Here is a 64,219-nt window from a genome sequence, read left to right as displayed (position 1 = left end):
GGACTCATTAGCTGAGGAATGATGATCTGGAAACAGAGGAATTCAAGAGAGGTTTACAAGATGGATTCCTGGGATAGCAGAGCTAACATACAAAAGGAGAGAGACGGATCAATTAGGACCACAGTTTAGAAGAATGAGACAGGATCTCATCAAATCCGTACAGTGCAGATACAGGCCATTCAACCCATCGAGTCTGCACTGACCTTCCAAACAAGGTCCCACCCAGACCCACCTCATCCCTGTAACCACACATTTCCCATGGCTAATCCACCTGGTGTTCACATCCCTGGGCACAATGGGGCAATTTAGTATGGGGACACAGATAGTCACCCAAAGGCTGGATTCAAACCCAGGTCCCTGGTGCTGTGAAGCAGCAGCATTAACACTGAGCTGCCGTGCCACCCGTAAAAACATATCAAATTCTAGCGGAATTAGACAGTATAAACACAGGAAAAATATTAGCAATGTTGGGGGAGGTCCAAACCCAGGGATTACAGTTTAACGATACAGGGTGGGCCATTTAAGACTGAGAAATGTTTCACCTGGAGAGTGGTGAGCCTGTGGAATTCTCTGCCATAGCAAGTGGCTCGGATCAAAACATTGAAGGTTTTCAAGAAGTTTTCTATATATAGTTCTTAGGGCTAAAGGGATCAAAGGGTATCAGGGAGAAAGTGGGAACAGGGTACTGAGTTGGCTGATCAATTGTGATGATATTGAATGGTGGGGCAGGCTGGAAGGGTTAAATGGCATACTCCTGCTCTGAGTTTCCATGTTTATTTATCTGAGCTGTTGATGTCTAGGTTGACCATTCAAACTTTAGAAAAGCCCCTCTCGATATGGGGTTGACTTATTTGTTGAGGTCAAGGGTAAGGGAACAGCCAGTTTAGGTTCGATTTGTCACCATGTTGAAATGTGTAAATAAAAATGGCTGAATGAGACACTGGGACAAGATTCATTGAACGAACTAAGTGTTCAAAGAAAAACTTTTAACAACAATCAAAGCATTTTAAAAACCTGTCAAGTTTGTGTCATTGGCATTCAAATCAAACAGGGAGCATAACTTAGACTCCTGACCATCTTTATATTACGGCCTGGATTACCTGCTTCAGCCTTTGCAACAAATTACACGCTGCTGGTAAATCAACAGTGAAATCTTGAGGCTGACTAACTTGGTTAAAAAGTGGATGTTAACTCATAAACCCAGAATTTGAAAAAGCATGTGTTCTGGCACAGGAATATTGGATTTATCTTGTACGCCAAGTCACCATTTCCAAATGTTTTCATCAAATCTCAAAGGGCATGGGAACACCATCACCCACACATTCCAAGCTCCTCACCATCCTGACTTCGAAATATATCGCTGTTCCTTCAGTCAGAAGTCGTTGGGTCAGAATCCTGAAATTCCCTCCCTAAGGCCATTGTGCACATGGACTTGCAGCAGTTCAAGAAGGCAACTCACCCCCACCACTCACCCCCACTTTCTCAAGGGGCAACTAGGGATGGGCGATCCATAATGTACTGCGAATGGTGGAGCAGGCTCATTCAGTGATAGTTCCCTTCCTTGAGGAAGTTAAAAATCACACAACACCAGGTTATAGTCCAACAGGTTTAATTGGAAGCACACTAGCTTTCGGAGCGTTGCTCATTCATCACAACCACCTGATGAAGGAGCGGCGCTCCGAAAGCTAGTGCTTCCAATTAAACCTGTTGGACTATAACCTGGTGTTGTGTGATTTTTAACTTTGTACACCCCAGTCCAACACCGGCATCTCCAAATCATTCCTTGAGGAAGGATGTAATTACATTAGAAGCAGTTGTGGACGGCACAGTGGTTAGCACTGCTGCCTCACAGCACCAGAGACCTGAGTTCAATTCCCGTCTCGGGCGACTGACTGTGTGGAGTTTGCACGTTCTCCCCGTGTCTGTGTGGGTTTCCTCAGGGTGCTCCGGTTTCCTCCCACAGTCCAAAGATGTGCAGGTCAGGTGAATTGGCCATGCTAAATTGCCTGTAGTGTTAGGTGAAGGGGTAAAAGTAGGGGAATGGGTCTGGGTGGGATGCTTTTCGGAGGGTCGGTGTGGACTTGTTGGGCCGAAGGGTCTGTTTCCCCACTGTAAGTAACCTAATCAGTTCAGAGAAGGTTCACTAGATTAGTAGAAGGAGGCCATTCAACCTTGAGTCTGTTCTGTCATTTGATAAGATCATAACTGATCTCACCTTTGTTTTAACGCCACTATCCTACCCTCTCTCCAACCCATTTTGAATTCAAAATCTATCCATCTCCTCCTGAAATTTATTCAGTGTCACAGCATCCACCATACTCTGAGGGAGTGAATTCTACAGATTCTCACCATTTGAGTGGCATGGTGGTACGGTGGCTCAGTGGTTAGCACTGCTGCCTCACAGCACCAGGGATCTGGGTTTGATTCCAGTCTTGCGTAACTGTCTGTGTGGAGTTTGCACATTTTCCCCGTGTCTGCCTGGGTTTCCTCCGGGTGATCCAGTTTCCTCCCTCAGTCTAAAGATATGCAGGTTAGGTGGATTGGCCAAGCTAAACTGTCCATAATGTTCAGGGGTGTGTTGGTTAGTCATAATGAATGTGGGGTTACAGGAATTTGGTAGGGGGTGGATCTGGGTGGGATGCACTTTGGAGGGCTGGTGTGGACACGAAGGGCTGAATGGCCTCTTTTCTCACTGTTGGGATTCTATGATTCTTCAGAAAGTAATTTCTCCTCTTTGCTGTTTTAAATCTGCCACTTCCTTATCTAAAACCATGACCTCTCATTCTAGATTACTCCACAAGGGGAATCATTCTCCCTACATCTACTCAGTCAATCCCTTTGGGCATTTTATAGACCTCAATTAGATCTCCTCTCATTCTTCTAAACTTACGGGAGAATAGTGCTAAACACTTCCATCTCCCTTCATAAGACAATGTTAAAAATCACACAAAACCAGACTCCTTTTGGGATGAGGAATCTCCTCACTTACTTCCACACTGCTTTGTATGGGCTCTACATTCAGCAACCCTGCTGCGCTTTTCCAGCAACACATTTTTCAGCTCTGATCTCCAGCATCTGCAGACCTCACTTTCTACATTCAGCAGAGTTACGATTTTAAAAGTCTCATTTTCTCCATCACTGTCACCTCCTCCAGCCCCTACACCCCCTCCTTATTTTGTCATCTCCTCCAGCCCCTACACCCCCTCTTTATCTCTGTCATCTCCTCCAGCCCCTACACCCTGTTCCTATCTCTGTCACCTCCTCCAGCCCCTACACCCCCTCCCTGTCTCTGTAAACCTCTCCAGCTCTTGCACCCCCTCCAGCCCCAACATCCCCTCCCTATCTCTGTCACCTCTCCAGCACCTACACCCCCTCCCCATCTCTGGAACCGCCTACAGCCCCTACACCCCCTCCCTGTCTCTGTAACCCCTTCCAGCCCCTATACTCCCTCCCTATCTCTGTCACCTCCTCCAGCCCCACAATCCTCTACACTGCCTACCCGAAACTTCTTCATGTTAAGCACTTCACCATTGATGGATGTGCCTTCCAGCCTGGTCCCCAATCACAGGGCAGGACTTATACACGGAATGGAGAAAGTGAGGACTGCAGATGCTGGAGATCAGAGCTGAAAATGTGTTGCTGGAAAAGCGCAGCAGGTCAGGCAGCATCTAAGGAACAGGAGAATCGACGTTTCGGGCATAAGCCCTTCTTCAGGAATGAGGAAAGTGTGCCCAGCAGGCTAAGATAAAAGGGAGGGAGGAGGGACTTGGGGGAGGGCGTTGGAAAGGCGATAGGTGGAAGGAGGTCAAGGTGAGGGTGATAGGCCGGAGTGGGATGAGGGCGAAGGGGTCAGGAAGAAGATTGCAGGTTAGGAAGGCGGTGCTGAGTTCGAGGGATTTGACTGAGACAAGGTGGGGGGAGGGGAAATAAGGAAACTGGAGAAATCTGAGTTCATCTCTTGTGTTGGAGGGTTCCTAGGCGGAAGATGAGGCGCTCTTCCTCCAATTGTCGTGTTGCTATGGTCTGACGATGGAGAAGTCCAAAGACCTGCATGTCCTTGGTGGAGTGGGAGGGGGAGTTGAAGTGTTGAGCCACGGGGTGGTTGGGTTGGTTGGTCCGAGTGTCCCAGAGGTGTTCTCTGAAACGCTCCACAAGTAGGCGGCCTGTCTCCACAATATAGAGGAGGCCACATCGGGTGCTGCGGATGCAGTAAATGATGTGTGTGGAGGTGCAGGTGAATTTGTGGTGGATATAGAAGGATCCCTTGGGGTCTTGGAGGGAAGTAAGGGGGGAGGTGTGGGTGCAAGTTTTGCATTTCTTGGGGTTGCAGGGGAAGGTGCCGGGAGTGGAGGTTGGGTTGGTGGGGGGTGTGGACCTGACGAGGGAGTCACGGAGGGAGTGGTCTTTTCGGAACGCTGATAGGGGAGGGGAGGGAAATATATCCCTGGTGGTGGGGTCCGTTTAGAGGTGGCGGAAATGACGGCGGATGATCCGCTGTACATGGAGATTGGTGGGGTGGTAGGTGAGGACCACCAGGGATCACCCTCACCTTGACCTCCTTCCACGTATCGCATTTCCAACACCCCTCCCCCAAGTCCCTCCTCCCTACCTTTTATCTTAGCCTGCTGGGCACATTTTCCTCATTCCTGAAGAAGGGCTTATGCCTGAAATGTCGATTCTCCTGTTCCTTGGATGCTGCCTGACCTACTGGGCTTTTCCAGCAACACATTTTCAGCTCTTATACACGGAATGGCCAGGACCTGGGGAGTGTGCTGAACAAAGAGAGCAGTTCATAGCTCCTTCAAAGTAGAGTTGCAGGTAGATAGGATAGTCATAGAATCATAGAGACGTACAGCATGGAAACAGACCCTTCGGTCCAACCCGTCCATGTTGATCAGATATTCCAACCCAATCTAGTCCCACCTGCCAGCACCCGGCCCATATCCCTCCAAACCCTTCCTATTCATATACCCATCCAAATGCCTCTTAAATGTTGCAATTGTACCAGCCTCCACCACTTCCTCTGGCAGCTCATTGTGATAGAAGGTGTTTGCCTTTAGTGGTCAGAGTATTATGTACAGGAGTTGGGAGGTTGTGTTGTGGCTGTACAGGACATTGGTTAGGCCACTTTTAGAATATCGTGTGTGATTCTGGGCTCCCTGCTACAGCGAAGCTTGAAAGGGTTCAGGAAAGATTTACAAGGATGTTGCTAGGGTTGGAGGATCTGAGCTACAGGGAGAGGCTGAACAGGCTGGGGCTGTTTTCCCTGGAGCGTCGGAGGCTGAGGGGTGACCTTATAGAGGTTTACAAAATCATGAGGGGCATGGATAGGATAAATAGACAAAGTCTTTTCCCTGGGGTGGGGGAATCCAGAACTAGAGGGCATAGGTTTAGGGTGAGAGGGGAAAGATATAAAAGGGACCTAAGGGGCAACTTTTTCACACAGAGGGTGGTATGTGTATGGAATGAGCTGCCAGAGGAAGTGGTGGAGGCTGGTATAACTACAGCATTTAAAAGGCATCTGGATGGATATATGAATAGGAAGGGTTTGGAGGGATATGGGCCGGGTGCTGGCAGGTGGGACTAGATTGGCTTGGGATATCTGGTCGGCATGGATGGGTTGGACTGAAGAGTCTGTTTCCATGCTGTACATCTCTGTGACTCTATGACTCTGCAATTCCTTCCAGTGACCTCTCATCCTCTGTCTCACCTCAACATCCCTGAAAACCTACCCCACAGAACTAACGTTTCGGTAAAGCACCCCGAATTTGTGGCTGAATGGAAAACTAGATTTGGTAAAGGGTCTAGTGAAATGTTGTGATGCAGTAAAGGTGCTATATAAATGCAATTGTTGTCACCTGGCTCGTTTCTCTGTTGCATATTGGAAGTAAACCATTGAGAGTGGGTTGTGTTACTTTTGTTTTAAACATATTTTGAAGTGACCGACGTGATTGCGGAGAGTTTGCTGATTTGACGAACAGCTCCAGGGAACCAGATGACAATTCCGGGGGAGCTGTTGGCTGTGGGTTCGATTCCCACTGTGGAAATGCAGCAGTATTTCAACTTCATTGTTCCTGAGTAGTAGCCAAGCTGTTTGTTTTGGATCAGTATGTTGACACATGCAAAGGAAATCAGCAATTTCCATACTACAGGGGTGAATATTACAATCAGAATGGTTTACACTGTTACTGGTGTTGCAATTTCCGGCGTAATTGACCTGAATACAAATACCTGCTCTACTGGAAGTGGGCAGGGCCTGGGACAACGGCACTCAGCAAGAGGCACAGAAATCCTTCCCTCTGCGGGAGTGGTTCAGGAGTGCTGCAGTATCTGTCTCTCTCCTCTTAACCCATGGCCAACTGCACCTGCTCGATGTGGACTCTGCTCCTTCTCCCAGGTAAGGGCTGGGGCTGTTTTGTGAAGATGCACACAACAGGGTACAGGGGCTAAATTATAACCGAAAGAACTGTGGATGCTGTAAATCAGAAACAGCAGCAGTGCTTGCTGGAAAAGCTCAGCTGGTCTGGCCTGGGTACAGGGTCAGTCAGGGTCTGGGGGTTCCCGGGGGGGGGGGGGGAGGGCAGACCCCTGCCCCCTGCCCCCTGCCTGGCTCTGGCTGGGGGATTTGGGGCAGGGAGGGAGAGTCAGCACTTTTCGGGGATCCCCCACGTTGAAGGTCCGAGTTCTAAACTTTAATGTATTGTTTGAATATTGAAGGGGTTGGCACAAGACAGTGTTCCCTACCACTTGGGGAGTGGGTGGGGGGTTTACTGGACGGTTATGACCCATCTCTGTCTCATCTTCCATTCAGGGAGACCGGAGCCTATTTAACACAACTCTCCACAGACTTGGATTGGGTCTCCCTGAGTAAAACACCCAAGTCCCTGTGTGTCCCAGACTGAGTTTTACTGAGATCGCATGTTTCATGAAATCTGTAGTTTAAAGTTTAAAACCTACTGTGCTCTCCCAGAGAAACGGGGCTGGGAACTTTACATTTACCTAGCGCCTCTCTGGACTAACGAATGCTTTCCAGTGCGTGACTTTTAAAGCGTTGTTGCTAGTGGAGAGTTGGAAGCTCCCACAGAGTGAATAAGATCAGAGATTGGATTGGATTTGGCAAGGTGGGTAAGGGATAGACTTACTGACCATCTCCCTGTTCCGGGAACAGCCCCCAGGCTGATGAATGTTCACTCAGAGAGCAGGCACATCCATAGTGTACTAGCTTATTGACTCCAACAGAACAGCATTCCCTCAGGATTAAATCTGTGTGCATTCCTCTAATCCTGGCTCATAAAGTCATACAGCATGGAAACAGACTCTTCGGTCCAACCAGTCTGTGACAACCATAATCCCAAACTACACTAGTCGTACCTGCCTGCGCTTGGCCCATATCCCTCCAAACACTTCCTATTCATGAACTTATCCAAATGTTTTTTAAATGTTCTAACTGTACCCACATCCACCACTTCCTCTGACAGTTCATCAAACCACTCTGTGTTTAAAAATACCATTGCCTCTCATGTCTTTTTAAAATCTTTCTCCTCTCATCTTAAAAATATGCCCCTAATCTTGAAATTCCCTGCCCTCAGGAAATGGCACCTACCATTGACCTTATCTAGGACCCTCATGATTTTATGAACCTTTATTAGGTCACCCCTCAACCTTCTACGCTCCGGTGAAAAAGATCCCAGTCTATCCAGCCTTTCCTTAGAACTTGTGTCACCTCAGCTTCCTCCAGCCACCTGAGCTCTTTAAGATGTGCAATTCCCTCCCTGAACATCTCCTGCTCTCATCTTTGCTGTCTCTTTCTTTAAATTTCTAATGAAAATCTCTTTGTTTGCCTGGGCTTTTGGTCTTCTGCCCTAATGTATCTTTCTGTGGCTCATATCTATCTTTAGTCTGAAAACTCCCCCAATCAGTGACTATGGATATTTTGCTATACTAATTAGCTATTTAACTGCGAGTTGTTGTTGTTTCTTGCATCAATAGTTTATCTTATTTTGAATTTTGCTAGTCGTTCTTTTTCCCCAGTAAACATGTTCTAACAATGTTTCGGTTTTCAAACTTGCTGACGATAATAAAGTAAGGGACCTAACAGTGACAGAAACGATGAAAAGGCAAGCTTTAAATTTACCACAAAAATGATCAGCTTTGTTGTGTGCACATCCTGGTGTTGTGGAAGGTCCTAGTTAAGTGCAATTTTGTAGCGCCTTCACAACAAAAGCAGAATATGGCAGAGGCTGGAGATCTCAACCCCAGCAAAAAGCCCCCCCAAAAAGTGCTGGAAATGCCCAATAAATCAGGCAGTGTCTATGGAGAGAGGAGTGTTTCAGAAACAGGGAGAGAGTTAATGTTCCAAGTGGATGACCTTTGTCACATCATGATCTCAATTCATTTGAAATAATAATGTTTATCTTCTTTTATATTTTGTAAACACTGATAAGTCCACCCCTTAGCTACCTTCCTCTGAGAGAGTAGTTTTGAGATTTTGCAATTTTTATTCCTCCTAACGCAGTCATTTTATCATTAGGGTTAGTGTTTTCTCCATCCTCTCGACAATGTCTGTACATCACCTTGTGAAATAGTGTGATCGACTTTGCTCACAATATTCTATCTCTGCTTTCCGTCATGTGCTGCCAAACCTCTCAGTGACTCCTGATGAACAGAGCAAAACATTCCTGAACTCTATTCATACCTGCGGCACTTTACTCTTTTGTGTTAGTGCTGCCATTGTTATGTTCACTGTTACATCCAGATCGTTATTCAGATCTCTCTGGACTCAGATTATTTCCTTTAGATTTATGGCATACTTTATACAGCTATGTATGTCAATGTGTGTTACTTCACCTTAAATAGAAGCCTCCATCAGTTACGTTGCCATTCAATTGCATGACTCACTTGTTAGGTCAGTTGCAAAATCTATTTGTTCCATCCAATTGCAAAATCCTTGATCTATATTCTCAATTTAAACTGGAGGAACAGCTTCAAATTTAACAATTTCCAGCTTCAACATTCAGATCAACAATGTCAGATCATAATCACCACTCTCGTTCTTTTCAGGCCTGCTGTTGCTATCTACACTTCCTCCAAACCCACCTTGTTCCATTCCCCAGCTCTTCTGCCCTTCAGTATAACCTATCCTGCCATTCTCTATCGTAGCTGAAAATGTGTTGCTGGAAAAGCGCAGCAGGTCAGGCAGCATCCAAGGAGCAGGAGAATCGACGTTTCGGGCATAAACCCTTCTTCTTTTGGGCTCATGCCCGAAACGTCGATTCCCCTGCACTTGGATGCTGCCTGACCTGCTGCGCTTTTCCAGCAACACATTTTCAGCTCTGATCTCCAGCATCTGCAGTCCTCACATTCTCTATCGTAGACCTTCTCTTTTATTCACCCCACCCCCATCTCCTTGTTTTGCTTCAAATTCTGGTGAAAGACTGTTGACATTGGATTGTGGCTTCGGGACATTGATGCTTCCCAGCATGAAATCAGCTGCTAATCCTCCCAGAAACATTGGCTGGTACCCTCCCCAATCCGCCCATTGGCTGGCACCCTCCCCAATTCTCCCATTGGCTGGCACCCTCCCCAATTCTCCCATTGACTGGTACCCTCCCCAATCTGCCCATTGGCCGGTACCCTCCCCAATTCTCTGATTGTCTTTTGCCTCCCCTAATTCCTCATTGGATGGTTCCAGCATCAAACCCCATTGGCTGATGGCCTTTGCAATCTCACATTGGCCGCTACCCTCCTCCAGCTCCTGCCTTTCCTGCAGTGGTCTCAGAGACAAAGAGCCTTAGATTTATGAAATGACAGGGAGAAGCTGTGCTTTTCTCCTTTGAGCAGGGAAATTAAGAGGAAATTTAATAGAGTAGACAGAGAGCTGCTGCTTTCAGAGGGTTGGAAGCCAGTATTGATGGTTTTAAAGTGATTGGCAAAAAGAACCAAGGTAAATTCAAATCAGTGTAAGTTAGGGCAATCTGGAATGTTCCATCTGAAAGGCTGATAGAAGTAGATTCAATTGTAACTTTCAACAGGGAATGGTGAGATGGTGTGCCATTAGACTAGTAATCCAGAGACCCAAGGGTCACCACAGCATTAAACAAATCTGGACCATAACTTCAATAACTGTGACCCTGAATCTATCATCCATTGCTGTAAAACCCATCTGGTTCACTAATGTCCTCAAGGGGAGGAATCTGCCATTCTCACCTGTGTAAGTCATCGTAGTCTTACCAACCATAGGGCTGCTCTCTCATTAGAGAGAGAGAGACAATTGGTAGTAGTTTAACCTGAGGGTCACCGGACCTTAGACCAGGGGAAAGGTTGAGAAGGAAAGTCCTTCATGGTGACCTCAGTCAGTGTGGGAATTTAACCCACACTGTCAGCATCACATTGCTTTACAAACCATCCATCCAGCCAACTGACCTAACCCAATACCCCGATATGTGATTCCAGAGTCATTGCTCTTGGAAATGGCTGAGCAAGACTTTCAGTGCAGGGGGCAATTAGCGATGGGATATGGCAAAACTGGTATTTATTGTCCATGAAAGAATAAAGAGCAAAAAAACTAACCCAGAGCAGGACATTACAAACTAAGAATGAAACTCCCAAGGCTTTGTTGACCGCATTCTGTGCAATAGTCTTGTTGCTACATGTGAGAAGCAAAGGAAAAAATGCCGCATTTTTATTTCTGCGAGGTGTTTGTGGAATGCAGAACTGCACCCACACAGAAATATTTATAACCTTCAACAACATGACAGCGGACATTGTGCTGAACCGAAAGCAAGTGATTGAGAGTCGATGATTATAATATAGGTGGGCACACGTCTTGGGAATGAAGGGCTGTTGTGGCACAGTGGCAATGTCCCTTCCTCTAAGCCTAGGAGACTGAGGTTCAAGCCCCTCCTTCTCCAGGAATATGATTTAGCAATATCTGTAAGGTTGAACATGACAATGCTGATAAGGGTTTTTGTGGTGCAGTGGTACGTCCCTATGTCTAAGCTAGGAGACCAAGGTTCACGTCCCATGTGCTCCAGAGGTGTGTAATCACATTCTCTGAATAGTTTGAACAGAAAATATCGACATCTTGGCATTTTGTTCGATACCATGTCATGAATTAAACTATCAATTCCAGGCATTATAGAATGTAACCCTTTGTTTAACATAGATAGCTGGACATCTTTGAGGAGAAAGTGAGGTCTGCAGATGCTGGAGATCAGAGCTGGAAATGTGTTGCTGGAAAGGCGCAGCAGGTCAGGCAGCATCCAGGGAACAGGAGAATCGACGTTTCGGGCATAAGCCCTTCTTCAGGAATGAGGAAAGTTTGTCCAGCAGGCTAAGATAGATAGCTGGACAGCCACATGAGGCGGACAGTGTTAGACTAGTACAGTGAGAGGAGAAGAGGATTCCAAACTCTGATGGATTCCAAACTCTGGCAAGGCTCAGTGGGGCTGGACTGTTTCCAAACTGCAACATGAGAAAAGGTCCCATTGACAGTCATTCATTCCAGGTCTCGGGGTATCACTGACTGGTGAATGGCCTCATCTAGTGGAATGGTCACACCGAGACCTGGCCAGCTCAGTAATGACAGACGCACAAAAGCCAAAAGCTGAAGCCACCCACAGCTGAGGGGCTATTTCCCAGCTGCATTATCCAGTGAAGAGATGATGCTGCAGATAACCACACACTGAGCAGATACAAGCTCTGAATCATTTCAATGGTTTCACCGAACACCCATCTGAATTTTGACAGGAGATCACTGCAAAGAGCTCATGGGATGTTAAACCTAGAATTGGGTTGTGCAGAGTCACAGCAGACAGCATTTTACACAAAGGCTGATCAGTGTAATCCTGCAAATTACCCCAGTGAAGGGATCCCTGAGTCTCGGTCTCGCCTACGATGAGGGAGAATAGCGGCTCACATTATTGCTCGATTTTAAAGGTTTCCTCAAGGAGTGTACGAAATGGGCATGAGCACAAGTTTCAGCCTGACACTCCCATTACATTACTGAGAGAGTGCCGCACTGTCAGAGGGTCAGGGCTGAGGGAGTGCCGCACTGTCGGAGGGTCAGGGCTGAGGGAGTGCCGCACTGTCGGAGGGTCAGTGCTGAGGGAATGCCGCACTGTCGGAGGGTCAGTGCTGAGGGAGTGCCGCACTGTCGGAGGGTCAGTGCTGAGGGAGTGCCACACTGTCGGAGGGTCAGTGCTGAGGGAGTGCCGCACTGTCGGAGGATCAGTGCTGAGGGAGTGCCGCACTGTCGGAGGGTCAGTGCTGAGGGAGTGCCGCACTGTCGGAGGGTCAGGGCTGAGGGAGTGCTGCACTGTTGGAGGGTCAGTGCTGAGGGAGTGCCGCACTGTCGGAGGGTCAGGGCTGAGGGAGTGCTGCACTGTCGGAGGGTCAGTGCTGAGGGAGTGCCGTGCTGTAGGAGGGTCAGTGCTGAGGGAGTGCCGCACTGTCGGAGGGTCAGGGCTGAGGGAGTGCTGCACTGTCGGAGAGTCAGTGCTGAGGGAGTTACAGAGCTAGGGAGGGGTGTAGGGTCTGGAGGATGCTACAGAAATAGGGAGTGAGTGAAGCTGTGGGGATTTGTAAAGAAAGATGATGATTTTTGAATCCTGATTTGTTTCACAGGGAATCAGACTCTACACATTTGATTGTTTTGAATTCACACTGTAGTCAGTCAGATTTACTGAAGTGCAGCTTTTGAGTAAATGGTGAAAGGATGCAGTCTGGAAGGTGAACAAATGTAAGAGGGGAAGTGAAATTGGCCAACATTGAGACACCTGGCTTGCTCCTGCAACAGATATCTCTCAGAGACACGATCTTGTTTACATCAAGGCTTAATCATTTTCAGCCAAATGTATGCAGTATGTTCGTATGCAAATAGTTTCCAACATGTCCATACAAAACTGGGACTGTCCCCTCAGGCAAACCCCATTGTTTAATAACATGCAAATCTAATGTCTGTCATGGAAATGTGCCTTTGGACACTGCACCCTCAGACCTGAGAAAGGTCACAGTGGGTTGAAACCCCGTAGAGCTCTGTAGCATGAACCAGAGGGGAAAGGGGATTGTCTTAATTCAGTGAGTTACTGTAACCTGGAACTTGCTGCCTGTCAGAGCGGTGGGCGCAGATTCTGTGTGAACTTTCCAAGGGGAAATTGAATAAATAATAGAAGAGGAATAAATGGAGGTTTCAAATGTGTGAATATTGAAGAGCTGTTTGAAAGGGTTGGCTTAGATGGAATGGGTCTAGATTAGAGTGGTGCTGGAAAAGCACAGCAGGTCAGGCAGCATCGGAGGAGCAGGTAAATCAATGTTTCGGGCTGAATGGCTACTCTCTGGGCCAGATGATTATAAATGAGGTGTTTTGGATATCAGAAAGAAATGGTTTGCCACAATCTCAAAATAAGCTTATCTTCTCACCTTTGACCTTGACAAATTTTGTCTCTTTTTGTTTATAGTGTTTTGTGTGTATCGCCTCTGTGACACTGCAACCATCATCCCAAGCTGTGTGCCTGGACAGCAGGGTGGTGAATGCAACAACACAGGTAAATAACTTATATTGTTCCCCCTTTTACACTTTGTTCGGTATCTCATTCACTCCTGGAGTTTAGTTTGAGAGAAGGATCCATTGCAAACGTTTGCACTGTCTGATTGGCTGTCTCTCTCTTCAGTTCTGAAGAAAGGTCACTGGACTCGAAACGTTAGCTCTGTTTCTCTCTCCATAGATACCGTTGAGTTTCTCCAGCAATTTCTATCTTCAAATTTCAGATTTCCAGCATCTGCAGTTCTTTGTCGGACGTGCTGTGCTTGGGATGACAGACTGGATGTGGAGTCCAAAATGCGGTGCCGGAAAAGCACAGCAGGTCAGGTAGCATCCGAGGAGCAGGAGAATCGATGTTTCGGGCTAAACCCTTCATCAAGCAGTCCTCACTTTCGCCTAGACCGGATGTGGGCCCAAGGAGACTGCCTTAGAATCCATAGCACCCTCTTTTTGTTTAAAGAAAAACAGGTTTCTCCAGGTATCTCAGCCAATAATAATCCCTCAGCTGAGGTCACTAAATCCAGATCATTTGGCGTTGCCTCTTTCTAGGTGTGGGAACCTGCTCTGTGCATCTTCCTGCTACATTTCTATTATCATCTTGGACTAGCCGATCGAATTTGTAACACCTTCTGTCTAGGGACCTGTTACCTTTCCTTAAAACTGGACAAAGCGTGGAACCTCTGTACTTACAAAGAAGTTCCATGTTTTGGAATAAACAACAATAAACTTTACTGTACAATATTATAATATTTATAAACACATTTTATGCCATAACACCCAGAACTAACCAAAGGTGACACACTGTGATTGAGCACATAGAGTCATAGAGATGTACTCGACCATGCCGACCAGATATCCCAACCTAATCTAGTCCCGCTTGTCAGCAACTGGCCCTTATCCCTCCAAACTCTTCCTATTCATATCCCATCCAGATGCTTTTTAAATATTGGAATTGTACCAGCCTCCACCACATCCTCTGGCAGCTCATTCCATACACGCACCACTCTCTGCGTGAAACATTTGCCCCTTAAGCCTCTTTTAAGTCTTTCCCCTCTCACCCTAAACCTATGCCCTCTTGTTCTGGACTCCCCCACCCCAGGGAAAAGACCTTGTCTATTTATCCTGTCCATGCCCCTCATGATTTTAAAAACCTCTATAAAGTCATCCCTCAGCCTCCAACGCTCCAGGTAAACAGCCCCAGCCTATTCAGCCTCTTCCTACAGCTCAAAACCTCTAACCTCGGCAACATCCTTGTAAATCTTTTCTGAACCTTTCAAGTTTCACAATATCCTTCCTATAGGAAGGAGACCAGAATTACACACAATATTCCAAAAGTTGCCTAAGTAACGTCCTGTACAGCTGCAACATGACCTTCCAATTCCTATATTCCATGCTCTGACCAATAAAGGAAAACATACCAAACGCCTTCTTCACTATCCTATCTACCTGCGACTCTACTTTCAAGGAGCTATGAACCTGCACTCCAAGGTCTCTTTGTTTAGAAACACTCTGTAATACCTTGCCATTAAGTGTTTAAGTCCTACTAAGATTTGCTTTCCCAAAATACAGCACCTTGCATATATCTGAATTAAACTCCACGTGCCACACCTCAGCACATTGGCTCACCTGATCAAGATCCTGTTGTAATCTAAGGTAACCTTCTTCACTGTCCACTACACCTCCAATTTTGGTGTCATCCGCAAACTTACTAACTACACCTGTTATGCTCACATCCAAATCATTAATTTAAATGATGAAAAGTAGTGGACCCAGCACCGATCCTTGTGGCACTCCACTGGTCACAGGCCTCCAGTCTGAAAAGCACCCTCCCCCACCACCCTCTATCTTCTACCTTTGAGCCAGTTCTGTATCTAAATGGCTAGTTCTCCCTGTATTCCATGAGATCTAACCTTGCTAATCAGTCTCCCATGGGGAACCTTGTCAAGCAGTAAACCTTAAATGCCAAATAGTAAACTTTGTCAAAGGCAGATCCCATGGATTTCTCAGCAACTCCCAGGTGTCAATCACATTGTGACATCAAACCTAACTAAACCCTTCACAAGGAATCATGATTCTTCATTTTTGACCTCCTGGTCTTAACTCCCTCAGGATGCACTCCATCAAACTCTGCCTGAATGATTGCTCATAATCTGGAATTTCACCTTCTTTTCTCTGGTCAGTGCTCCCTTGGATTTGGAAATTGCTCTCCAGCCCTTGCTCCCACATCTAACTCCAGTCCTTCAAAGGCAGTTACTGTCATCACCAATGAATGATATAAAACCCCTGGGTATTTTTCCTGAATTTTAATCTTGCTTGGCTACACTAATTGACTCTGAGGATGTCTTTGGGACCTTTTCCAGAATCCCAACACACAGACCTGATGTAGTTCAGCCCATTCTCAATGGATCGGTGAAACGGTAACACTGCTCACCATGAAATCTGCTCCTGACTCTCTCTTTCAGACACTGCCTTACATTCTCTGACTTCTATTTTGACTGATTTATTGAAATCCTTGCAACAAGCTCCACCCTTGTTTCTTGGAAACATTGAATGTAATTAACATTTCAAACAGCCAAAAATAGCAATGCCTTCAAACTCTCTGTTCCTTGAATATTAGTGTTTTTAAAGATTGCTGTTTAAACAGGTGAAATTGCATTCAACAAAGAGGATTTGGTTACAATTTTAGACCAACCGCGTAGAAATGAGAAATGTCTCAGGATGCTTGTGTTTTTTTGTTGTCCATGTTTTAACCCTCTAACTTAATTTCAAATACTAAGGATGTTTTACTTTAAATTTGCTACTTGGCTAATGCTTACTGTTTTATAAAACAGAGACAGCAGTTCTGACTTCCCCAACCCCTGAGGTGAAAAGATCAAAGTGTCCACTTTCCATGGAAAATTATTGTCTTAATGGAGACTGTGTGTACATTCCACACGAAAACATTCACTACTGCAGGTGAGGACAAATTAAACATGGTGAACTAGTCTAATTCCTATCCAGAATTGCTCAGTTGTACTAAATGCTGTGTGCAGCTGTTGTGAACTTACAGGAGGGGAGAAACTCGAGTTAGCAAAGTTAACCCTTTAGGCTCAAGATGACAACTGAGAGGCAGGTTTTGAACCCAAATTATCTTTGAGCATGTGACTATATTGACAATCTTATTGCCCGGTGCACCTATTGATCTTCCAAGTGTTTCACAGCAACAGCACTGTTTTATTCAACAACATTTCTTCATACTCAGGAGAAAGTGAGCACTGCAGATGCTGAAGAGTGAAGAGTTGAGAGTGTGGCACTGGAAAAGCAGAGCAGGTCAGGCAGCATCTGAGGAGCAGGAGAGTTGATGCTTTGGGCAAGAGCCGTTCATCAGGAATTCCTGATGAAGGGTTTATGCCCGAAACGTCGACTCTGGGCTTTTCCAGTGCCACGCTTTTCAACTCTGACTCTATCCTACAGCATCTCACTTCCTCCTCCTTCCACAAGTCCAGCCTTTCATGAGCCAGCATTTCATATCTGGTTAGGAGGAGAAAGTGAGGTCTGCAGATGCTGGAGATCAAAGTTGAAACTTTATTGCTGGAACAGCACAGCAGGTCAGGCAGCATCCAGGGAACAGGAGATTCGACGTTTCGGGCACAGGCCCTCCTTCCTGAAGAAGGGCCTGTGCCCGAAACGTCGAATCTCCTGTTCCCTGGATGCTGCCTGACCTGCTGTGCTGTTCCAGCAATAAAGTTTCAACTTTCATATCTTGTTAAATAAGCAATGTTGGAGGCTGCGGGATCTGTAATTTGTACCAATTCTGTATAAATGTGTTTTAGTAAGGAAATGGCATAGAAGATAAGCAGCAATCAACCCCTGAGATAGTTCTCATTTCCATCCAGGTCGTCTGAAATTGGAACAAAATCCTCTTTTTTTTTACTGCCTTCAATTGGCACCATGTAAGCCAGCAATCTGTAAAAATTGTAACATTCAGGGAATAGAATTGCCACAGTTGACTTTTCCAAAATACTTGTTACTTTTAGTATTTACAAGGAACTGGGGTGAGGCTTGTTGCAAAGAATTTAATAGGTCATTCACAACAGTTCATGGGAATGGTCCAGTTGTTCACGATTTCCGATTTTGCGCATATTGTATTAAAATATCTATAGAGGCATGAAATGCTAATGCAGGTAGAAACAAGAGAGACTATTTAGCCCCTTAATTAAATCCTGGACAAACTAGGAATTAATTACACCCACCTGCATGAGCACGGAAGGATGGAGCCCAGGGATTTCTCTGGTGAGTTGGTGGTAGGTGTGAGGACGGCCTATGGTTAATTCTATAACTTTCCTCCTACAGGTGTGCTAAAGGTTACAGTGGTGCCAGGTGCATGCACCTTGAACTGGTCCGGCAACCAATGAGCAAGCAAGATGTGGCACTGACGGTGGCGATATTATTTCTTGTCGTTGTGGGCTTGCTAATTGTCTCTTTCTTGATCTACAGGAGGTATTTATTGACTGCCCAGTCTTCAGAATCTAAAGTATGACAATCCCTTGCTTTATTTAATTGCACAACCGAAAAATTGTAGAATTACATAAAATCGCCCAGGTTCGATTCCAGCCTGGGTCGATTGTCTGTGTGGAGTTTGCATGTTCTCCTTGTATCTGCGTGGGTTTTCTCCGGGTGCTACAGTTTCCTCCCACAATCTAAAGATGTGCAGGTTATGTGAATTGGCCATGCTAAATTGCCCATAGAGTCCAGGGATGTGTAGGCTAGGGGATATAGGGTAGGAGTATGGGTCTGGGTGGGTTACTCTTCAGAGGGTCGGTATGGATGCGTTGGGCCAAGAGACCTGTTTCCACATTGTAGGGATTCTAATTCTAACTCTAATTTGCAGCACCGGTATAAGTCCTTATCTGAACTAGTGTTTGCATTCCATATGACCTCCCTTTATCCCATATCTCACCCAATCAGTCTGTCCTTTTCCTACATTTTATCCTATGTGAATATCCAGTTTTCCCCTTGAATATATCTACATTCGTCAGAGAAACATAGAAAATAGGAGCAAGAATAGACCATTTGCCCCTTTGAATGTTTTCTGCTATTCAGTATGACCATGGCTCATTCTCTAACTCAATACCATGCTCTCTTTGTTTCCATATCCCTTGATGCCTTCAACAAATTCAAAATTTATTCACCTCAACTTCCCATAAGAGCATAAGACCTTTAGACATAGGAATTGAAACGAGGCCATTTGGCCCATCGAGTCTGCTCTGCCATTCATACATGGCTGATAGGTTTTTCAACCCCATTTTCCCACTTTCTCCCCATAACCTTTGATCTCCTTGGCAATCAAGAACCTATCTCTCTCTGTTTTAAATATACTCAATGCCCTGGCTTCCACAGCCTTCTGTGGCAGTGAATTCCATAGATTCCCCACTCTCTGGCTGAAGAGGTTTCTCCTTATCTCCATTCTAAAATGTCTTCCCTTTACTCTAAGGCTGTGCCCTTGGGTCCTCGTCTCTCCTACCAATGGAAACAACTTCCCAATGTCCACTCTGTCCAGGCCATTCCCCATGGGAGCAAGTCCCACATTCTGATTTACCTATTGTCACGTGTATTCTCAACACTCTTTGGCTGAAGAAATTTCCCTGAATTCCTGATTAGATTTCTCTGGTGATTATCTGACATTGCTATTCTCTGGTTTTATGGATGGGCATTCTAATTGCAGCTTCTGGGTTATATCTTGCCCTTAAAGCCTTGCTCACAAAGTTAGTGCACAGAGCTAATACCTTGGAAGCTTGCATTTTAGTCACACTGTTACTGTCTTTGAATTTCAAAGCATTTAGAAAGGACAGTTCTTTCTCCTTTCCTTATAGTTTCAAAGTCTATGAGATCCACCATCTAGAAATGAGGACAGCAGAAATATGGGAATACCATCCCCTGCAAGTTCCCCTCCAAGCCGCTCACCATCCTGACTTGGATATATATCGCCGTTGCTTCAGTGTCACTGGGTCAAAATCCAGGAATTCCCTCCCTGAGGTTATTGTGGGTCTACATACAGCACATGGACTACAGCGGCTCAAGAAGGAATGTTCCTTATCACCTCTGGAAGGCAGATAGAACGAGCAATAAGAGTTGACCCAGCCAATGATGAACCTACGCCAAGAAGTCAATTAAAATAATGATCAGAAAGCCTTTTACCCTCTTTGTATAGTACACAGGCCTCAGATAAACATTCACATCAATTAAGATTCACATTAATGGTAGGGCTGATTCCTGCGTGGCCCAAGTGACCATAGAGATGTTAGCAACAGGAATGGAGCATTTGGCTCTCAAACCTGCTGTACTATCCATGTGGTTCATTGTTGATTGATATTTCAAATCACTTTACCCACTGTTGACCCTTATCTCCTGATATCCTGCCTGAACAATATGCATCTCAGTTGAGAAACTCTAATGATGCTAACACTTTGAGGAGAGAGCTCCAGAATCTTGATTTCCTTCGTGTGGAAATTGTCTTTTTGCGATTTCAGTCCTGAATAGCCTGGTTCTAATTTTAAGATTATTTCCCTTTTTCCTTAATTCTGTTAACCAGATGGAATCCCAATACAATCCACCTGAGATGGTATGAAGGAAGACTAGATCAGTTAGGACTATATTCACTGGAGTTTAGACGAATCAGGGGGACCTCATAGAAACCTATAAAATTCTTACAGGCCGAGCAGGGTCAGCACAGGAAGGATGTTCCCAATGAGCAAGGAGGTTTGAACAAGGGGTCGCAGTCCAGTATATGAAGTGAGCCATTTAGGATTGAGATGAGGAAAAGTGTCCTCACTCAGAGAGTGGGAAGCCTGTGGAGTTCTTTGCCATAGAAAGTGTATGAGGCAAAGACACTTAATGTTTTCAAGAAGAAATTATATTTCATTCTTTAGGGCTAAAGGGATCAAGGGGAGAAAGTGGGAACAGGGAATTGAGTTGGATGACCAGCCCTGCTCATATTGAATAGCAGAGAAGGCTCAATGGGCTGAATGGCCTACTCCTGTTCCTATCGCTAATCTTCCTTCCATTTGTATCTCCCCTTTATTAAACCTCTCCTCCACATTCTCTGCTTCAGGAAGAATAATCCCAATTTCTTGAGGTCTATTCATTTAATCAAACTCCCTCATGCCTGGAACCATTTTCAGTAAATCTTTTCCAGTCTTGACCTTCTTCGTAAAAGATGGTATCTAGAATTGCACACAGGGTTGATGACAGGACCGCAATCAGTAATTTATAACGATGCTGCATAACCTCCTCATAAATTCTTTCTCTTTGACAATAAATGTGAAAGATTTCCACAAAGATATGGCCTCCACCTCACTCAATCCCCCTGCGCTGACAGCATGATTGTTGGCAGGCATAGGTTCTCTACTGAATATGTAGCATGTTACAAGATCTGTTTTTTTTAATTTACAGATTTAGTAAAAACAGATCTAAACATCAATCACAAGACACAAGAGAGAAAGATCCAACCAAAACTGAATCTAAGGAGTCGTTCTTGGGTCAGGATTCATTACCTCCAAGCGAAACATTTCACAACCTGCTCCACTGCTAAACACAACCAGTAACTTGGAGAATGTAACATAAATGCACTAAAGAAATGGTGTGGCATTATGGGCTACCTTCAGCTGAAGGCGTATTGGTTTCTGTACATCTAAGACAAACAGTTTGAATTACTGTGAAAACCATTCCTTTCCTTTTAATCCTCCTGTTTCTCACGAAGAAGTTGACTTCTTCAAGATTTCTGAGATGATTTTGTCTGTTGGCCTCCTCCCTTGAAGATGTGAATTGTTTCCTAAGGTCTATCCCTTGGAATGAAGGAGCTCATATCCTGTTTGAACCATTGTGTCATTTAGTGACAGTATGAGGGTGGAGGGACATATGTGTGTCAATACCATTCTGTTCCCTTTGCCATTATTTACACTTACAGCACGGTGGGTAAACCTTTAAAGAGGAGTCAGGGCACTGGGAGATTTCCCCCTTTTACTGGGCTGAAATTGATCCACTGTGCTTGAACAAACTAAAACTATCAAAAATACATCAATATTCCACTGCTCCAGTTAACTTTAACTTTTCCAAATGTCAACTTCATTTTCAGTGCATAAAGATCAGAGTGCTTTTGTGTTTGGAGCAGTTTCCTGAAGGACCTAGATTTTAACACAATATCACTCTCGTTTCCTTTTCATCTTTTGTGACATGTTCATTTACAGTATTTATTCACAGCTATATATTTATGATGTATTCTGTTTTGCAACTGACAGACAAATTGCCTTGAACTCCAGCAGAGGGCAATGTTTCTTTAACTGACCTGAACCAGGGACTGAGAATCTGAAGTTTGCAGTTTGACCTGGGTCTGTGTTTGTTTCTTTTGGATGAAAGTTTCAGAATTTTGACATGAGCCAAAAACAGACATCAAGTACAACTCCAAAATTTCTCCAGATTACAGAAATAACTGATATTAACATTTTATAAGTTAAATACATATTTATTTATTAAGTACTTTAATACAACGTTATAGGGAAGAACGACAAGAGCCAACCGAAACTCAACTGAAAAGTTTTAAAGAGGATGTACAAACAGAGGAAACTTTGCTTAAATCTTTGGCAGTGGCAGGACATGTTGGAGAAACTGTCAAGAGGTTGTAGGATCCTGAAAGAGCTCTTGTGGTGCAGTGGTAGAGTACTTTCCTCTGGATCCAACAGTCTGAGTTCAAGTCCCACCTGCTCCAGAGATGTGTCACAGCATTTCTGTACAAGTTGGCTAAAGAAACTGCAGGACCCTGGGCTCTATAAAGAGTGACATGGCAGACAAAAGCAAATAACTCCTGCCAAAATTTGGTAAATATTGTGCTGATCTCAACTGGAGTATTGTCTAATTCTGGACACCGTGCTCCAGGAGTTACTGAAGATCTTGTAGAGGGGATTTACTAGAGCAGAACCAAAGCTGAGGGACCTTGATGCATGTGGAGAAGGGGCTTTTGATGGATATATTAAACGGCATTAAGGATCTGCACAAATCTCACAGAGACAATTGACTCTGGTGTTGCTGTAGGGACATAGGTTTAAAGTGGTTGATCAAAGAGCCAGAGGGAAGGTGAGGAGTATGTTTGTTTTCCTTGTGATTAGACATGCTCTGCCTAAAGGATAATTAAGTGCACCTTCAATTAAAAGCTTTTGAAAGGGAAGTGGATAAAAATTAAAATGGCTATGGGGGAAAGAGCAGGAGAATGGGTCTAATTGGATAACTCTTCCAAAGAGTGAGCACATTGATGTTCGCTGGCTGGTCTCCCTCTGGTCTCCCATCTCTAATTATAAAGGTGCACTTTTCAAATCCATGTTTCTGATGGAGATCTACACTTGCTGGGATCACCGGTTAATCAGCGTTACAGAGTTTGTAAGTCAGTCTCTGATCCACACTCTGTAACAGCATAATTCATTCTGTGATTACTGAAGCACCCGAACAATATGTTTCACTTGTTTATACCACATTGAAATTGGAGCAACATTCAATAATTTCTTGCCAGATGGAGGGTCAAAGGGTAGAGGGGTCAGATAGGAACATGGAGATCAGGTCAGCCAAGTTCTTACCAAATGGCAGTGTAGACTAAAAGGGCATTCCCCTAAGTCATGTGTTTTGTTGGTATATGCTGTTTAGTAGATGTAATAGGAACTATTGACACAATTCCCAGTGCCCTTATGGCACTATGGTCTGAAATTGAGTCTGTCCCATACTGGGCTGAATGAGTGACTGAAAAATCACCTTAAAATACATTACTTTGTAAATAATAAAACTAAAGGCTGGAATGAAATTGCAATTCTGGCAAGATATATGCAATATTTTTATGCTTTGATCATTTTGATATCTCAGAACAGAGGATTGTGGAGGTCCAGTCTTTGAGTATGTTTAAGATATTAATAGATTTATGATTCCCAGTGATGTACAAAGTTATAAGGATTGATTGGATAAAAGGCCCCATAGTATTCTATCAGTCATAACCATTATTGATAGGGAAAACCTGATGGGCTGAATGGCCTACTCCTGTTCATACTCCTGTTTGTACTTTCACCTCCTTGAACTTCACACACTAGAGGATAATATCTGATCTCTTTAAGTACTGTCACTACAAAGAATTTTTAATCTATGGTGCTATAGATGTCAACTAGGAGAAAGTGAGGATTGCAGATGCTGGAGATCAGAATTGAGAGTATAGTGCTGGAAAAGCACAGCCGGTCAGGCAGCATCCGAGGAGCAGGAGAATTGACGTTTCGGGCATAAGCCCTTCATCAGGAATCAGTTGATGTATGTAGATAAATATTAGTGCTCTTTTTTTTAATTGGGTCTCTGAGGAGATGATTGACTATATGGGGTCTTGGATTATTTTGAAGGTGGAGTTAGATAGATCTGTGACCAACGAGGGAGTCAGTGCTCTCAGGGAGAGGTGAGCACATAGGCTGGAGGCCACAATCCATTCAGCCCTAATCTTATTGAACAGTAAGGCAGATTTGAGGGCTGAATGGCCTGCTCCTAGTTTATATGTGTATATTACATCAGTTGTGGGCATTGAGGGAACTGAAGGAAGAATTGTTCAGCGGTAATTCTCAGGTTAGTGTAACGTGTGGTTAGACTTGAGGGATGATCTCCACTTTAGGAATCTGGCTGCCACGTGCTGGTTACTTTCCAACACACGGCATGCATCTTGAAGATTGCAGAGAGGTAGAGACAGTGACTGTCATTCTCTGTAACTAGACTATTAATAGGCCAAATCAAAGACTTTTTCATCATTCTGTCACAGGACTGTTAACTTGCCAAATACAAATATCTCAAAAGCAATCAGTGTTGCATCAGCGGCTTGAATAATTCCCAGTGCCTTCCCAATTCTAGTCCCTTCCTTTGTCAACGTCTTACCTTCCAGTCCAGAGCTTCTTGGGGATCTGTTAGTTTTCTAACTCAAGAGAATTGGATCATATTATGTTGGTGCACGGTTTCCAGCGTGGGAGTTAAGTTGGCTTGAGACAAAGGAGTGAGAGAGAGAGAGAGCCAGGGTTGTTGGGCCCGGATCTGGGGTGGTGAGGGATAATTAAGGGGGATCATTCCTGCTCCACCTGACTGACAAGGAATGCTCCCCTCTGCCTGCCCTCCCCTTGCTGTAGCTGCCAGTTATCCGCAATGCAGGCTGACCACAGTTAAATACCTGCTGAGCAGGTTAAACTTGATCTTTGACAGCATACCTAAAATCAACGAGGTAAAAACAATGACTGCAGATACCTAAAATGCCAGTCGGGCTCCTATCCCACATGAGGAAGGGCCAGAATTCAGGAGTTGCAGCATTTTTGGGGAAAAATAAACCGCATTCAAACTCAATCTCACCCCCTCCCTAGTGCTAAATCAAGCTGCCCACCATCCCCCCCCCCCCCCTCCAATTTTATCAAAGTACGTGCCAAATTCTTAATTTGATATTGGAGAACCAGCATACTGTAGGAGTTGGCTAGAATACCTTTAGTGCTGAAAATGTGTTGCTGGAAAAGCGCAGCAGGTCAGGCAGCATCCAGGGAACAGAGGAATCGACGTTTCGGGCATAAGCCCTTCTTCAGGAATACCTTTATTCAATTGCATTTTTCATTAAATTTCTTGTTTTGATTTTTTTGTTTCTATACCTTAAATATTTAGTATTTATTTATCATCAAAATCCAATGAAGTATCTCAAAAGAAAAATACTGCCGATGCTGGGAAACATCTAGTAAAATTGCATGATGGGAACATTCAAGTTCTTTATATTGTGTTTTCAAAAGTTGAATCAATCTATGTGCGGTTATTTTTGTTGTAATATTTTTGTGCTGAATTTTTCAGTTAAAGTATGATTTGTTAAATAAATTTATTTTAAAATGTGAATGTGGTGGTGTCTGACTAATCTGTATAATCACTGATAGTCTTTGCAGAGTTACTGGTTGGAGACAGAACCGTTCTGGGTCAGTCTGAGCCTTAGGGCCAGGTTACGACGATCAGGAAAGAGTGAACAGGCTGGACTTGTTCCTTCTAGAAAATGGAAGCCAAGGGCTGACCTGATCATAAGACAATAAGAAACAGGAGTGAGCCATTCGGCCCCTCAAGCCTATTCTGCCATTCTATAGATTCGTGGCTGATCTGCCATTCCTCACATCCACTTCCCTGTCCTTTCCTAATAACCCTTGATTCCCCGACTGATCAAGATTGAACTTGTGAAGGTTGACAAGGAGTTTGCAGAGAAATGGTTTCCACTTGTGAGAAATCCAAATTTAGTAATGTAAGATTATCTGAAATCAGTGGGAAAATTCTCTTTACCCAGAGGCGGTGAGTGTGGGGAACTCGCTCTGACAGAGAGTGGTTGAGGTGAATTATGTAGATACATTTAAGGGGCAGGTGAATAAACATGAGCAGAATCAAAGACAAGGATATGGTGATTATGGTGATATGTGGAGCGTGGGAGAAGGCTCATGTGGAGCAGAAACACTTGCATAGAGTAGATGGGCCAAATGGTCTGTTCCTATGCTGTATGATTTTATGTAATATGTGAATGTATTGAAGTCTCTTGGTTCACTATCTTGAGTGAATGCTGAGGTATAGAGGGTACTGTCATATAGTGTTTAATAGAAATGTAATGGTGTACTGAATGGAAATGCATGAATTTCAATGTGGCAAAGCACACATATAAATATTTGTATAAATGTGTATGGTCTCAGGGAGAGAGCAAGGATAGTGGGAACAACAGAACAGTGTGTTCAAAGAGCCACCACAGTATTAATGGAGCAGACAGCCTCCTCTGTCCTGGAGATAGTTAATGATTCTATAACAACAGTCCTATTAATTAAACTAAGAAAGTATGTTTGGAGCATGAAGCTTTAAGAAGAGGAAAAATCCATGGGAAGTGTCAATTTTCCACTGCTGTAAATTGACATGTATATACACACACACACACACAGAGGCACACACACACACACACACAAGCATGGACATGCATGTACCACATGCACTTGTATACATGTACACAAAGCAACATAATAATTAACAAATAAAATATTTATCTTTCTAAAATAGTTTTGAATTCTACAGTATGTTAGATCCCTTTCTATCACAGTCCTCCCTTAATCCAGAGCAGAAATCAGGAGCCTCCTCTGACTCACCTCCAATCTATTCACATCCTTCTGGGAGTAAAAACTGCATACAATATTTGAGATGCAGTCTCGCCAGTGTCCTGAATAAATGAAATGTAGTATCCTTATGTTTATGTTCAATTCCTCTCATAAAAATGATAGCATTCCACCAGCCTTCCCAATTCCGTGCTGTACCTGCGTACTGACGCTTTGTGACTCACACACCAGATCTCTCTGCACCTCAGCGTTCTGCAGTCCTTCACTGTTTAAGTAAGTCTCTGCCTCTTCATTCTTCCTGACAAAGTCAACACATACACACTTTGAAGCAACTGCCAGATTTGTGCCCACTCCATCAGCCTATCCATATCCTCAGTGGCTCAGTGGTTAGCACTGCTGTAGCAGAGCACCAGGGACCCAGGTTCGATTCCAGCCTCGGGTGATTCTCTGTGTGAAGTTTGCACATTCTCCCCATGTCTGCGTGGGGTTTCCTCCCAAAGACTAGGTGAACTGACCATACTAAATTGCCCATAGTGTTCAGGGTGCTGGGTAGGCTAGGTCCATTAGTTAAGGGTAAATGTGTAGTAATAGGGTAGGTAAATGGGTCTGGGTGGGATACTCTTCAGAGAGTTGGTATGGACTCATTGGGCCAAATGGCCTGTTTCTACACTGTAGGGATTCTATGATTTGCAAACTCCTGATGCTTTTACACAACATTCTTTCCCACCCCATCTTTGTGTCATTTTAAATTGAGCCACCCCCCTGATCCAATCATTGATGTAAATTGTGAAAAGCTGAGGGCCCAGCACAGGTCCCTGTGAGACTCGTCATGTCCTGCCAAACAGATAAAGAAACTGCAGGTTAGAAACAAATCACTGGAGAAACTCTGTAGGTCTGGGAGTGTCTGTGGAGAGATAAACGGAGTTTGGATCCAGTGATACTTCCTCAGAACTGTTTAAAGCTAGGATGGTATGTACGCTGAAGATAGGGTAGGGGGAGAGGGGGAGGGAACGGAGAAAGGAGTAAATGATGGGTGGAGTTAGAGCCCAAAGAGAGATAGAAACAGTTGGGTAAACAAGAATGGATAAAGGTCAGCCAAGGAGAATAAATCAATTGGTTGAATGAATAGTGGATAAAGTGTGGAGCTGGAAAAAGCACAGCAGGTCGAGCAGCACCAGAGGAGCAGGAGAGTCAACGTTTCAGGTCGGAACCTTTCCAGCATCTGCAATCCTCACTATCTCTAGGTCGAATTAATAGGCTGACAGTGGGTTGCATGTGGTAGCAGCCCATGTGATGACAATGCCTGGGGGTAGGGCTGGGTAAAGGACATGGAAGAAGGTGCTCAGCTTCTACAATTATAGAACTCAAAACTGAGTTGCAAAGGCTGCAGGGTCCCCAAATCCGAAATGAGGTGCTGTTCTCCCAGCTTGCTCTGAGATTCACTGGAGCACTGCAGCAAGCCTGAGACAGAGATGTTGGCCAGGGAACAGGGTGCGGTCTTTATATGGCAGATAACTGGAAGCTCAGGGTCTTTTTTACAGATAGAACGTAGATGTTCCGGAATGTAGTCACCCAATCTGTGTTTTGTCTCCCAGTATAGAGAACCAGATTGTGTGAAGTGCAGGTAAATCACTGCTTTACCTGGAAAGTAGGTTTGGGCCCTTGAATATGAGAAGGTGGAAGGTGTAAATGGGCAGGTGTTACACCTCCTGCGGTTGCAGGGCAAGGTGCTATGGGGCTGCGGGAAAAGCGGGGCTGGGTGTGTTGGGAGTGAAGCAGCTATGCACCCAGGGTGTCTCAGGGGGAATGGTCCCTTGCAGAAGGCTGACAGGGGAGGGAGGGGAATATGTGGGCGGCATGGTGGCACAGTGGTTAGCACTGCTGCCTCACAGCGCCAGAGACCCGGGTTCAATTCCCGCCTCAGGCGACTGACTGTGTGGAGTTTGCACGTTCTCCCTGTGTCTGCGTGGGTTTCCTCCGGGTGCTCCGGTTTCCTCCCACAGTCCAAAGATGTGCAGGTCAGGTGAATTGGCCATACTAAATTGCCTGTAGTGTTCGGTAAGGGGTAAATGTAAATGTAGGGGTAGGGATATGGGTGGGTTGCGCTTCGGCGGGTCGGTGTGGACTTGTTGGGCCGAAGGGCCTGTTTCCACACTGTAATGTAATCTAAAATCTAGATGTGTCTGATGGCTCCAAACTGCTGGAGGTGGCAGAAATGGAGGCTAATGATCCTCTGGATGTGGATGCTGGTGGGATGGTGGGGGAAGACAAGGGGGACCTTATTGCTCCTATGGGAGGGAAGAGAAGGGGTAAAGGGGGAAGTGCGGGAGATGGGTCAGATCTGGCTGAGGGCCCTGTCAATTATGGTGCTGGGGAATCCTTGGTTGAGAAAGAAGATGGACACTTCAGAGGCCTCTTTTATAAATTGGCATCATTAGAGCAGATGTAACGGATATGGTGGAACTGGGCGAATGGAATAGAATCCTTACAGGAAGCTGGGTATGAGGATTATAGTCCAGGTAACTGTGATAGTCGATGGGTTTGCAGTGAATATTGGTGGCCAGCCTATCCCCAAAAATGGAAGCAGAGATGTTGAGGAAGGGAAGGGAGGAGTCAGAGATAGACCAGGTGAAAGTGAGGGCAGGGTGGAAATTGGAAGGAAATTGATGCTTTTCCAATTCCATCGACGTCATTTATATACCGGAGAAAGATTTGTGGGTGTGGGCCGTATTAGGACTGGAACAAGGAATGTTCCACATACCCCACGGAGGGGACAGTCATAACTGGGACCCAGCTGGGCACGCATGGCCACTCCTTTGACCTGAAGAAAGTGAGAGGAGGTAAAAGAGAAATTGTTCAGGGTGAGCACAGCCTTTGCCAGGTGGAGGATGGGGTCAGTTCAGCCCGTTGTTCCAGGAGGAAACAGAGACCTCTGAGACCATCCTGATGGTAAGTGGACGTCTAAGGGGATTGCATGTCTCTGGTGAAGAGGAGGGCGCTGGAACTTGCAAGCTGGAAATTCTGAAACTGATGTAAAGCATCAGAAGAATTACGGATGTAAGTGGGAAGGAACCGGGCAAGGAGAGGAGAACTTGAACCGAAGCAGGAAGTGATGAATTCTGTGGGGCAGGAGCAGGTTCAGACAATGGGTCTGCCCAAGCAGTGCTGTTTGTGGGTTTTGGGAAGGAGGTAGAAGGGGCTGGAGGATCTATCAGCTTGGAGGCAGTGGCAGGGAGATCACCAGATGAAATGAGTGACCATGGTGGATATAATAACTTTGTGTTGGTGTCATGGTCCAGGGGGAGATAGGAGGAAGTACCTGAGAGCAGGCATTCAGCCTTTGCAATACAGAGGTCAGTTGTCCAGACAGCAACAGCACCACCAACACTCCTTCATTAGAAATAATCGTCAATCGTTAATCGTTGATTTGACTAGAGTGGGTTATATTGGGTCACGTTGAGAAATAAAACTGCAATAATCTCATAAGCGGAAGCATGCAGCAAATAGAACATGCTGTTTAACCAGGCACTGATGTCCTCCCCTGAGTAGTTTAGTCTGAAGTTTTAATTGCCTCATTTTGCTACTTCATTACTGACCTACTTGACGGCTTCTAATGATGCTGCAGTGACCATTTTTGAGCCTCATAAAATTTACCCAATTACTTTCACCCAGCTCTTATATTTCCCTTTAAATTGCTTCCAATGTGTTGGGCTAAATTTTGTTCTGTACGTAAGAGAGGATGTAAATCTCTCACTAATGATTTCTGACAACCATTCAGTGAAAGAATTTCCCCTCTGGCATTATATGTAAAGTGAAATGAACAGGAGGGGGCTGGGGTCAAACAAGCCCAGACCTTCAGCGTGTGGCAGTAGACCAATAACTTGGCTTCCTGAACATAATTTTTCTCTCGCTCCATGAACATCTGTGATGATTTTGAACAGAATAACAGATATTCCCTCACATTATTTTCTCTAATTCCTCTCTCTCTCTCTGACTATTATTTTCATCAAAAGGAAAATGGAAGACAATTGAAGAGCGGAAGGTCATTGAGCTATAGAGTTTGTTCTATCCAATAGACCAGAAAGAAAGAGCGATCATAATGACCTTTTAATTTATTTGAATTTCCTGAGGAAGGTGATTAAATGCAGGTGAAACTTCCAAGACCCTAAAAGTTAGACCTTGCTCCAGGTGATAATGGTCACTTTTTCAATCATAACTCGTGCACAATTTCGAGCTGAATTTAACCTTCAGTCTCACTTCTAGTTAAATTACTTGCCAATCCTCCTTAAAATAGATCCATTATAACAGCATTAAAACATTCGAAAGGAAGTTTTCATCCTCCTCCAGAAAAGCAGTTGAGTTGGTAATTTTATAGACATGTCCTCTGGCGTCACACCCACAGCTGAAAGTTAAACTTTCTATTTCTTTCTTATTATCCAACTCTTTTATCATTTTGTATCTTTATCGGTTTTTCTTCATTGACACAATTTGAGTTGTGAAAATATACCATTAACATTTATTGAAATTTTGGAATTCTTGTAATCATTCATTTATTTATAATTGATATTCTAAATGTGGCATCATCAATGAATTATAACGTGTTTATATTTATGTTTAAAACTGAGATTTATCAGAAACTCTTGAACAATATTTTAAAAAAACACCAATTGTTTTGCTTTTCCACTATGTACTTCTATTGCGGTGCATTTTTCCATTTTAAATCCCACTTATGCCCTCCCTTAGTCTATCTGCTTACTTCATGAATGTTTTTGACTAATATTGGAAAAGTAATGCAGAGTATGGTTAGATCATCTGCTTTTTGCAAAATAGATTTGACAATGGGTAAAGTAGCAGAGGAATTTAGGGGTTCAAATCCAACAATTATCAAAAGTAGCAACACATTTAATTAAAAACATAAAATAGCAAATAGATCACTGGACTTTATTTCTAGGAAGAGAGAGTTAGAAAGCAGAGAAGGTACTTTATGTTCAACCTATATCTAGATTTTATTTGACCACACTTGGAGAACAGTAAACAGTGAACATATTAGAGAAAGGATACTGAAGGAGGTGCAAAAATAAAGATTTACTGGAATTGAGAAGTTTTAACTATCAAGAAAGACTGCACAAGTTGGGGTTCATTTCTGTTGAAAAGGGAAGATTAAAATTCGGAAGGAATTTGATGGCTTGGATGTGGGAACTTGTTCCTACGTGTCGGGATGTTCCAGAATCATGAGCCATAAATATAAGGCATTGACTGATACATCCAGCAGGAATTCAGGAGTAACTGTTTGCAGTATGTGCAACAGAGTGCTGCTGAGGTAAAGAGCAGACAGGCATTTAACAACAAGTTAATTGGCATATGAAGGAGAAAGGGGCAGAAGGATATATCAGTTGGGTGAGATGAATGTGAGGTGGGAGATTCTCATGGAGTACAGACACTGGTATAGACCTGTTGGATTGATTGGCTGACTTCTGTGTTTTAATTGCTATTGCAATACAATTGACCATATCACTTGATCACTTCTGTAACTGTTATAATGATGTATGAGATACACTCAATTTCCTATTATTAATCAACTGTATACATCACTAACCCTCTGCCAGCACCATATCATTTTCAATGCTGTCTGCTGTCTACCATTCAGACAAATGTCTCACTATCTATCAGCTTTACTAGAATTTACATTTTGAATAAACTCTACAAAAAGACCCTGATGCATTTTGTAATTTATAGAAGTTCCTCAGAAGTGGGGTATCATTGACAAAAGAATGTTCATGGTAAACCCCTGCACTTCACTGGGAGTCAGTGTTAATTCTTTTCAATGAATTCCTACTGCCAAGCCTGGGGATACACTGCATTTTATTAGCACCGCATTTGTGATCATTAGAGAAATAGCAGGCAGAATATTAAAGATATTCTCAGAACTAAATGCGATAACAGTATTAATAGTGTCCCAAAGAAAAATTACAATTTTCCAACAGTAGGGAATGAGTGAAGTATATGTTTCTGGGCAGTTCTTGTCATATGATGCATGTTCTATGATTAAAAACTGTTTGATATAATAGAGATGCATTTTAAAAAGTTCCAAGTAAATTTCACATTTTTAAGGATAGATTTATTTTGACCATGGATGTTGTATCCTGAAGTTAAGTTCAGGTAGTTGATATAAAGTTCTGCCTGATTCTGTTTTGATGCATTGTTTGAGAGACAGAGGACAATCTGGTACTCTGCTCCATTTCCAATAGTTTTGTGGAATCCTGTATGGACACCTGAACAGCGGGATGGGCTGGCATCCAGTTGAGACACAGCCTTAATTGGTGACTCCCTAAGTATGGTATTTCAGGATGTAGATAAATCCCTTCAAGTTTCTTTCCCACTTTGATCTGGAAGAGGTTTTTTGGTAACCATGGTGAATCAATATAATCGTTAGTCATATTTATGGTCTGGTCTAATGATTAATCCAAAGTATTTTTTTATAAATGGTCTGTGCTGACACATGCCCTGAGGGTATAAGGACGAGAAGACAGAATGAATCCTTTTATCTTCCGAGGAAATCCCATTGAACTATTGTACTTTTGAAATGTCGATATTATTGCAATACAAGAACACTGGCAGCCAATTTATAGTCAGCAAGCTCCCCAGTGTTAGAATAGTCAGATTATCTGTTGTTGGTTGAGTGACAAATATTGGCCAGAAGAGATTTCCCTCACTGTGCATCAAGATATGGCCGTATTTAGGACCTTCCACATTTGTGTGAGAGGGCCGACAGGATTTAGCATCTTATCTAAAGTACATAACCACTGAATCAGGCTGCCGTCTAGATTTTGTATTCAATTGTCTGAAATGGGTTTTGATTGATGTTCTGACTGAGGAGGCAAAATTTCTATTCACAGGCTTGGGTCAAGATTTTAGAAGAGTTTATACATAAAGTTGGGAGTGGGGTTATCAGAAGAGTGTGTTCGTTTGCCCCTACAAGTATTCAAGTCTACACCCCTTAAACACAAAACAGAAAATCTCCACTTCCAAGTTATACAGAGTCAGAATCGAAAAGCGTGGAGCTGGAAAAGCACAACAGGCCAGACAGCATCTGAGGAGCAGGAGAGTCAGATGAGTCAGCTCTGAAAGCTTGTGATTTGAAATAAACCTGTTGGACTATAACCTGGTGTCATGTGACTTCTGACCTTGTCCATCCCAGTCCAACACTGGCACCTTCACACCAAAGTTATACAGAAACACACCTTTAACAGTTTTGTGTATTAGCTTGGCTGAGAGAGGTCACAGTCTGTCCTCTACCATCTGGAGGGGCTGCTCCCCAATCTCATTTGGGTCCCATACTCCTCAGCTTTGATGGTATCCTGGTGTAAGGGACGTGGGGGGTGTAAGGGGGAGGTTGGGGGAGATGGAGGTGACCGGCAGGGCTGGGAGATAAACACACTATAGGAATTCATGATGAATCTCATCCTCACTGGAGGTATTGAGGAGTAAGTGCTCGTCTTTGCACCTCCCTGTCAGGGTCTCTGTCAGGGTCTCTGTCAGGGGCTCTGTCAGAGTCAGTGTCAGGGTCTCTGTCAGGTTCTCTCAGGTCACTGTCAGGGTCTCTGTCAGGGTCTCTGTCAGGGTCTCTGTCAGGGGCTCTGTCAGAGTCACTGTCAGGGTCTCTGTCAGGTTCTCTCAGGTCACTGTCAGGGTCTCTGTCAGGGTCTCTCACGTCTCTGTCAGGGTCTCTGTCAGAGTCTCTCAGGTCACTGTCAGGGTCTCTGTCAGGGTCTCTCAGGTCTCTGTCAGGGTCTCTGTCAGAGTCTCTGTCAGAGTCTCTGTCAGGGTCTCTCAGGTCTCTGTCAGGGTCTCTGTCAGGGTCTCTGTCAGGGTGTCTGTCAGGGTCTCTCAGGTCTCTGTCAGGGTCTCTGTCAGGGTCTCTCAGGTCTCTGTCAGGGTCTCTGTCAGAGTCTCTGTCAGGGTCTCTGTCAGGGTCTCTGTCAGAGTCTCTGTCAGGGTCTCTCAGGTCACTGTCAGGGTCACTGAGGGTCTCTGTAAGAGTCTCTGTCAGGGTCTCCATCAGGGTCTCTCAGGGTCTCTGTCAGGGTCTCTGTCAGGGTCTCTGTCAGAGTCTCTGTCAGGGTCTCTCAGGTCACTGTCAGGGTCTCTGTCAGGGTCTCTGTCAGGGTCTCTCAGGTCTCTGTCAGTGTCTCTGTCAGGGTCTCTGTCAGGGTCTCTCAGGTCTCTGTCAGGGTCTCTGTCAGGGTCTCTCAGGGTCTCTGTCAGGGGCTCTGTCAGGGTCTCTGTCAGAGTCACTGTCAGGGTCTCCGTCAGGGTCTCTTAGGTCATTGTCAGGGTCTCTCAAGGTCTCTTAGGTCACTGTCAGGGTTTCTCAGGGTCTCTGTCAGGGGCTCTGTCAGAGTCACTGTCAGGGTCTCTGTCACGGTCTCTCAGGTCACTGTCAGGGTCTCTGTCAGGGTCTCTGTCAGGGTCTCTCAGGTCTCTGTCAGTGTCTCTGTCAGGGTCTCTGTCAGGGTCTCTGTCAGAGTCTCTGTCAGGGTCTCTCAGGTCACTGTCAGGGTCACTGAGGGTCTCTGTAAGAGTCTCTGTCAGGGTCTCCATCAGGGTCTCTCAGGGTCTCTGTCAGGGTCTCTGTCAGGGTCTCTGTCAGAGTCTCTGTCAGGGTCTCTCAGGTCACTGTCAGGGTCTCTGTCAGGGTCTCTGTCAGGGTCTCTCAGGTCTCTGTCAGTGTCTCTGTCAGGGTCTCTGTCAGGGTCTCTCAGGTCTCTGTCAGGGTCTCCATCAGGGTCTCTCAGGGTCTCTGTCAGGGGCTCTGTCAGGGTCTCTGTCAGAGTCACTGTCAGGGTCTCCATCAGGGTCTCCGTCAGGGTCTCTTAGGTCATTGTCAGGGTCTCTCAAGGTCTCTTAGGTCACTGTCAGGGTTTCTCAGGGTCTCTGTCAGGGGCTCTGTCAGAGTCACTGTCAGGGTCTCTGTCACGGTCTCTCAGGTCACTGTCAGGGTCTCTCAGGGTCTCTGTCAGGGTCTCTGTCAGGGTTTCTCAGGTCTCTGTCAGGGTCTCTGTCAGGGTCTCTCAGGTCTCTGTCAGGGTCTCTGTCAGAGTCTCTGTCAGGGTCTCTGTCAGGGTCTCTGTCAGAGTCTCTGTCAGGGTCTCTCAGGTCACTGTCAGGGTCACTCAGGGTCTCTGTAAGAGTCTCTGTCAGGGTCTCCATCAGGGTCTCTTAGGGTCTCTGTCAGGGTCTCTGTCAGGGTCTCTGTCAGAGTCTCTGTCAGAGTCTCTGTCAGGGTCTCTCAGGTCACTGTCAGGGTCTCTGTCAGGGTCTCTGTCAGGGTCTCTCAGGTCTCTGTCAGTGTCTCTGTCAGGGTCTCTGTCAGGGTCTCTCAGGTCTCTGTCAGGGTCTCTCAGGGTCTCTGTAAGAGTCTCTGTCAGGGTCTCCATCAGGGTCTCTCAGGTCTCTGTCAGGGTCACTCAGGGTCTCTGTAAGAGTCTCTGTCAGGGTCTCCATCAGGGTCTCTCAGGGTCTCTGTCAGGGGCTCTGTCAGGGTCTCTGTCAGAGTCACTGTCAGGGTCTCTGTCAGAGTCTCTCAGGTCACTGTCAGGGTCTCTCAAGGTCTCTGTCAGAGTCTCCGTCAGGGTCTCTTAGGTCATTGTCAGGGTCTCTCAAGGTCTCTTAGGTCACTGTCAGGGTTTCTCAGGGTCTCTGTCAGGGGCTCTGTCAGAGTCACTGTCAGGGTCTCTGTCACGGTCTCTCAGGTCACTGTCAGGGTCTCTCAGGGTCTCTGTCAGGGTCTCTGTCAGAGTCTCCATCAGGGTCTCTCAGGTCATTGTCAGGGTCTCTCAAGGTCTCTGTCAGGGTCTCTGTCACGGTCTCTCAGGTCACTGTCAGGGTCTCTCAAGGTCTCTCAGGATCTCCGTCAGAGTCTCTCAGAGTCTCTGTCAGGGCCTCTCAGGGTCTCTGTCAGAGTCTCTATCAGGGTCTCTGTCAGAGTTTCTGTCAGGGTCTCTGTCAGGGTCTCTCAGGGTCTCTCAGGGTCTCTCAAGGTCTCTGTCAGGGTCTCTGTCACGGTCTCTCAGGTCACTGTCAGGGTCTCTCAAGGTCTCTCAGGATCTCCGTCAGAGTCTCTCAGAGTCTCTGTCAGGGCCTCTCAGGGTCTCTGTCAGAGTCTCTATCAGGGTCTCTGTCAGAGTTTCTGTCAGGGTCTCTGTCAGGGTCTCGTCAGGGTCTCTCAGGGTCTCTCAGGGTCTCTGTCAGGGTCTCTGTCAGGGTCTCTCAGGGTCTTTGTCAGGGTCTCGGTCAAGGTTTCTCAGGGTCTCTGTCAAGGTCTCTGTCAGGATCTTTGTTCGGGTCTCTGTTGGGGACTCTGTCAGGGACTCTGTCGGGGTCTCTGTCAGGGTCTATGTCAGGGTCTATGTCAGTGTCTACATTAGGGTCTCTATGCTGCTGTCTGTCAAGGTCTCTGTCAGGATCTCTGTTGGGGTCTCTGTCAGAGACTCTGTCAGGGTCTATGTCAGGGTCTATGTCAGGGTCTACATTAGGGTCTCTGTCCTGGTGTCTGTCAGGGTCTCTGTCAGTACAATGAGGATTTCTGTTGCTAGGGGACTGAAGGTTCAATGAGCTACTGTTTTCAGGCTGGATTGTCATGTTTGACCTTGCAACTGCTCCTGACCTGATGGTTTTGAGGGCAAGTTTCTCAGCAGCAATTTTACAAAGTTTTCTCCATTGAATTGTTTTACTGACGTCTGTTTTTAGTCCACTGAACAGTGAGGGGGGTGAGTACAACGTGTCCTGACTGGGGTCAATTAGGAAAGGGGCCGAGTTTCCCTGCACACTTTGGGTAGCATCACAGACTTGAAGGGGGTTGGGCACGATTGACGTCACTGTGGTTTTAAGTGACAGCCTGTTTAAATGGGAGGCGGTGCTACAGGTAAGTGGCACACCTGTGGGGAGCACAGCACTCTCCTCTGCGATTCAACAACAACAGCGGCTTTGAAGGGAACACCTCTGACCTGTCCCTGAAATCATTGAATGAAACATGAAGAAACTGGCAGCTTTGTCTCAGTTGTTACTGGTCGTGGTAATTGCTGGTAAGAAATACATTTTATTTAAACTTTGTACATTAGATTCCGAAGGATAAGATGTTTCTTCAACATGCATATGCAACAAAATACATTGCAGTGGATTGTTTGCAATGGAAAGAGATTATAAACTTGCTTTTCTTTGCACGGACAGAGCTGTGTTGTTACTTCACTTTAGAATTCAACAGGGATGAACTATTTGCAATTGTAATCAAAACGTTTTTAAGATTTAAATTTTTCGTATTTCTCAATTGCTCCCAGCTTCTGCTCAGCACTAATGTTTCTGTAAAGTCTCAACTTTCTCATGTTTAAAAACCAAGACTGTTGTTAGCATTCGATTCATCTTTGATGTGGAATCCAACTCTTGATGTCATTACTAGGGACAAACTGATTTGTGCCCAGGACACATTTCAATGTTTTAACTGTTCAAACAATAACCTTTATGTTGCAGTCAGTCTGGGGACAGTGGGAGGTTCCACTGAAATTCCAAATGAACTGTCAGTTCCCTCTGTCGCTCCAACTTCATCTCCCTCACCGTCCAGCCCCAATAGCTCCAGGGAGGATTATGAGGATTATGAAGATGATGATTATGTGGATGAATATGATGAATTGACACCTGAAGAACTGGAAGATGGAGTGTTGCCAGTGAAAGGTTTATACATTTCTTTATAACCTTTAACCCTCCCTTATTAAGTCAGAGAATTTCAGAAGTTACACTTAGGCTTTGGCGTGTTTTCAGTGTCTAAGATCAATCGTTTAAAATGCCCAAGGTGTATGTACTGTCATTAGCAGTGCAGGAAGTGAATGTTATAGTTGAATCTCTCCTGAACTCTAATAGCCCCAGAATGCTTGTACTGTAAATGGATCAGTGGCTCACTGGATTGTAGCAATTTAAACTTTCAACTCAGGTTTCTGAATTAACCGATTGTGGTGACACCAGGTTACCTGTCCCAGTGACCTCCATCAGTATCTTCAGTACATGTTTAGTCTCAGTCCAATGACTTAAATGTTATTTAAGAGAAAGTTCCTTTACCAAAGCTGTTTAGTACTGTAACTGAAGTTGTAGTTACATCAAAAGCAAATGCTATGAAGTGGGTTTGGTTTGACACTGATGTAACTTTATTCGGTCACATACTGGACCAGTCCGCATTGACTGGAGAGGCAGATGGGATGTCACTAGTTTGACTCCCTGTCGAAAATATAACCAGGTGTCCATTTCAGGAATCCTGTTCATATGTCAGGAGATGATTTGCAGTACACTGGATTATTGGTTTGCAATTACCTTTCGGACTTTCCTAAACATTACAAACTTTTAACTACTTGGAAAGTAGCTTGACACTGCAACCTGAGAAGGAAGTTGAGCATTCCTATCTAACTCTGTAACTGCACTTTACCTGATGAGACACGGGTCTGTAATAAAAAAACAGAAAATATTGGAAATGCTCCAGTGAGTTAGGCAACAATTGTAGAGAGAGCAATGTAATTGAGGAATGTTTCCGATCAATAAACATTCATTAGAACAGTGAGTGCCCTTTGACTGATGGTGACAGAGTAACAGAAAGGATCCATCACAATGGGATTGAAGTGAGGTGATACGTAAGGATTTTGTCGACTTTCACCAGTTATAGTTCAGGGGATTCTGAACATCTGACTAAAATAGAAGTTGGAGTTTGTCCACATAGTATTAAAGCTCCAAACAACTTTAATTGAACAATATGCTACAGATCCCGTAAATGGGAGATAAACCCAAGAAAAGCTGGAAGTGCTCAGCAGGTCAGGCAGACCTATCTGAAAGAGGAAACCAATTAAGGTCAATGACCTTTCAATGCATGACCTAAACTGTAGGAATTGCTAGTTTAATGCCAGCACATTTTGAAAGAGCTTTCACTTATCACTGTCAAAGACAGCAATGAGAATAAACTCAGAAATGTATTGCTTCATCTTGAACTGTTTCACTGAATCTAGGCTTTGTGATAATGATGATTCCAACAGTGGAATGCCCTTTCACTTATATTCACAAAGTGGAACTCTCCAAATGAACACAGCAAATCTAACTCATGTTTTTGTCAGTCCTAGGGGTGTTTTGTGTTCTTCAGTAACATCTTACTTCTAAAGTTACAAACTGGAAGTTAATCCTGAAGTTACATCTTCTGTTCTGACAATTTGTCAGGTTGTCCCCAAGTATCTACCTGAAGCTACTGGTAAAATGCAGCCCCATTAAATGGTGGATCAGACTCGAGGGGCTGAATGGCCTACTTCTCTTCCTATTTCCTATGGTCCATGAAACATTGCTCCAGAGTATTTTCACTTTGAAGAATTAAAATTAAAGCTTTCACCTCATTTCACCATTTATTCCGAGGCCCTAGGAACCTGGATCACAGGAAAACAAAATAAACCACCTGGGTGTGGAGAGGGTTTTTTTTTGCATTTCATTGCTGTAGTGATTGTAGAATTATAGGGACACACCCACAAAACACATTGATAAAAATTCTGTTCAGAACAGATTATTGTTTCTCAATACCAGTGGCAGTCCAGGAATCAGAAATTGTTACCTGAGGTGAACTATTTGTATAATAAAGTTAGAAACTTAATCCATGTGCAGCCAAACACTCTTGCGTGGAAGTATATTGTCTATATTGTGAGAGTGTAGATATAGATAATAATAGAGGAAAATCTGTTTGTGTTTTTCAAAGAGGTTAGATTAATGAAAACCAATGTTGTTAAACTGGGTGCGGGACATGGGACATGGGTCAGAGAGGGTGAGGAATGCCTCAAAAAGTCATCTGTTCATTTGTGTTTCCAGTCCAGCCAGTTGTTAAACCCAAGAACAAAGCCGGGAAGAAAAAAGGCCTGAGACAATTTAGGAATAAGGCAAAAAGGAAAAGGACTGGAACAAAGAAGCAGAATGATCCATGTAAGGCCGAATACAAGGATTTCTGTATTCACGGGAAATGCGTCTTCTTGAAAGAACTCAACAAGACATCATGTATGTAAGTGAATCACTGCGCAGTGGGATCTTCCAAGATACTGGGCCATGTTTCTTAATTTCCGTCACTCTACCAATGGGGTCTATACCGTCAGCTGACTGAGCTGAAGGATTTTCTCCCTGAACCTTTCCATCTCTCACTGTCTTCCTATGTGGTCTCTCTCTCTCTCTCTCTGTCTTCTCTCTCTCTCTCTTGGAAATGCTCCAGTGAGTTAGGCAACAATTGTAGAGAGAGCAATGTAATTGAGGAATGTTTCCGATCAATAAACATTCATTAGAACAGTGAGTGACCTTTGACTGATGGTGACAGTCTCTCTCTCACTCTGTCTGTCTCTCTGTCTCTCTCTCTGTCTGCCTCTCTCTTTGTCTCTGTTTCTCTGTGTCTCTGTCCCTCTGTGTCTCTTTCTCTCTCTGTGTCTCTGTATCTCTCTGTCTGTCTCTCTCTCTCTGCCTCTCTCTCTGTTTCTTTCTCTCCGTGTCTCTCTGTCTCTCTCTTCATCTCTTTCTCTCTGTGTGTCTCTCTCTCTGTCTGTCTCTCTCCGTCTGTCTTTCTCTCTGTTTCTTTCTCTCTGCATCTCTCTGTCTGTCTCTCTGTTTCTTTCTGTGTGCGTGTCTCTCTCTCTCTGTCTCTCTCTCTCTCTGTCTCTCTCTCTCTGTTTTTTTGTCTCTCTCTGTTTCTTTCTCTCTCTCTCTGTCTCTCTCTCTCTCTCTGTCTCTCTCTCTGTCTCTCTCTCTCTCTGTCTCTCTCTCTCTCTCTGTTTCTTTCTCTCTCTCTCTGTATCTCTCTCTGTCTCTCTCTCTCTGTCTGTCTCTGTTTCTTTCTCTCTCTCTCTCTGAATCTCTCTCTCTGCCTCTTGTTTTCAGGATGTTTCTTAAAATCTATTTCTTTGATCAAGCTTTTGCATTCTGATACTCAAGAACCTGTTTATCTCCGTCTTAAACACACTCAGTGCCCTGGTCTCCATAGCCTTCTGTGGCAGTGAATTCCATCGATTCCCCACTCTCTGGCTGAAGAAGTTTCTCCTTCTCTCCGTTCTGAAAGGTCTTCCCTTTAATCAAAGACTGTGCCCTCAGGTCCTAGTCTCTTCTACCAATGGAAACACCTTCCCAACATTTACTCCCCTTGTAATGTCACTGAAGTAGCAATCCAGAATCCCAGACATTTGAGATAGCTTTGAATTCCACCATCGCAGTTAGTGGACTTTGAATTCAATGAAAATAAATCTGGGATTAAAAACCAGAGTGATCTTGACCAGGCGTTCATTGTTGTAAAAACTGATCAATAATGCCCTTTAGGGAAGGAAATCTGCCATCCTTACCCTATCTGACCTACACTTGACTCTAGACCCACAGCAATGGCCTAGCAAGCCACTCAGTTCAGGAGTAATTATACTTAGCCCAGCCCATCATACCCCTTCATAATCTTAACTCCTACTATCGGGTCAGGAGAAGAGAGTAACAGCATAACCTTGAATGTCCAATTTGTCCTGATAATTATACCTTCTCAGTCTCCTATCATCCTCAAATACTTTATGCACCTTCTCCAATGCCCCAGTAGCTGTTGTTTTTTATTGATATTGAAACTGGAACTGAACAGAAGGCTGTAGATGTAGCTACAGTATTGGTGTAAATATAATATTTCATCAGAAGTATATGATATTCTACTTGAAGTTTTGCTGATTTTGTTTTTATATTTAAAATTCTGTTCGCATTTAGATGTCTTCCTGGATACCAAAATGAACGCTGTGGGATAAAGACATTGTATACTGGAACAACCAAAGAACGGATTAATAGCCTCTCGATTGTCCTAGTGATAGCAGCTGGGATGCTACTTGTCTTTGTAATAGCTGTGACTGTTGTTGCAACGATGCAGTAAGTACAGCATCAGAGGATTTTCTTAGGTGTCAGGAAATAACTTGTCTGTTAGCATCTATAGTTCCCATCACTTAGAATAGTCATGTTAGTGTCAATGTAACCACCCCACTATATGCCACAGCTGCTATAATGCCTTATTTTCATCATTAACAAAAATATTCCTTCATATAATGATTGTTTTCCCATTGGCACCAGCATTGAGCTGTATCTTGCTAGTTTCAGTGCTCCTGCTACTAAATGTAACCAATTTGTATAGCAGGGTGGCTCAGTGGTTAGCGCTGCTGCCTCCCAGCACCAGTGTTCGATTCCAACCTCAGGTGACTGTCTGTGTGGAGATTGCACATTCTCCATGTGTTCACACGGGTTTCCTCCCACGGTCCAAAGATGTGCAGGTTAAGGTGGATTGGCTGTGCCAAATTGCCCAGGGATGTGTAAGCCAGGTGGGTTGGCCATGGGAGTCTCCCGATGCAGGGTTACAGGGATGGGGCTGGGTGGGATGCTCTTTGGAGAGGTTGCGTGGATTCAATGGGCCAAATAGCCTGATTACAAACTGTAGGGATACTATGAATTGAAAGGGATTCACAGGGTCTAAGTACACAAATTAATCTTTAATGAGGTACTATTTACTTGTATTCAGAGAAACCTAACTACGTGTCAACTTATGAGTGAATGCAACCATTTCTTAATAACAGAGAGCATCAGAGACAAATTTGCAAATGATAACTATGAAATTGATGTTAATAGAATTAGTTAGTCACTTCATGGCTAATTATAACTAGGTGCTCATTTTAAACGTGGAAAAGCAAAACAGCGAGGGTGCTGGAAATCTGAAACAATTACAGAGAATGCTGGAGAAACTCAGCAGGTCTGGCAGTGTCTGCGGAGAGAGAAAGAGAGTGAATGTTTCGGATCCAGTGATCCTGCTTCAGAACAGAAGGGGGCTGGAAAAGAGCTGAGGCTAATAAGGCACAGAGAAAGTGAGGGCTGCAGATGCTGGAGATCAGAGCTGAAAATGTGTTTCCTGAAGAAGGGCTTATGCCCGAAACGTCGATTCTCCTGTTCCTTGGATGCTGCCTGACCTGCTGCGCTTTTCCAGCAACACATTTTCAGCTAATAAGGCACAGCCTGGGAGGGTGGAGTTTGTAAGAGAAATGGAAGCCAGGGGGTCAGCCTCTGAAGTAGTGGAACTCTGTAGTGGTGAGTCCTAGAGGCTGTAAACTTGCTAAGTGGAAAATGAAGTGTGGTTCCTCCAAGTGATGTGGCCTATTGCTCAGTCTGTTCCTTTGGTGCTAGTAAGGTTTCTGGATAGGAATATAAAGGAAAAAAAAAACATTCCTGGTTCTTTACATTCCAGGCTATAGTTGGGAGGGAGGGCTATTTGCAAACAATACACTGACCAGTGTGTGACAAAATACCGACATAGGGACGATCCCTGTCATTTGGTTACATTCTCCGCAAACTTCTCTCAATGTACCTTCTCATTTATTTCTCCTTCATGGGTTAAATAACTGTTCTGTCTTCATCACTGCATTTATAGAAGCTAGGAGCAGGCCATTCAGCCCTTTGAGCTTGCTCCCTCATTCAGTATGATCCTCTATCTCAATGGTATATTCCTATTTTCACTCCATGTCCCTTGATGCCTAAAAAAAATCTAAAAATGTCATTGAATCCCTACAGCATGGAATCTAGCCATTTGGCCCACAGCACCCAATCGAAGATCATCCTACCCCGCATCCCTGTAACCCTGCATTTCTCATGGCCAATTCACCATAACTTGCACATCTCTGGACTGTGGGAGGAAACCGGAGCACCTGGAGGAAACCCACGCAGACACGGGGAGAATGTGTAAACTCCACACAGTCAGCTGCCTGAGGCTGGAACCGAACCCGGGTCCCTAGCGCTGTGAAGCAGCAGTGCTAAACGCCACATGTATCTTTCACTATATTGAATATATTCAGTGACTTCTAATTTCTAATAACATCTCTCTTTTTCAGCATTCGGAGAAAAGTGCAGACGGGGCATGATGTATTGAGTGAAGAAAAACAAAAACTGAGAACAGAGAATGGAAATGTAGTTTAAAAACGTAAGTTAAATGACATCTATTCTTATATAAAAGAGAAATTAGACCTCGTGAGTTTTTTAACACTACTTGAAAAGTGAATTATATCGGTATTTAGTTAAATTTAAATGGATTGTCAAATCTACAAATGGACCTCTACAGACCAGAATTTCTGAAATCAAATCATATGTTTAACTCTTGGGTTTAAACTTACTTCAGATGTAGTCTGAAACTTCCAGACTTTTGAATTTCTTCATGATGAGTATCCTCTTTGAGAAGTGTCAAGCTCTTGTGAATTTTTCTTTCCTTCAAAATGTGTAACATTTCCCTGACTCTCCTCCTTACTTTATTTTTAATGTCATTTTGAACAGAAAGTTTGAAAGTTATCATGAGAAGGAAATTTAAGGGTTCCCAGTTGATACCTCAAAAATGACCTGCCAACATGACCATGGAATACATTTCTGGGACATGGGTGCAAGACAGCTGTAGGCACATGTATTCCACTCTGTGTGCTGCCCACCATCTTGGTAATGGGTTCCTGAAATAGGTGTTGGACCCCTTTGAACATCCCAATGAAGTGCCCAAATTCTTTCAGACATTATTCCAATATTGGGCTGTTGTTGGCCTGTCGCCTCTGAGCTCAGTAGAGCTGTCCGTGACCTAACTACTGGTCTGTAAGAGCCAGGATGCTCTAAATTCAGTCTTTGTTTTTGAAAGAAGTGACAATTGTCTGACAACTGAGCTGGAAAATTCCAGATTGCCCCTTGTCCTAAGTTTGAAGTGATGAGCATGCCTGTCCAACCTCAATCCATCCCCTTGCTGTTTCCTGGTGCCTGGCTAATTTTCATCTTTCATTACCTGGTTGTTAGACTGAGAGGAAACTCGCCTGTCTGGGTGTGCCCACGGTCAGAGCATTCGTTTCCAGGACACCGTGGTTATTAAAACAAATCTCAGAAAAATGACAGGGGCAAGGAATTTCTTTTTCATTGAACATTTCTGTCTCAGTTCTCAAAATATCAGAGATAAAAGTATAGGAAACATGGATCACTGAATCATCCAATTGGTTAACAATTTTTGGCTTTGGATTGGCTGTGGGAAGGTGGGGCATCATGATAATGGACATGTTGAGTGGTCAATGGTTGGAATGTGTTGGTAGGGCATTAGGTCATGTCATAGTGTTGGTAATATGAGCAGCACACTTGGTCTGGCCATGGAGGAAGACCATCACACCTCTCTAATCAGGAGAGCAATCTCACAGGCAGTGGAATGGCTCTCTGACTGGAAATAGCAATTTTCCAAGAAAGGGGAATATTTGTTTCTGGTGACGTCCTGAAATATTCCCAAACCTGCTGGAGTTGATGCTCCACAGGAAGGAAAACCTGGAGGAACCCAATGTTCTCGAAATAACGCTGCCGCAGCCAATCACAGTGGGGCTTCTTTGTATCTAACTTGAAATGCAAACTGAAGATAAAAATGACCAAATTCAGAGGGAAATGATCTACTTTTGAATGTTTTACCTGAAACACATATTGAACTGAATCACCGATACTAACAACTGATAAACTTGTATTTACAGGAAGGACCGCATCAGACGTTTCTAACCTGAAGAAATCATCCAAACTATCAATCTCCCACATTTATTTATGAGATGACCACTCTCCCTCCCTCTCCTGGTTAATGCCTACTGTTGATGTATACAGTTACTTAGAACAACGTACACAGCCCAAAGTCCAGTGATATAGCTAATGTATAAGATGAACTAAAGAATAACAACTTGAATTTATGTAGCATCACTTGAAATTATATAATGTCCTGTGACCCCACACCCTTCTAACTGGCAAAACAATTGGCACTGAGGGTCAAAGAGAACAGTGAAGTTGCCATTGTCATACCAGACCATCGGGCTGTTCTCTCACTCAAGAGAGACAACTGGTGGTGGTGTAACCTGAGGGTTACCATTGTCTCAGGGTGAGGGGAGAGGTTGAGGAGGAGAGTCCTTCATACTAACCTTAGCTGGTACAGGAATTGAACCCACACTGCTGGTGTTGCTGCATTGTGGACCAGCTTTCCAGCCAACTGAGCTAGTGCCTAGTAGCAGTCCTGGAAGCAGAGAGAGTTTGTCAGTGAGGAGCAGAGCTCGATGGATAGCTGATTTAAGGTGGGTTGAAGGGAGGACCTTTGTCATAAAGGGCAAAGTCAGAGAAATGTTGCTTTCCAGAGGGTAGGGTGTGCTGGAGGCTCCAGAGATAAGTTGAGGATTTTGAAAACACCAATGACATTTTTCACAGCCAGCCTTTACTGGATTGATCCAGCATAAGTCAACAAACACAGAGGGGTCATGTTCAAATCAGACTCAATGGTCCAATGCTTCGGATGTAGCCTTGTCCTTGCCACATTGGCACAGAAGAGTTTATTGTGTAACAGTTATTAGCTAAAGAGAAGACTATAGACTATGTTTTCCGCAATACATTGGAGCTCCTTCCAATGAATCATCAACATTTTGTTTCCTTTATTCATTTACAGGATGAGAGTGTCTCTGGCTAGTCAGCATTTATTGCCCTAATTGCCCAGTGGCCAGTTAAGTGTAGCCACATTGCTGTGGGTCTGCTGTCACATGTAGGCCAGCAGTATCCTTCCCTAAAGAAGGTGAGTGAACCAGATGGTCATTGTTAAATTCTTAATTCCAGATATTTATTGTAACCACATCCCACCAGCTGCCATGGTGGGATTTGAACTAAGGTCCTTAGGGCATTACCCTGAGTCACTAAGACTAACAGCCAAGCAATAATACCACTAGGCCATACCTCTCCATGATGCAGTGCTACTGCTTAAGTTTTACCTTGCCTTGCCCTCAGACAAGGCTCACTCAATAGTGACTCAGAAAAAAGAATTCTGGTTTCCCCAGCACTCCTGTCTCCGTTGTTTTCTGGGAGCACTGAAGCCAACATTAGTATCTGTACAACCGTGTTGGAGCTTCAATCACTCAGTGCAGACAGGGGACAAAAGCACCAGTTTCCAGGTTCACTCCAGCTGATCCTTCAACAACCCTCCTCCACCTTTCTAGGATTGCTAAAGGTTGAGTGTAGAAATTATAGCAAAGATTCCTTCAGGTTTGTTAATGTATCAGTATTTATTTGTTATTTAAAGTTATTTATGTACTTTTTTATGAATTCTAAGAAACAAAAGTATTGTAAAACAATATGGTCAATAAAGGAGGTTTTGAATAAATCTCTGTCCTTTTATGAATGGAGGATTACTGCTTTTCTTTAAAGCTTTGTAACACCATATGGTTTTCTCTCTCTCCCATAACATCATCCCACACCTCATATGGAATCCAATGTCTATTTAAAGAACACTTTGCAAAACAGAAACTTACACTTCAATATGAAACTGAAACTTTTCTAAAGAATTTTGAAATTCCTGTATCTATCTTATTGCTTAGAATAACATCACTGAAAATAAAATTTTCCCCTTGTCACTTGTGAAACCTTGAAATAATTCTTTGTTTCCCATGGTAATCATACCTACTGTCAGCTCAAAGCCACTCCAACAAATTCAATGATAAGAAATACTGTGAATGCTGGAAATCTGAAAGCAAAACAGGAAGTATTGGGAGGAATATCTCAGTGGGTCCTGGTAGCAATTGTGGTGAAAGAAATTGAGTTAATGCTTTGAGTCTGATATGACTCTTCAGTGGCACTTGAAGAATTCAAAGTCACATTACAGAAGGAGTGATGTAAGTGCATTAACTGGTTAAACAGCCCTTTCCAGTGAGGTAAGGCTTCTCTTCCTCACTGTTAGCGGTCTCAGCTCCCTGGGTCTGTGTTGACAACTCTTGAAGGGTCCATCGAAGCACCTCTAGCTGCCTCCCTCTGAAGCGAGCTCCTCTCCTCCCCCTCTCGCACTAACCTCTCCATTCAATGTGTACTTCTGAATTTGTTCCTGTCCTGGTCATCCCCTGCCCCCTTCACCTCTGACAGACCCAGTGGGTCACAAAATCATTGCATCCTCACTGCATCACCATCCAGAACTTCAGTCCCATCTACACCAACCCTTTAATAATAGTTTCAGGTGAAACTTCCCGTGCAGCTAAGTTGACCTCAACAGAGCACTGAGAATAACAATGTGATACAGGTAGAATGACGTGCTCTTTCAACTTGTCAAACCTCATTCCCAATAAATAAATAAATGAAAGAACAGGAGAAGCTTATTCACAGAATTGCTTTAATGCAGAATGAGGCCATTCAGCCCATTGTGTCTGCACCAGGTCTCAGAGTGTTTGACTTGGTTTTCTCCTGCACATTATTCCTATTCAAATAATCATTGATGTTCAGTTTGGGTTCCACCAGGGCCACTCAGCTCCTGACCTCATTACAGCCTTGGTTCAAACATGGACAAAAGAGCTGAATTCCAGAGGGGAGGGGAGAGGGACAGCCGTTGACATCGAGGCTGCATTCAACTGAATGTGGCATCAAGGAGCCCCGACAAAATTGCAGTCAATAGGAATAACAGGGAGTTGTCCCTGATAGCACATAGATTGTGGTTGTTAGGAGGTCAGTTAATTCAGCTCCAGGACATCCCTTAGGCTAGTGTCCTGCACCCAACTATCTTTAGCTGCCTGATCAATGACCTTCCCTCCATCATAAGGTCAGAAATTGGGATGTTCACCGATAATTGCAAAATATTCAGCACCATTCGCGACTCCTCAGATATTGAAATAGCCCATGTCCAAATGCAGCAATATGGGAACACCAACCGCTGCAAGTTCCCTCCAAGCCACTCACCATCCTGCCTTGGAAATATATCACCATTCCTCCAGTGTCTCTGGGTTAAAATCCTGGAATTCCCAGTCTAAGGGTATTGTGGGTCTACCCACAGCACATGGACTGCAGCGGGTCAAGGAAGCAACCCACCACCCACTTGAACCAATTTTTTGCATTTCAAATGTAACAGTAAAACTAGGTGTTAGTGGGAGGAAAGATCTCATTACAGACTCTAGTACGAGGGAGAAAGTATTTGACAAATTAGTGGGACTCAAGACAGACAAGTCACCAAGACGCAATGGCTGCAATCCAAGGGGTTTAAAGAAAGGCTGCGGAGATCAGAGAAGGCATTGCTCAAATTATTCAGAATTCACTTGATTCCAGGAGGGTACAAGCAATTTCAAAAACTGTGAATGTGACTCCCCTATACAAGCAGGGATGGAGACAGAAACCAGGAAACTATGGCTAGTTAGCCCAACATCTGTCTTTGGAAAATGTTAGAAGCCTTTATTAAGGAAGAAATAGCAGGGCATTTATATAGAGTCATAGAATCATAGAGATGTACAGCATGGAGACAGACCCTTCGGTCCAACCCGTCCATGCCGACCAGATACCCCAACCCAATCTAGACCCACCTGCCAGCACCTGGCCCATATCCCTCCAAACTCTTCCTATTCATATACCCATCCAAATGCCTCTTAAATGTTGTAATTGTACCAGCCTCCACCACTTCCTCTGGCAGCTCATTCCGTACACGCACCACCCTCTGCGTGAAAAAGCTGCCCCTTTGGTCTCTTTTATACCTTTCCCCTCTCACCCCAAACCTGTGCCCTCCAGTTCTGGACTCCCCGACCCAAGGGAAAAGACTTTGTCTATTTATCCTATCCATGCCCCTCATAATTTTGTAAACCTCTATAAGGTCACCCCTCAGCCTCCGATGCTCCAGGGAAAACAGCCGCAGCCTGTTCAGCCTCTCCCTGTAGCTCAGATCCTCCAACCCTGGCAAATTCTTTGTAAATCTTTTCTGAACCCTTTCAAATTTTACAACATCTTTCCGATAGGAAGGAGACCAGAATTGCATGCAATATTCCAACAGTGGCCTAACCAATGTCCAGTACAGCCGCAACATGACCTCCCAACTCCTGTACTCAATAGTTTGACCAATAAAGGAAAGCATACCAAATGCCTTCTTTACTATCCTATCTACCTGCGACTCCACTTTCAAGGAACTATGAACCTGCAGTCCAAGGTCTCTTTGTTCAGCAACACTGCCTAAGACCTTACCATTAAGTGTATAAATCCTGCAAAGATTTGCTTTCCCAAAATGCAGCACCTCGCATTTATCTGAATTAAACTCCATCTGCCACTTCTCAGCCCATTGGCCCATCTGGTCCAGATCCTATTGTAATCTGAGGTAACCTTCTTCGCTGTCCACTACACCTCCAATTTTGGTGTCATCTGCAAACTTACTAACTGTACCTCTTATGCTCGCATCCAAATCATTTATGTAAATGACAAAAAGTAGAGGACCCAGCACTGATCCTTGTGGCACTCCACTGGTGACAGGCCTCCAGTCTGAAAAACAACCCTCCACCACCACCCTCTGTCTTCTACCTTTGACCCAGTTCTGTATCCAAATGGCTAGTTCTTCCTGTATTCCATGAGATCTAACCTTGCTAATCAGTCTCCCATGGGGAACCTTTTGAACGCCTTACTGAAGTCCATAGAATTCACATCTACTGCTCTGCCCTCATCAATCCTCTTTGTTACTTCTTCAAAAAACTCAATCAAGTTTGTGAGACATGATTTCCCCTGCACAAAGCCATGTTGACTATCCCTAATCAGTCCTTGCCTTTCCAAATACATGTGCACCCTTCCCTCAGGATTCCCTCCAACAACTTGCCCACCACCGAGGTCAGGCTCACCGGTCTATAGTTCCCTGGCTTGTCTTTACTGCCCTTCATAAACAGTGGCACCAATTTGCCAACCTCCAGTCTTCCAGCACCTCACCTGTGACTATCGATGATACAAATATCTCAGCAAGAGGCCCAGCAATCACTTCTCTAGCTTCCCACAGAGTTCTCGGGTACACCTGATCAGGTCCTGGGGATTTATCCACCTGTAACCGTTTCAAGACATCCAGCACTTCGCTGTAATCTGGACATTTTGCAAGATGTAACCATCTATTTCCCTACAGTCTATATCTTCCATGTCCTTTTCCACAGTAAATACTGATGCAAAATATTCATTTAGTATCTCCCCCATTTTCTGCGGCCCCACACAGAGGCCGCCTTGCTGATCTTTGAGGGGCCCTATTCTCTCCCTAGTTACCCTTTTGTCCTTAATATATTTGTAAAAACCTTTTGGATTCTCCTTAATTCTATTTGCCAAAGCTAACTCATGTCCCTTTTTTGCCCTCCTGATTTCCCTCTTAAGTATCCTCCTACTGTCTTTATACTCTTCTAAGGATTCACTCGATCTCTCCTGTCTATACCTGACATATGCTTCCTTGTTTTTCTTAACCAAACCCTCAATTTCTTTAGTCATCCAGCATTCCCTATACCTACCAGCTTTCCCTTTCACCCTAACAGGAATATACTTTCCCTGGATTCTTGTTATTTCTGAAGGCTTCCCATTTTGCAGCTGTCCCTTTACCTGCGAACATCTGCCTCCAATCAGCTTTTGAAAGTTCTTGCCTAATACCACCAAAATTGGCCTTTCTCCAATTTAGAACTTCAACTTTTAGATCTGGTCTATCCTTTTCCATCACTATTTTAAAACGAATAGAATTATGGTCCCTGGCCCCAAAGTGCTCCCCTACTGACACCTCAGTCACCTGCCCTGCCTTATTTCCCAAGAGTAGGTCAAGTTTTGCACCTTTTCTAGGAGGTACATCCACATACTGAATCAGAAAATTGTCTCGCACGCACTTAAGAAATTCCTCTCCATCTAAACCTTTAACACTATGCTTAACATAATCAAATAAACTCATCATGGTTTCATGAAAGAAAAATCATGTTTGACAAATTTGGTTAATATAATAAGGATATAACAAGCAGAGTTGACAAAGAGGAACTGGTAGATGAAATGTATTTGAATTTCTAGAAGGTATTCAGTAAGATACCATATAAAAGATTATTGTATAAGATTATAGCTCATAGCATTGGGGGTAATGTATTATTTTAGATAAGGGATTGGTGAATACATAGATGGTAGACTATGGATGGAATAACTCCACAGAGGCTGGTATTCTGTCACCAAGTCGCCCTGTATTTACACAGGGATAGTCCTTGACACTGATCTAGCTCCCTCAGAGCCAGCCCTTAGAGTGAGCAGAATCCCTCACACTCCTGTTGTATATATTTTTTGTTTCTCCACTGAGGAGATGTTAATCTCCTGGTTATATTTGTTCCCTTTTTTTTCATTTTTCTTTCTTTTTAAGCATTTATTCTTTGTTTCTCCTGCACTACTGATATACAGCAGCCGTGTGACACTCCTGTTTATATCTGTCAGCCAGGGCTCCCTAAGTGGACCAGGTTATCAGCCCCAATCAGGGAACTCCTATTCTGTAAGGTCCAGCTGGCTGATCTCGCTATAGCCAATACAATTGGGATTTTTGCACGCTGGAAACATGTAACACGTGTATGTCACATGGATCATAGAGTCATAGAGTTGTACAGCACGGAAACAGACTCTGAAAAAACTCAGTCCTAGGGTCTGAATTATTGACCATTTATATTAATGACTTGGAGGAGGGGACAGGGTGCAATGTATCCAAATTTATTAATGATACAAAATAGGAGAGCTAAGGACATAATGAAGATCCAAGGGAGTGGGCAACATCTTGGCAGATGGAGTTTAGTGTAGAAAAGTGTGAGTCCATGTACTCTGGCTAGAAGAATCAGAAGACAGACTATTATTTAAATTGAGAGATATTCCAAAAAAGTACAGCACAAAGGGATCTGGGTGTTTCTGTACATGAAACATGAAAAGTTATTAAATTGAATTTTCCCCTTTATTGCAAAGGGATTTGGAGATTAAAAACAGGGAATTCTTGTTCAACAGTACAGGGTGTTGGTGAGGCCACACCTGGAGTATTGTGCACAGTTTTGTCCCTGTCTTTAAGAAAGAACATACTGACTTTGGAGGCTGTTCAAAAGAGATTCATGAGACTGAAACAAAAACAGAAAAATGCTGGAAAAGCTCAGCAGGTCTGGCAGCATCTGTGAGGAGAAAGCAGAGGTAACGTTTCGGGTCCAGTGACCCTTCAGGTTAGGTTTAGGGTTAGGGTCACTGGACCCAAAGCATTAAATCTGATTTCTCTCCATGGATGTTGCTAGACCTGCTGAGTTTTCCCAGCAATTTCTGTTTTTGTTTATGAATTCCAGCATCTGCAGTTCTTTGCAATTTTTAACTAGACTGATTCCTGGGACGAATGAGTTCATTTATCAAGAGCAGATAAACAGATTATGTTTGTATTTATAATGTTTAGATGACTGAGGGGTGACCTTATTGAAACGTACAGGATTCTGAGGGGGCTTGACAGCATTAGATATTGAAGAGATGTTTCCACCAATGAGGCAATCTCAGTCTCAGGGACATAGTTTCAGAATAAGGGACTCATTTAAAAACTGAGATGAAAAGGAATTTTCTTCTGCCAGAGATAGTGAATGTCTGGAATTTGCTACCCAGACTGTTGTGGAGGCTAGATCACTGGAAGTATTTGTAAAAACAAGTAGATAGGTTTTTGGAATGCCATCGGTTCTGATATAACGTGATAGTCCCGTTCTCATGTGATCTCATGTTATAAAAAAATCATGCAATCGCCATGCCCTTTAAACTAATGGGGTTGGAGTGGCATTATAGCCAATACAGGTAAGGAAAGTTCGCAGTCTACAAATAATGGTCAAAATTCTTCAATCACGTTAAAGCCAATTTGCATTCAAGCAACACACGTTACAGCAGGACAGACTGTATTAGGGATCTGAGGACAATGGGCAGCTGGCGTAAAAGAGGAATAAAGGTGTGGGGCAGATCAGCCAGATATTACAGAGTATTGGGGTAGGTTTAAGGGACTGAATGGTCTAAGACTTCTCCAATTTCTCATGCTCATTTGTGCCATGATAGGGTGTGGTGAAGCTGGTGCTTAGCTAATGCCAATCTCTGTGAACGAAGGTCGCACTCCATGGTATGTACCCTGGGTAGACTTTCAAATCGGGAATTGTCACTGTCCAATGTTTCACTGGGTACCTGGGAAATCAGCAGTCTGGACTGAGATGGAGTGAGATTAGGTCGAAATGAGATGAACAATCACGGCTCACCAGTGGGATTCTCACCCAACTGTTAAAAACCTTGGGTGAAAAATCAAACTTTTCTTTTTGGATGCTTTCAATCGCGACATATCCTCCCGATGGTCTCGACGTTTCCCACGTTGTTCACAGGCCAGGAAACCTCAGGCCTGAATTTTCTCACCTTTCCTGCTCACACAGCACCAGGTAGAGGAGGAGAGGTCATTTCCACCATCTGTTTCTCTAAAACATCCCCACAACCACGCAATGACTTGTTTTTTTACCCTTGTAAATGGGGGCTCTACTTATTAAGTTCTTGAGGAAGACGAGGCTGTTCTGTAGCAGTGAGCATCCTACAACTGAGGATTTTTTGAAACTGTTTGCCCTGGTGTTGAAGGGTGGGGCGCCTTTTGATGCCAGGTGTGGGTTGCACTCATGAAGGATTTTAACACACACAGTCTCACCTCACCCCAGGGCTGTTGAATCAATCAATCAGTAAGAGAGAGCAAGAAGTGACTCAAACGAGGGAATAATCCACAGACCACTGACTCGTGTATATCTCAGATTAGGTTTTGTTTTTAAAGGATTTAAGGTGATTAGCAAAGAAAGTAACAGAGAGATGTTTGTGACCTTCTGAAAGGAATTAGATTATTTAAAGTGATTTAAACGTTAGATTACTTAAAGTGGAGCAACTTGCAGTGCTGTGGGGAAAGTGCAGCAAAGTGAAACTAGGCTGGAAACAAGGGGCTTGAATGACTTTTATCAATTTATTAATTAAGCATAACTTGCGATATTCTATGACTTTTTAAATTCATTAATGGGATGTAACTTTCACTGGCTGGGTCAGCATATATTGCCCGACCCTAGTTGCCCCTTGAGAAGGTGGGGGTGAGCTGCCTTCTTGAGCCGCTGCAGTCCATCTTCTGTAGGTAGACCCACAGTGCCCTTTGGGAGGGAATTCCAGGATTGTGACCCAGTGACACTGAGGAACAGAGAAATATTTCCAAGTTAGGATGGTGAGTGGCTTAGAGGGGAACTTTCCAGGGGTGGTGTTCCCATGTATCTGCTGCCCTTATCCTTCTAGATGATAACAATGGTAGCATTCATTTCAACAGGGCAAGAATAGAAGGGCAGAGGTGTATTGCTTAAGGCTCAGAATTTGGAATAATGTGCACAGTTTTGGATTCTGTATCCAACGAAGGATGTGCTGGTGTTGGAGGGATCCAGAGGAGGTTCATGAGAATGATCCTGGGGATGAAGGGCTTGTCATGTGAGAAGCAATTGGGCCGAATGGCCTGTTTCTCTGCTGTAGATTCAATATCTATAAAACCATCAGACATAGGAGCAGGAGTAGGCCATTCAGCCCATCGCATCTGTTCCATCATTCAATGAGATCATGGCTGATCTGATAATCCTCAGCTCCACTTTCCAGCCTTTTCCCATTAACCTTCCAGATTAAAAATCGCTCTCTCTCAGCCTTGAATAAACTCAATGACCCAGCCTCCACAGCCCTCAGTGATAAAAAATTCCACAGATTCACCATCCTCTGAAAGAAGAAATTCCTCCTCATTCCTACCTTAAATATGCAACACCTTACTCTGAGATGATGGCCTCTGGACTTACACTGCCCCATGCAGTGTAAACAACCTCTCCACATCAACTCTCCCAAGTTCTCAAAAAATCTTGCATGTTTCAATGTCATTTCAAACATAGAACATAGAACATTACAGTGCAGAGCAGGACCTTCGGCCCTTGAAGTTGCGCCAACTTGTGAAATTAATCTGATGCCCATCTAACCTATACCATTCCATTATTATTCATATATATGTCCAATGCCCATTTAAGTGCCCTTAACATCGATGAATCTACTACTGTTGCAGACAGTCCATTGAACACCCCTCTCTGAGTAAAGAAACTACCTCTGACATCTGTCCTATATCTATCACCCCTCAGTTTAAAGCTATGTCCCCTCATGCTACCCATTGCCATCCGAGGAAAAAGGCTCTCCCTGTCCACCCTATCTAACCCTCTGATTATCTTACATGTCTCAATTAAGTCACCTCTCAAATTTTTCTCCTAACGAAAACAGCCTCAGTTCCCTCAGCATTTCCTCAGAAGACCTTCCTTCCATACCAGGCAACATCCCAGTAAATCTCCTCTGAATCCTTTCCAAAGCTTCCACATCCTTCCTATAATGTGGTGACCAGAACTGTCCACAATACTCCAGGTGCAGCCGCACTAGTATCTTGTAGAGCTGAAGCATGACCTCATGGCTCCAAAATTCAATCCCCCTACCAATAAACGCCAACACACCACATGCCTTCCTAACAACCTTATCAACCTAGGTGGCAATTTTCAGGGATTTATGCACCTGGCCACTGAGATTTCTCTGTTAATCTACACTGCCAAGAATTTTACCATTAGCCCAGTACGCTGCATTCCTGTTATTTCTTCTGAAGTAACCACCTCACACTTTTCAGCATTAAACTCCATTTGCCAATCTCAGCCCAGCTCGACATATTATCTATGTCTCTCTGTAACCCACAACATCCTTTGGCACTATCCACAACTCTGCCGACCTTAGGGTCATCCGCAAATTTACTAATCCATCCTTCTACGCCCACATCCGGATCATTTATAAAAATGATAAACAGCAGTGGCCCCAAAACAGATCCTTGCAGCACATCACTGGTAACTGAGCTCCAGGAATAAACATTTCCCATCAACCGCCACCCTGCCTTCTTTCAGCCAGCCAATTTCTGATCCAAACTGTTAAATCACCTTCAATCCCGAAACTTAGTATTTTGTGCAATAGCCCAACGTGTGGAACCTTATCAAACGCCTTACTGAGGTCCATATACACCACATCAACGGCTTTACCTTCATTCACCTGTTTTGTCACCTTCTCGAAGAACTCAGTAAGGTTAGTGAGGCACAACCTACCCTTCGCAAAACTGTGTTGACTATCCCGAACCAAATTATTCCCCTCCAGATAATTATAAATCCTATCTCTTCCAAGCTTTTCCAACACCTTACCCACAACCGAAGTAAGGCTCATTGGCCTATAATTACCAGGGTTGTCTCTACTCCCCTTCTTAAACAAGGAACAACATTTGCTATCCTCCAGTCTTCTGGCACTATTCCTGTCAACAATGATGACATAAAGATCAAGGCTAAAGGCTCTGCAATCTCCTCCCTGGCTTCCCAGAGAATCCGAGGATAAATCCCATCCAGGCCCGGGGTCTTATCTATTTTCAATTTGACGCAACAAGTTTGATGCATTCACAAGAAATGTTTGTATTATCTTCATATTTAATACAATTCAATGAGTCAGTTTGCAAGGTAACTGGTGCAGAGAAACAGGAATTGGTGTACTGGGATGGTGTATTGGGATGTATGGTGCATTGGGATGGTGTACTGGGATGTGGTGTACTGGGATGGTGTACTGGGATGTGTATTGGAATGTGGTGTATTGGGATGGATCCGGTCATTGTATGGTCGATGTAAACAAACATCAAGAAGATGATTATTTTGTACAGGGGATTCACTTTATTAATCTTTATTTATCTTGCAGGTGTGAATGTGGTCATTAATGAGTATAATTCATCCATTTATGCCTCATTAAAATTCAAACAGCAAGGTAGAACATAGAATTTTACAGCACAGTGCAGGCCCTTCGGCCCTAGTACCTACCTGTGAAAATAATCTGATGCCCAGGTAGCCTACACCATTCCAAGTTTCCAGCATCTGCAGTCATTGTTTTTGCCTTATCCATATATATGTCCAAAGCCCATTTAAATGCCCTTAACGTTGGTGAGTCTACTACTGTTGCAGGCAGTGCATTCCACACCCCTACTACTCTCTGAGCGAAGAAACGACACCTGATATCTGGCACGGAGGTCCCAGGATCATTGCTTTAACCAGCACAGAAATTGGAAATGTATTAAACCAAACTCTTAAAGCTCTAAATAAAACAGAAGTTGTGGAAAACCTCAGCAGGTCTGGCAGCATCTCTGAAGAGAAATCAGAGTTAACGTTTCGAGTTAAGTGATCCTTCCTCGGTTCTGCGCCAAGAGTTTTTAGCTTTGTTGTGACACCTTATCAAACACCTTCTGTAAATCTCAGTACAATACATCAACTGGTTTCCCTATCTCTGCAGCTTGTGCTAATTCCAGACAATACAAACGCTTGTTATTGTAGGATCAGCTGTGGGGGGAATCTTCCCAGACTGAACCTGGCCTTGCATTGTAACGTCTGTTCTTCAATCTGAAGAAACCAGGGCTGCAGAATGAAAACTCTGGAATGTCACAGACTGATGGAGTAAAATGAACCGAATGAACCAAATGACATAGGCTGGATACCCATTGTCAGAATGAAGGAAGATCAGTGCTTTTGCAGGAGGGCTGAGGGGTGACCATATAACGGGCCTTAGAATTATAGTGAGGTTTGATAGAATTGATGGAGAGAAGGTGTTGCCAATTATGTGAAAGAGCAGAACTAGGGGAACACAGAGCAAAAAAAACCTCACTAATAAATCCAACTGGGCACTCAGAAAGCATTGCGTTTGCACAGAGAGTGTTGACCAGCAGATGGTTATGAACTGTGTTGTTACAGCTGATGGGAAGCTAGAAAAACACATGGAACAGGAGACAGAGGGACTGAAGGATAGGGCTCATTAACAGGGTGGGGGGTGTGTTGGGGAGAGGGGGGGGATGGGGGTGCAGTGCTCATGTGGAGCAGAAACACACTGTTACATAAAAAGACCCCCTGCATCTGATGGTGGGGGTGGTAGGTGTGTCAGATTAAAGAGAGCCTGACCGAGCTCAGGGCCATTCCGGGTGAATCACATTGCGATGATGCCAAACCCCACACAGAGGGAGGGTCCCACTGTCAGTTCCTGCCTGGGCAAGGAGGGGGAAAGATAAAAGTATTTGTCACAGGTGGGTAGTGAGGCAACAGAATGATGTTCAAACACTCAACATGTCCCTGTGCTGAGAGGGTTGAAAAAGTCAGCTGTTCATTTTTGCCACACCCTGGTGACCTTTGCAATAACTCATCAATATTTAACCAGTGAAAGTCTTTTGATTTATACTCTTCCTAAAAAAAAAAGAAAAAAACCTTTGAAGAGTTTCAGTAAGACTCACTCTGGGAAAAGAGAAATGAAAATTTCCGCACTGAGCCACACTATTGTGCGGAGAAGTCACTTCCTGGAACACCGCTTGTAACGTAGTCAAACTGAAATTCTGCAATTTGACAGGTTCCAGCAGGAAACATAGTCTGAAGGAATGTCAGGAATTAATCTAGTTCCAGGTCATTCAAAGGAGCTACAAGACTTTGCAAACAAAGGGAGAGTTACCAGGGAATATTCCATTGAAAGAAAAGCAGAGATTGCTGGAAAAGCTCAGCAGGTCTGGCAGCACCTGTGGAGAAAAATCAGAACTGAGGAAGGGTCACTGGGACTCAAAGCATTAACTATGATTTCTCTCCACGGATGCTGTCAGACCTGTTGAACTTTTCCAGCAATTTCTATGTTTGATTCTGGTTCACCATTCCCACTTTTTTTGGTGTTTACATAACATTCCATGATATGGGGGGAGGGGAATGGTGGCTCAGGGGTTAGCACTACTCCCTCACAACGCCAGGGACCTGGGTTCGATCCCAGCCTCGGGTGACTGTGTGGCGTTTGCACATTCTCCCCATGTCTATGTGGGTTTCCTGCGGCTGGTCCAGTTTCTCCCACAATCCAAAGATGTGCAGGTCGGGTGAATCGGCCATGCTAAATTGGCCGTGGTATGAGGTTTATTAGTCAGAGGGAAGTGGGTCTGGATGGGGGACTTGTTGGGCCAAGTGGCCTGTTTCCACACTGTAGATAATCTAATCTGAAAGATGGTTTGTAAAGGATGCGTTTTGAAACAGATAAACACAATGATTCAGTCTTTAGCCTTTCTTCTGGGAGTCCATTCTGCAATTCCTGTTGGGATTGAGATGCTAGTTTTGGGTAGAGCAAGCTCCCACAAACAACAACATAATAATGGCCCAGATCATCGGTTTGTTTTGTGTTGTTGATTAATGGATGAATATTGATCTGGAAACCAGGGACAGCTCCATGGTCTTCTTTGATACCATGGTGTGGATATATCCCCCAAAACAGGCAGATGGGACTTGTGTTCATGTTCACATGCACTTGGTGTGTCTTCCTGTGAGAATCTCATAGTCTGCTTCCAGACTGTTGAATATTAGAGAGTTCTAACTTTGCCCACACTGTGGCATTTATATTCAGTGATGGACAGCTCCATAATATCATTGAAATTTTGTTTCAGGGTCCTAATGCCCGTTTTCAGATTTTGTGGGGTGCGGGGTAGTTTATGATCATATTTACCTAATATAGGCAGTCCACTATTTAGAGTCGTAGAGATGTACAGACGGAAACAGACTCTTTAGTCCAACTCGTTCATGCCCACCAGATGTCCTAACCCAATCTAGTCGCATTTTCAAGTACTTAGCCCATAATCCTCGAAACCCTTCATATTATATATCTATTCATATACCCATCCAGATGCCTTCTAAATGTTGCAATTGTACCAGCCGCCACCACTTCCTCTGGTGCTCAGTTGCCCTCTCACCCTAAACCTATGCCCTCTAGTTCTGGACTCCTCCACCCCAGGGAAAAGACCTTGTCTATTTATCTTATCCATGCCCTTCCTGATTTTATAAACCTGTATAAGGTCACCCCTCAGCCTCTAATGCTCCAGGGAAAACAGCCGCAGCCTGTTCAGCCTCTCCCTATATGTCAAAACCTCCAACCTTGGCAACATCTTTGTAAATCTTTTCTGAACATTTTCAAGCCTCACAACATCTTTCCGATAGGAAGGAGACCAGAATTGCACGCAATATTCCAAAAGTGGCCTAACCAATGCCCTATACAGCCGCAACATGACCCCCCCACTCCTATTTTCAGTGCTCTGACCAATAAAGGAAAGCATACCAAATGCCTTCTTCACTATCCCATCTACCTGCGACTCCACTTTCAAGAAACTATGAACCTGAAGTCTAGGGTGCCTTTGTTCAGCAACACCCCGTAGGACCTTACCATTAAGTCCAAAATGCAGCACCTTGCATTTATCTAAATTAAACTCCATCTGCTACTCCAACTTGTGGAACGTTTCAGGGAACATCTCTGGGACGCATGCAGCAAACAACCCCACCGCCCTGTGGCCAAACACTTCAACTCCCCCTCCACTCTGCCAAGGACATACAAGTTCTGGGCCTCCTCCACTGCCAAATCCTAGTCACCTGATGCCTGGAGGAAGAACGCCTCATCTTCCACCTTGGGACCCTCCAACCACACGGGCATCAACGTCGACTTCACTGATTTCCTCATCTCTCTTCCCCCACATTATCCCAGATCAAACCCCTCAACTCAGCACCATCCTCATGACCTGTCCTATCTGTCCATCTTCCTTCCCACCCATCCACTCCACCCTCCTCTCCAACCTATCATCTTGACCCCCCACCTTCATCTACCTATTGCATTCCCAGCTACCTTTCCCCACCCCTGCTCCATCCACCTCCCATTTATCGCTCAGCCCCTTTCCCCCCACATTCCTGAGGAAGGACTTATGCACAAAACATTGACTGTCCAGCTCCTCGGATGTTGCCTGTCCTGTTGTGCTTTTCCAGCACCACACGTTTTGACAAGGGTCATATATTAACTTTTTTTGTCTAATTGAATAAAGATTTGTATCTAACCTGCTGCTTCTTAAAAATTTCAATAATCTTTTTGAAATTCCTTACAAATGTCACAAGGATCGATGCTGGGTCCACTGCTTTTCATCATTTATATAAATGATCTGGATGTGAACATAGGAAGTATAGTTAGTAAGTTTGCAGATGACACCAAAATTGGAGATGTAGTGGGCAGCGAAGAAGGTTACCTCACATTACAACAGGATCTTGATCAGATGGGCCAATGGGGCTGAGGAGTGGGGCAGATGGAGTTTAATTTAGATAAATGCGAGGTGCTGCATTTTGGAAAAGCAAATCAGAGCATGACTTATACACTTAATGATAAGGTCCTGGGGAGTGTTACTGAACAAGGAGACCTTGGAGTGCAGGTTCATAGTTCATTGAAAGTGGAGTCGCAGGTAGATGGGATAGTGAAGAAGGCGTTTGGTGTGTTTTCCTTTATTGGTCAGAGCATTGAGTACAGGAGTTGGGAGGTCGTGTTATGGCCGTACAGGACATTGGTTAGGCCACTGTTGGAATATTGTGTGCAAATCTGGTCTCCTTCCTATAGGAAGGAATTTGTGAAACTTGAAAGGGTTCAGAAAAGATTTACAAGGATGTTGTCAGGGTTGGAGGGTTTGAGCTACAGGGAGATGCTGAACAGTCTGGGGCTGTTTTCCCTGGAGCGTCGGAGGCTGTGGGGTGACCTTATAGAGGTTTATAAAATCATGAGGGGCATGGATAGGGTAAATAGGCAAAGTCTTTTCCCTGGGGTCGGGCAGTCCAGAACTAGGGGGCATAGGTTTAGGGTGAGGGGGAAAGATATAAAAGAGAACTAAGGGTCAACATTTTCATGCAGAGGGTGGTATGTGTATGGAATGAGCTGCCAGAGGAAATGGTGGAGGCTGGTACAATTACAGCATTTAAAAGGCATCTATATGGATATATGAATAGGAAGGGTTTAGAGGGATATGGGCCAAATGCTTGCAAATGGGTCTAAACTTATTTGAGATATCTGGTTGGCATGGGCGAGTTGAACTTAAGGGTCTATTTCGGTGCTGTATATCTTTGTGGCTCTCAGAGAGTTGCAAACCTCTCCCATCCGTTGTGTGACGAAGTGATTCCTGACATCTCTCCTGAATGGTCTGGCCCTAATTTTCAGCCTATGCCCCTAGTTCTAGAATCCCCAATCTGCGGGGATTCAGGATTTGGATTTTTATCCACCCTGTCATTTCCTGCTACTATCTTGAAGATTTTGGTCAGATCACTGTTTAACCTTGTAAACATTGGAGGAAACAGGACTGATTTACTAGAGTAGTCCCAGGAATGAGGGACCTCAGTGATGTGGAGAGACTGGTGAAGCTGGGATTGGTCTTAATCGAGCAGAGAAGGTCAAGGGCAGAAGCAGTAGATGTCTTAAGAATGATGATGGAAGGATCGTAATTCCTTTAAGCTCCCCAGTGGAAAGAGACAGGAAACTACCTCATTTACTGTTTTCCTGAGTTGCATTGTTCATCAAGATGGGAATTGAGAGGCTCCAATAAAGAGGAAAGTGAAGAGCTGTGAGGGTGGGGAAATGAGCTGAGATCTTGCCCTGAGCCCCATTGTAACTAAAAGGCCCAGGCAGCTGAAGACAGGGCCATTAATGGTAGGATGATTCAAACCCTAGGCTAGGGTTAGTGTTAGGGTTCAGATTAGGGCAAGGGTTAGGGCTAGTTTTAGAGTTTACACAAGGATTCGGATTAGGGTTAAGGTTAAAGATAAGGTTA

General features: G+C 44.2%; 2 protein-coding genes across 4 annotated transcripts; both read left to right on the top strand.

The window, feature by feature from the left end:
• Positions 1-6,246: 6,246 nt before the first annotated feature.
• On the top strand, positions 6,247-25,444 carry LOC122539528 (proepiregulin-like). Of its 3 annotated transcripts, none has more exons than XM_043674489.2 (5): positions 6,247-6,397; positions 13,458-13,544; positions 16,372-16,495; positions 17,873-18,053; positions 20,972-21,169. In XM_043674489.2, exons 1-5 carry the CDS (start codon positions 6,352-6,354, stop codon positions 20,975-20,977), a joined length of 444 nt encoding a protein of 147 aa, XP_043530424.2. In that variant the 5' UTR covers positions 6,247-6,351; the 3' UTR covers positions 20,978-21,169. The 3 variants fall into 3 exon arrangements, with proteins under 3 accessions (XP_043530424.2, XP_043530420.2, XP_043530422.2); XM_043674485.2 differs by lacking the exon at positions 20,972-21,169 and adding an exon at positions 19,393-20,965 and having other exon boundaries at positions 17,873-18,019; XM_043674487.2 differs by having other exon boundaries at positions 6,248-6,397; positions 17,873-18,019; positions 20,972-25,444.
• A 12,184-nt stretch (positions 25,445-37,628) lies between these two features.
• On the top strand, positions 37,629-48,087 carry LOC122539529 (uncharacterized). The gene is made up of 6 exons (XM_043674490.2): positions 37,629-37,763; positions 38,206-38,406; positions 40,558-40,744; positions 42,457-42,612; positions 44,610-44,698; positions 46,251-48,087. The coding sequence occupies exons 1-5, from the start codon at positions 37,712-37,714 to the stop codon at positions 44,692-44,694; spliced, it is 681 nt and encodes a 226-aa protein (XP_043530425.1). The 5' UTR covers positions 37,629-37,711; the 3' UTR covers positions 44,695-44,698; positions 46,251-48,087.
• Positions 48,088-64,219: the final 16,132 nt, after the last annotated feature.

The sequence above is a fragment of the Chiloscyllium plagiosum genome, unplaced genomic scaffold (genome assembly GCF_037043375.1).
Source record: "Chiloscyllium plagiosum isolate Xiang-an unplaced genomic scaffold, Cpla_swu_hap1 HiC_scaffold_36, whole genome shotgun sequence".
NCBI classification, from domain to species: Eukaryota; Metazoa; Chordata; class Chondrichthyes; order Orectolobiformes; family Hemiscylliidae; genus Chiloscyllium; species Chiloscyllium plagiosum.
The sequence above is the reverse complement of the archived record's forward strand: the minus strand, read 5'-3'. Positions and strand labels throughout refer to the sequence as shown.

Bases quoted from the DNA above. Each gene is read 5' to 3' on its own strand.
- LOC122539528 (XM_043674485.2), top strand. From the start codon at position 6,352: ATGGCCAACTGCACCTGCTCGATGTGGACTCTGCTCCTTCTCCCAG. The intron at 6,398-13,457 runs GTAAGGGCTGGG...TTTTGTTTATAG, and splicing joins GACTCTGCTCCTTCTCCCAG to TGTTTTGTGTGTATCGCCTC. The intron at 13,545-16,371 runs GTAAATAACTTA...TTTATAAAACAG, and splicing joins TGGTGAATGCAACAACACAG to AGACAGCAGTTCTGACTTCC.
- LOC122539529 (XM_043674490.2), top strand. From the start codon at position 37,712: ATGAAGAAACTGGCAGCTTTGTCTCAGTTGTTACTGGTCGTGGTAATT. The intron at 38,407-40,557 runs GTTTATACATTT...TTGTGTTTCCAG, and splicing joins TGGAGTGTTGCCAGTGAAAG to TCCAGCCAGTTGTTAAACCC. The intron at 40,745-42,456 runs GTAAGTGAATCA...GTTCGCATTTAG, and splicing joins CTCAACAAGACATCATGTAT to ATGTCTTCCTGGATACCAAA.